Source organism: Vanellus vanellus, assembly GCF_965231255.1.
Source record: "Vanellus vanellus genome assembly, chromosome: 4".
NCBI lineage: Eukaryota > Metazoa > Chordata > Aves > Charadriiformes > Charadriidae > Vanellus > Vanellus vanellus.
Window position 1 is genome coordinate 52,338,316 of NC_138909.1, and position 71,078 is coordinate 52,409,393.

The 71,078-nt window shown below is 47.4% G+C and overlaps 1 protein-coding gene across 1 annotated transcript; it reads left to right on the forward strand.

Annotated features, from left to right (window-relative positions):
- Positions 1–3,358: 3,358 nt before the first annotated feature.
- FGFR3 (fibroblast growth factor receptor 3) lies at positions 3,359–58,554 on the forward strand (the record flags this gene model as incomplete). Its single annotated transcript, XM_082482530.1, has 17 exons — positions 3,359–3,539; positions 25,498–25,761; positions 30,170–30,223; positions 36,348–36,517; positions 41,116–41,239; positions 41,650–41,840; positions 46,876–47,020; positions 49,731–49,918; positions 50,846–50,994; positions 51,087–51,208; positions 52,432–52,542; positions 52,701–52,891; positions 54,234–54,356; positions 56,044–56,114; positions 57,573–57,710; positions 58,193–58,298; positions 58,390–58,554. 17 exons carry the CDS (start codon positions 3,359–3,361, stop codon positions 58,552–58,554), a joined length of 2,493 nt encoding a protein of 830 aa, XP_082338656.1.
- Positions 58,555–71,078: the final 12,524 nt, after the last annotated feature.

The window sequence follows — 71,078 nt, forward strand, 5'->3', positions numbered from 1 at the left end:
TCTCATCGCACGCTGTCCTCCAGCAAGGTCCCTAAATGTGGCTCATGAGGAGCCTGGGCTCCAAGGGCTTTCGGACAGGGGTCTCGCAGCCCGTCCCATCCCCACCTCCTGGATGGAGGGGCAGAAGGGTCTGCTCAAAGCATTCACGCCTGGAGCCGATTTCGCTGACAGCAGCCTGCATTTAAATTATTTTGAGACTATCAACAGGTTGCACTTTCAGAAAGAGAGAGATTAGCAGCCTCCTCCCAGGCAGGGCTTTGGAGAAGCATGAAGGGAGAGAGGGGTTTTAGCCATGCCAACACCCCCAGGGCCTGCAAGGCCCCCCAAATTTCTTCCCAGGACAGCTGGTCTCAGTGGCTGAGCCCCTGGCGGGGTCCGGGCAGATGGGAGTGCTGTGGGAGTGTGACGGTGACAGGCTTGGACACTGAGAGCACCGCTGACCCCCTTATATTTCAGCCGCTCGCTCAGGAAAGGGCAGCTGCTCACCATCCCTGAGCTGCCGAAAGGGGGTAGATTTTCATCACTGCTCTGGACATTAATGGAATAAACAAATTTAAAGTTCTGGGAAGGGAACATTTAGAAAGGGTAAAAGGAGAACAAACACATTGGCAGGGAGAGTATCCCTGCATGAAGGGGAGGGCACACTCCTGGCTTGAGAGGGAAAGAAAACTTTGGGGCTGATATGCGGCTTATGGCATAGTAGTCCTAAAATAAACGCAATTGTGTTGTGCAGAGTTTACTAGTCTACGTACATGGATTTTTTTTTATAGGAAGAAAGTGGCTGAGACATAGTCCAGAGCCATAGTTTTTGCCACACAGCGCTACATCCCAGGCTCTGTTACGGTGGCCACCGCAGTGACGATGCAGCATCAAATCTGCGCTTAATCGGGTCTGTGCTCCCCAGCCCCACGTGAGTGTGCCGCACCAGAGGTTAATAAATGGGAAACCTAAAAATATCCCACTCTAGGGAAAACTCTGAACCTTGAAGTCCTTCATACAGGACTATCTCAATACCCCTTTGATTTCCTGTTGTAAAGGGCTTCCAAATGTTATAAGCTTTTAGTTTTCCTCCAAATGAAAACCAGTTCAAAACCATTAAAGGGCTGAGCTGACTTGATGTGAGATGCAGACCTTTACATCTCCCAACAACCTGAAAACTCTCCGGGTTCGGATGGGCTGCTTCCATCCTATTACCCCACTCCACGAGCATCACGAAAGTGTTTGCCTTCACCTGACATGGAGGAACAGTCACCACGGCGCTTCTGGAATGCAGTCACAAGTGTGAGAAACCACCCTGAATTCTCACTTACATTTCTATTTTAGCTGCAGGCTTTGGAGGGCTCCTGATCCTCCTTCGCTGCTCTCCCCCTTGGAGAACAGGGATCATAATAGTAACAATAACGGGTGTTGCTCTTACCCTGTTGACTTCACATGAGATCAGAATTTGGCCCTGCTTTTGCAAAAAGTCATCTTCAAAATAACAACGGCAACTCCCCGTGCAGCGTTATAATGATGTTGCTGCTGTTGTTTTTATTTTTATCGATTTTCTGGCACCTCCAGCGCCAGCAGTTGTGAGAGCAAACATCGTGCAGTTTGACATGCTGCCAAGCCATGTCTGTGACGGTGAAATAACCGCATTTTATTTATATGTCTGCTTTTCCCTCCATTGTTTTCATGTAAACCGAGGGTGTCACTGGCGAGGGTCTCCGCTGACATGTAGGATTTCCTTGCCGCAGCCCCGTCTCAATGCTTCCCCACACAATGCGACAGTATTGAGATGTCAGAGTCTCTGTGCCTGATAAAGGTGTCAAGACAGATCCCGGTCGCAGCGACAACAGCGCGAACTCCGAGCCCTCCACGGCGGCCGGGAGCGATCCTTGCCGTATGCCCTCGCTAGAAGCCAAACCTCCCCACTGCCTTGGCTTTTTCTCTGACTCGAACAACCTCGGCTTGACTGGTATGCAGGTTGGGGTTTTTTGGGCCCCCTAAGCAGAGCATTTTCATCTCTGATAATATTTGCATCTATTTTCGGTGAATGAGCTGCTACATCAAGGGGGATTAAAGCCGAGCTGTGACTTCTCTGTACAAAGCAGCTCAGATCGGTTGTCAGCAATAACGGATGCATGTCACTTTGGCAACTCGGCTGTGCTGTGAGACTCAGAAATGATCACGATATCCCAAGTCATAACTGTGATAGTGACCGGATCATCATAATCATAACTAGATACAAGTGGCATTTAACCAGACTTTGTTAAAGTAGCTAGTGCAGCCAGCGGCAGCAAACACGTACAGCCCATGGGGGCTGTGATTACTCCCATCAATAAAACGCAGTGATCCTGGGGGTTTGGTGGTCGAAGTCAGGGTGCTCGAAGCAGGTTGCTGGTGGCCTCGCCTCGGGGTACAGCGTGGCAACCCTGCCGGGGCAGTGAGCGCAGTGGCCCTTTTGCTGTGGGAATCCTCAGGCTGAGCCAAACCGTCGCATGCAGTTCCTGTTGCTGTCCCCGACCCCCGGATCCCCCTTTCAGCACGTTCCCACCCGCCTTTTTTCAGAAAACACGCTGTTGTAGGGCCAGAGAAAGAAAATACACGGGTGTCTTGAAACACCCTTGAACGGCACACGGTGCCACTGCCGTGGGGTTCTGGCCAACTTTAATCTCACACACATATATATATATGGGAAAAGCGTGCCTGCTTCGCCCCAGGGACGCGGCGGGACCCGCTGCCTGCCCCAAGCGGTGCCCGGTCGCCCCCTTCCCCCTCCCGGTGGAGAGACCTTCCCCCCCACACCCCCGCGCAGCCCCGGGGGCCGGGCGCGGAGCGGGGCGGGCGGCGGGCGCGGCCCCCCGCGGCGGCGGCAGCGGCGGCGGCGGCGGGGCGGGGCGGGGCGGCGGGGCGGTGGGGCGGGCGGCCCGGCCCGGCGGGCGGGGACATCGCGGCCGCCCCGCTCCGCGCCAGCGCCGCGCCGAGCAGACGCAGGAGAGCCGCGGCGGCGGGCGGACGGACGGACGGACGGGTGGGCGGACGGACGGACGGCGGCTCCTGCGGGCGCGCTCGTTCGCTCCATCCCTCCGTCCATGCGCGGTGCGCGGCCAGCCGCGGGGCTTGCGCAGGTAAGCGCCCCGCCGCCGCTCCGCGCGTCCCCGTGCGCTTTTTTACTCCCCGCGCCGCTCCCCCCCCTCCCCCTTTTTACTTTTAGTTTTCCTTTTTTTTTTTTTTTTAATCATAATTTTTTCCTTTTCCTCCTCCCTGCCGGCACCAGGGGCGGGGGGGTTCCTCCCGCCCCTGAGCGCCTCTCTCCCTCTCCCGGCAGCGCGGCGGCGGAGCGGAGCGGTGAGCGGCGGCAGCATGCGGCCGGGGGATGACTGAGGCGGGCGGTGCGGCGGCGGCGGTGGCCGCCTTGCCCCGGCGCCGCGCCGGAGGCATGCGGGCGGCCTGGGGCTCCGTCTGGTGCCTGTGCCTGGCGGCGGCCGTCGGCGGGATGCCGGCGGAGCGGCGGGGCGGCGGCGCGGCGGCGGAGAGGAGCGGCGGGCAGCCGGCAGGTAAGGCTGCGCGGCCGCGCACACGTGCTGCGCGCTGCGGCCGGGCCGGGGGGTAAGGGGGTGTAAGGGGTGGGTGGTTGTGGGGGGTCGGCCGCGGCGGGGACCGGGTGCGAGCCCCCGCCTCTCCCGGAGAGGGGAAGGGGTTGGATGGAGCCCGCCAGAGCCGTCGTTGGAGCGGGAGTTACAAACGCGGCACCGCGCCCGGCCGGGGAGGTGGCAGCCGGGCCGGGGTGATCCTCCTCTCACCGCGGCGGCGCCCAGGAGGGAAAACCGGCTTTTAGAACGGACCCTGTCCCCCCCTCGGGAGTCCTCTCCTGGCGGTGGCGTTATGTGTGAAGCCCCGGGGTTTGACCCGCGTCTGCGTTGGGGAAGGAAAGATGCCTCCGTGCGCGTGTAGCGCGCATCTTCAGCGCGCATCAGAAATGCGCTGGCTGTGTGCTTTCGGGTGGGAAAAGTAAGGAGAGTCATTTATGTATACAACTTGGGGAGCAAAAGTGGAGTTGCGACAGCTCCGGGTGCGCACACGTTGGGTCGCAGCTTAATAACTGCGGCTGTGCTGAGAAGGGAACAGCATTTCCCAGTGGCAGCACTGTCGTTGCAAGTGAAAAGTTAACACGTCGGACAAAGTCTGTTTTTTTGTTTTGTTTTGGTTTGGGTTTTTTTTGTTGTTTGTGGTTTGTTTTTTTTTTTTAAATACGGCGGGTTTGAAACGTCGTGTCTCTCTGATACCTGAGTTCCTGTTTATTTTTCAAAGCTCTTTAATGGAAGGGAGCCCCTTCGCAGCCCCCCGTCTTCGGGATTGCATGTACCCGGCAGAAAGTTTCCATTGTTCAGGAAAGGGTTTGAAGCCTGGTTGCCAAAAAAGTGACAGGGGAATAAATGGGCTTCGTGGAGGCTGGGGGGTGGGGGCATTACTTTCATACCCCTTTTGGTTAAAGCTATAAATCACACCGGGGGTTGGTTTTGTTTTCATGAAAGTCCTAATAAAACACCAGATTCTTAGTGTAACTCGTTTGGCTCATTTTTCACAGCCAAAAGATTTGATTTATGGGGCAACATCTCAGCGACTTGGTCAGAGCAGATGAGGTCGGTGTGCGGGAGGAAGCGAGCAGCTTGGGCTGGTCACAGCGGGGGGAAGCGGCAGAAACGAAGTGTCCCCAGTTCTCCCTATTTTAGCCTGAAGTACATATTGGTGCTGTCACTTCGGGCAGAGTTGAGCCTTCGGGGGTGGGGAGCAATCTCGGCGGCTGCCTCTGCGGTCCCCTGGGTTTCCACCTGCATCTTCAGCCCATAGCTTGGGGTTGATGATGTGGTCAAGTGGGGCTAAACCCTTCCTGTGCTCTAAGACGCCTCTGCACGTTCAGGCTTTAGGATGCTGCTTGGATTGTAACAAGTGGCGTACCCAGAGGTCGCACTGAGGGGAATGTCCCTCTGGTGATGTCTGTGAGCTGAGCCACAGGTTGGGATTTCCAGGGGCTTCGGTGAAAATCCTCAGGACAGGCTCTCTAACCACTCTGTCAGTTTCTCCAAAGCGAAGGTGTCGCTGTCAAACCCCCTGTGTTCCCTGGGAGCACGATTCCTCCTTAAACAGAGGGCTCCCGTTAACCCCAACACCCCGTGATGTCTCGTCGGCCCATCGCTATGAGCTGCTGGAGGCTCCCGCGGGCAGGGGGCTGCGGGGACAGGGGCAGCTTTGCGATGCCGGTGGCTCTTCCGCCACCAACCACGTGCGCGGGGAAGCGTGAAGCCGGCGCTGCTCGCCCAGCTCCGTGCCGAAGCCATCGGCCCCGCCAGCGCAGGGACACCCGCTGCCCATCCGACCCGGGGTGGGGGGAGTAAAAGGTTGTGCAAAAGAAACTGTAAAGAATATAAACCTTCAGAGCTGAATAAAAACACATTTTACTTTTTTCAGCCTTTTTGAATTGAATGGTAAAAAGCAAATTCTTTCTCCTAGTCAAATGGGCCATGGGGTATTGGCTCATTACTGAGGGTTGTTGTTCGCTGGGCTTTGCATTTACAGTCTAAGGCCTTATTTTCCATAAAGGGGCTTGGAAGGATTTTTCCCCAGTGATCTAATTCTCCACACGGGGCTGTGAAGGCTATAACAGCTACTGCTTTGTGCCTATACTCAGCTACATAAAACACACATTGAAGGGAGGCATTCTCGAGGTATGTGTATGTTTGCTAATATGAATACTCGCTATTAGCGGAGGTGGAGGGGGTGCAGGTTTTAACATCTCCGCAGGGAGGTGTTCGGCTGTTGGCAGGAAGGAGGCAGATGGCGGGGCTGTTGCTGAATAGAAGCTAAACTAAAAACACCAGGGGCCTCATCTGGGCTGAGTTTCTCTTCTCTCCCTTTCTCGGGGCTGCTGCAGGAAGAACAATGTCAAATTTCCCCCCCCCCCCTTTTTTTTTTTTTTTTTTTTTATGAATGAAAGTAGAGAGGCGAGGCAGGATTGAATGTGTATGTCATTCAGGGGCTATGACAGAGATGATTAGGGAGGTCAGTGAACTCCTTTGCAGCCTTGAGCATGCGGTCACTCTATTCAGCAGCCACAGAATAGACATCAATATAAAAAAGCCCGTCCAATTTGCATTAGTATTCAGATAAAGATATTACTTCGTACGATTTGTGAATGTCAAGTAACGCTGGCTGTTTTCTTAGAGAGCAGACCAACTGAAACGGCAGCATTTCGCTTTTAAATAAAACTTCGGATAACCGCCCTGTCTCCTGTAGCTGGTTTGTATGTGTCTGGCTGCACACGGTATACGTGAAAAAGGGAATTTCTGGGCTTTTTAGGATTATACTAGTTAACTGCTGAAGCTGCCTGCGTGCATTAAAAGAGTTGTATAGAGCTGCTAACGTTTGAGCAGGTTTGTGCGGGAAGGGGAGAGCTCTCCCAGTCTGTCAGGAGCAAGAACCGAAGTTTCCTTGTGCAGCACTGGAGTCAAATTGTCGCCCAGAGGTACTGCAGAGGCAGTTTGTGCAGGAAAAGAACGGAAGAGGGGCCGTTTCGGGATCTTGCTTCAGTTGAGCAGAAGGGCATGTACCAATTCCTGTGACTTTTCTGCTTGGAAAGAACTGGTGAGCTCTGGTTTTTTCTTCATGCAGCTGATGGCGACGGGGCTATCATAGCTTTTCAGCGTGTGCCCAGCGGAGGGTCCAAGGTGCTTCGCTTCGTGTATCTGAGCGTTTCAAAGTTCACCCTGAAATTATAGAGGCATTGAAGTGAGTGCCAAATGGCAGCGACCATTCCTGGAGCCGGCCTTGGGGTTTACACGTAAAAACCCTGTAAAGAGTCCCTTATTAAATGATTTATGTTGTTGCCTACTTTGTGCCTGAGACTTGAAACCCTTTAGATTCAGTGAGCAGCTATGAGCGGTACAGTTTTAAGATTAAAAGTCAATCCATTTGTTCTCATTAACAGTAGGAGCTAAAAGAGCTCGTTACGTCTCTGATGTTGAGACTAGGATATTTGGCTGAGCAATAAAATAAGAGGACACGAGTAAAGGATGATGAAGTATGGCTTCTTTTTTTAAAAAAAAATCTATTTCTTTTCTAGCAAATGGCGAACTGGAGAGTCTGTTTGAGGGCAGAGATGGACTCATTAATGTATTCGATGCTAGCTGTATAACATCACGTCTTCTGCGCGTATTGACAATGGTCACTCCAATTAAATCTGAGCCCTTTTTTTCTTTTAATTAAGACTTTATTAACAGCCACTGAGTAGGGAACGCGATGAAAGTAAATCTGAAAATTGTGTAGCCAAGTGTTGATCTGCTAATTAAGTCATGCAATTAAAGTAAGCCACTCTGACCAGCATGTTAACTTTTCATGACTCCCTCCAACAAATCTTCAGCGGGAGGATTGTTCGGGAAAGCGTACCTGTCCAGAAGCCTGCCTGAGCGTGGTTTTTCAAGTTAGGTGACCACTAAAGAAATCTTGATTGCTGCATCTCTGCTACATCAGGACCGTTTCCATCCAGTGCCTGAACAAAGCTGAAATTTTGCTAGGGGAGGGATTTTTCCCCACTATATAAAGTTGGGAAGCGAAATTTTTCCGTGAAAGTATGGCCAATAAAAGTGAACTTTGATATCCAACTGTATGCTTAGAAAGCTGTCCTCCCTGAAAACTTACTGCATATGTCTGCTGTTTTGGTTAGAGACTCTAAAATATAGGGAATAACCCCAGTTTCTCAGCAGTTAATAAAATTTCCATTTGACAAACGTATTTGACCAAGATGTTTTTGACAGTGATCTGTCAGCTGGCAAATGGAGCTGTGACTGAAAGCACTAACTGAACCTTAATTTGGGCTGAGGTTAGGGCATGGCGTGCCGCTGGGTTTTTCTGGCTGGTTGGTGAAGTGTGCGGGATCCAGTGCAGGAGCCTGGGCACGAGCCCTGAGGCTCCCGAATAGGTGGAGAAGTGGCTGCGTTCTCCTCACAGTATAGCTTTTCGCAGTTTTTAGTGACTGTGGAGTAGAACTAACAGGAATGTTACAAATTCAGATACTGAATGTACTGAAAATACAGGTGAAATTCCCTCCCTGGTTGGAAGACTTCTTTTCCCAGCTAGGCTGGACCTGATACGCAGGCGATCAATTAAACCGGCTTCATTGTCATTCTGTTTCCCTGTTTGAATAGACTTTCTGCTTTTTCTTAGCGTGCTACGTGCTTGTAACTTTTCCTATGTCCTGGGAGTTTGTCTGGCTCTGCATACCCATTTCTTCTTTTTTTTTGCTGACCCTTCAAAAAACAAATCGTCTGCTGACTGCACCCCCAAGCCATTCAGTAGCGTGGTTTGATGGAGCTGTTTCAGTGTTTGCCATTTCTTCTTCTTTAATACTGGTTAGTTTATAAACTTCATTCTCTTCCAATACCTGCCTGGATGCCAGAGATGATGGTGGCTTGGTAAAAATTTGCCATACATCCTTTTTTTTTTTTTTTTTTTTTTTTTTTTCCAGCAAGTGGGACTTCGGTTCAGCAGAGCCATTCAGGGTATGTGAAAAGGGGCAGTCTGGGCTTCTAGGAGGAGTAAATCTGATAGCATCCTCTGTGCAAACTCCAAGCTAAAACCATGTCTGAAGACACATATGATGCCAAAAGCACCTTAAAATAGCTGGTTACATTCTGACATTTTTTTCTTGGCCTCCTGCATAGCTTATCAGTGTACTGTTTGCGCCTTTTTTGGTTGATTATCTGGTGATCTTTTAAAAAAAAAAAAATGAAGTAGAGCTGACTGTCCTGGTGCCCCCTTTCTGATAGGCTTACAGCTCGGGTTGCCAAGTGCCGTAGATATGATTTAAAGCCCTGGATGTGTGAAGAAAGGCTTTTATTCCTGCGGTGAATGCGGTATTCCTGGTGTGCTTACCCTTAAAGTGTCTGTTCCTTGGCTTGAATGACCAGGAAGTTTCTGTAATATCAAAAGCAAACAAGAACTGTGAGATATGAGCTGAGTAAAACCTTTGGTAAACTTAGTAGTTAAAATGTGAAAGGTAATCAGACGTAAACCTGCCCTATTATTCCGATAGGCTATCTGGGGGGTTGTCGCGTTCGGGTTTTGGTGTGACACTCAGGTTACACAACGTAGCAAAGCTTTTTTCTTTACGAATAGCAGCACAGTCAAGTAAGAAAACATTTCTCCAGTAACTGCTTCAGTTTCAGATGTTTTCATCTAAAAAAGGTGTGGTATTTATTGCAGAGGGGGAGGTAGGTCTTGTGTGCTGGCCCTGCTTTCTCAAATCCAGAAAGCAGGGGAAGATAAAGAGTTGGTTAAATAAAAAGGTTATATTAAAACTTGGAAGCAGATTTCTTTATCGCGCAGAACTGTATGCAAAACAATTACCGTGTGCTTACACGTTTAGCATCTGTGAGATTTTGGGGCTGTGCCATTTCTGCAGGTTGCGAGGGGTTAAAAGTATTAATGACTCAGAAGGGAGAAGGGTTCCAAGTTTTCGGGTGAGGAAAGGACGCAGTCTAGGATCGCTGGCTGCGAGCAAGCGAAGCGTGGCGGGCTGCGGTGTGTGCCGAAGGCACTCTTCCCCGGGAACACCGCAGCACGGGGACCCCAGCGTCGGGGCTTGCACCCAGGGCTTGTACTGTGAGCTGTTGAACTACCTGCGGATGTCAAGTTGACACATGGCAGCATGTTGGTTTGGGTCCCGTCCCCCGTGTGTCGTCCGTCCCCCCCCCCCCATTTTCCTTTTCACCCGAGGAGCTGAGCTGTCACTATGTCCCTTAATTTGAGTATAAAGTTTAGAGAAAGGAAGTAACAGGCGATCCTGGTGCACCATGGCATGCCAGAGACCTGCAAGGATGGCTTCCCAGCTCCTGCTGTTAGATAACTGGTGAAATTATTTGTCAGCTTATCTTCATTTAATGTTTTTACTCCCAAAAGCAGAGCGTTTTGTAGTTGTGCCTTTATTGCACTGAACTACCTTGTGGTGTTCATAAGGAATCTCTCAAAAGTATTTCAGCTGATGTAGTTTAAATCAGTAAAGCTTTGGAGTCCAGATCATGGCTACGTTATAAGGATTGTGTTAATACCCAGCACTAAGGGAGTAAAATGGAGTTGAAGCATTTTGGAGTTGACCTGGGGCGAGTTGGGTGTAGGGGAGTCAGCAAAATAGCTGGGTATTGCTCGGGGGCCAAACCTCGTGGTGGTTATGCGGTGCGTAGGTGAGCTCTCACTGACGCCAAGAGAGAGGAGAATGCAAAGTAACAGGCGAGAAGGGGAGAACTTGACTGTCGTAGAGCTCCGAGGAGGATGCTAAGGATGAGAGCATCTCTGAGGCTGCTCTCACAAAACGCAGGTGGCACTTGGCTTCCATTGTGATGGGGCGCAGACATGGTCCCTGTAGCAGGACCCACCTCCCAGGAGCCATCTGGTCCCATGTGTTGGTGGTGGTGGCTCTGCAGAGGGACTTAATGGTGGGTTTCACCATGGCGTGGGACAGAGGAGAGCATGGAAAGCCCTGAGGGTGCTTTTTCTCTGGGCCCCACAGGATACCGCAGGGTAATGTGCATCACCCCAGACTGACAACTCACCCCCTCTTACTCACTTCCCCTGGGGAAGGGAAAGTATGCATCTGTGAAGGCTTTTCTTTTGATGAAAAGGGAGCTACGGGAGATGTTCCTGGATCCAAATGATGAGACCAGTCTTTATCACCCTTACGCTTTCCCTGTCAAAAAATGGAAAAGCTTCCAAGAATTGGATTTTTAATTTTACACTGATGCTTGGCAGAGCTTGTAAAGATCCTCCAGGGCAAGTTTGGCTCCCAGTTCGGAGCGTTGTTGCTTTGTTTGGGGGTTTTGCCGGTGTCTGCTGCTTGTAGTCCTGTAAAAATAATAATGAGGTCCTGATCTTGCGCCTATTGAATCCTAAGCAAAAAAGCCCCCATTGATTTCCAAGGGAGCAGGCTGAAGCCCTTCACAGATCGTGGTGGGAGCAGCTATTTAGCATAAGCAGGGATTGTTTGGCAAGTTTTCTAATGACCCAAACATTTTAACAAGCAGAGGAAACTCGGCGGGTAAAAAGGCTCCCCGGTTTGGGGGTGGGGAGGTGCCCAGCACTGCTTCGTGGGGGCGATGCCTGGTGCCGGCTCTCCGTCACCTCCCGTTCCCCTCAACCTGCTGTAACGCAGACCTTCGCTTCTTCCCATCTCGGTTTTTATAACCGGTTTTGATGCGAGCGGGCAGCAGCGTCACAGCCCAGACGTGAGCGCGGGATGCCACGGTGACGGCCACCACCTGCGGCCCCCATGACCCCGGTGTGAGTCCTGCATGGAGCCGAGGCACAGCGCCGGCCGCCATCCCCTCACACCCCATCCTTGTTGCCATCGTGTCAGTGTCGGTCGGCATTAGCCCCAGTGCCGTGATCTGCGAGCCACACAATGCACTGGGGAGAATGTTAATAAACCCCCGCGGGGGTCCGCAGGCGAGCCGAGGGTGAGCCGGTCCTGCCCATGGACAGGACAGGGCAGGGATGCTGAGCTCCGGGACCGCTTGCGTGGGGACGGGAGCCGGCCAAGGAGCTTTCCCGGTGGTTCACATGTGGCCAGAGCAGGGGAAAAAAAAAAAAAAAAAAAAGAGTTTTCTCAGAGGGTTTGGGGTTTGTTGGTTTTTTTTTTTTTTTTTTCATATCCCCCCTTTCACGTGCAAGACTGGAGCACAAGAAATTCCCTCCCAGCAAAATATTTCAGCAGCTTGTTTGGAGACTGTTGGACTTGAACTAACCTGTGATTTGATTTTTGTTTAAAATTTTTTTCACTTCACTATATAGATCCCCCCAGGCAAGTGTTTTGTTTCTAGCGGGTAGCGGGATCTGTGCAAGATGAGCGTGCCGATACCCCGAGATGTGCTTTGGGAGATGGGGGTATCGGAGCTAAAAGCGAAGAGGAAAAACCAGTTGCAATGGGAAGATTAGGGAGTTAAGAGTGTGCCCTGACAAGTAGCATGTGCGACCAAAGATAAATCCTCCGTGAGCCTGTCTTTAATTAAAAGAATGATTGGAATTAGGCACAGTACCATCTCTCCTGATCTGTATCATGTGTAACTGTACGAATAAAGCATTTTTGGGGAGGGAGAAGAGAAAAAACACCAGATTTTAATCTTCCTTTGGTAGCCGATATGTCTGCCTTTTGAAAGGGCATATTTCTCCCTGTCTTAGAGTACCCGGGCTTGTTGACAGTAAACAACTGTCACTTGGCAGTTTATGAAAGAAGAAGAATGTTTAAGAAAACATGTCCAGTTTAAACAGTTGTGTTAATAGGCTGGGGATTCATGCAGAAGGGGGGGGGGGGGGGCTGGTAAATAGAGGTGCATAAATTAGCTGGTATTTACTGAGCAAGAGACGAGCTGTTGGGAAAAAAAAATAAAAAAAATACATTAATTTTTACAGCCGGTGCATTATGCATGTTCTCACAGCTTTCTGTGAAAGCTTTTTTTTTTTTTTTTTTTTTTTTTTCCCCCCAGGGAAAACTCAGAAAAGCCTCTTGCTTGCAGCGTGGGGTGGGTTGGGCCCCGGGAGGCCCCGGGGAGGGAGGAGCGGCGGGGCTGGGAGCCCAGCGCTCCCGCAGACTGGCCCTAACGCCGCTGCTTCGCGCCCCGCGGGCAGCGCAGGGACCTTGCAGCCGCCCTGGCGCGCCCTTAGCCTTTGCTGCGCGGGGGCGATCGGAAGAGGAGACTGCCGAGGAAAGTCTCTGCCTCCCAATTTGCGAATTGATTAATTACAGAAAGGAAGGAAGGGGGGAAGAAGTAAGAAACGGCAGATGGTGTCCGCTCTGCATCCCTGCCCAAAGTTGCTACAAATCCATCACCCACCTTCTTCCGAGTTAAAACGCTCGTGAAGGTAGTGAGTGATGAGCAAGCCTAAAGCATTTATTCCAGCTCGGCCCAAAGGCATCAGCGTCAAAAGTGTAATGAGTGAGGGCCTGGTGTCAGGCTCTTCAAATCTGTAATTAAGCATAAAAATAAGCTTCAGGCTTTCCAGGCTCTTGATTTCCCTGGCTTGGGAACAAGGGTATAAGCCGCTGTTGGGGGGCGCTGATGTTAGCCTCGAAGACACTGGGTGAAGCCACCCTCCTGCACCTCCCGCTCCCGCCCTAGCTGAGATACAATATAAATACAGTAAGTACTGTGGCGTTTAAATAAATACAGTGTCGATATGTGTTAAAGATAGTTAACCTCTCTTTCAGCCTTGGGTGTCTCAGAGGGGGACACCTGGACCTTCTCTTTCAGGTAGAGAGCAGAGAGCGCTGCAGGAGCAAATGGGCACCCCCAGAGTTATGGACCACAGGGTCACACTTAATTCTCTTTTGGCCCGTGGTTCAATTGGTATTGCCGTTATTTGGACAAGGAGGCAAAGGAAACCCAAACCTGAAGCCTGCTGCCGCAGAAATGCTTTGAGATCTGCCCAGACGAAAAGGAAAATAACTCCTAGAAAGAGTTTATTGAGTTGTAGGGGGCTCCAACCTGTGTATTATTTAGTGAAGGAATGAGATTTCTGCCGCAGTTTTACGTGTAGGTGTGCTGGCATCTTGGGATTTGAGAAAGCAGTGGGCTTCTCTGTTGGGAAAGTCTTTGTGGAGGGATGGGAACCACGGAGGTGGGTGGGTGGGGCACAGCAGGGGTTCTCCTTTGCCCCGTCTCCCTCGGTGCAGGGGCAAAAAGGGGCAGGTTTGTATCCATGGCTTCAGTTTCAGTGGTGGGTCACTGCCCGCCTGTGCTGGATCCGGTGACCCCGTGCAATGTAAATCCTTCCTGTGAGGAGCCGTCTGCGCACACTGAACAGGGTCATCTTGTGGGTGGGATGTGTTAGTCCTGGCAAAAAAGGCCTGAAACCTCCTCAGCTGCTTTCAGAATTCATGTAGATGTTTGAAGTGGAGGTTTTCTCCCCCTCTGCCCCCCCTCCTCCCAGTGCACAGCAAATGAGGTGTGGACAAGCGGTGCAGTCTTTGCCGGAGTAACTTCACCCTGTGCTCCAGCCTGGTTGTTTTGGGGATGAGAAGAAGCAGTTGGAGGAGCAACGTGTGGCGTCTCAGGGCAGGGAGGAAAGGAGATGACCCTGAATTGGCCACCAGCCCTCAAAAAGGGAGTGGAGGGGCCAGACCCCAGGCTTGGCTCACTCGAAACCTGTCTTGCTCCACATATGAGTGTACACATCAACATGGATAAATAGGTATAAATATTTGGGGAGGTTGTCCAACTTCACGTCTTCACTAGCAGTTGGTACGAGGTGGGGGTTCATCCACCCATCCCACCCAAGGAAGCGTGGCTGAAGCTTATCTTTGCTGTCAGACTTTCAGACAAATCCAGCCCTTGGAGGGCTGCTGGGCTCAGTTTTTATCACCCACATTTTCTGTCTGCTGGAGAGAAGCGGCTGTTTTCTTTCTCTCTTGGCTTGCCTGTTGCAGTGACCCATCCCTGCTGTCGCAACAGTGTCCATCTTGCTCGGACACTTGGGTGCTCGTTTGCAGAGAGAAGGAGGTTTTAGAAGTATTCCTGGTAGGGGAAGGAAGGGAAAAACTGGGAAAATCAGACTGTGGAGGACGGGGCAGGTGCCCAAAAGTGCCTGTGGAAGGTCCCTGGCACGTGCAGGGAGGACCAGCCATGTCCTGCTGCAGGACACTGGGAACCTTGCAGAGGATCTGCATTTCCTTACGGCAGCATTAAAATAGCTGCGTATAGAGGTGCCTAACCTGCTTCTGGCATTACTGGAGCCTAACGCAATACACTTTGTAGAAGATGACTGTTTGGGGGCATTAAAACTGTTTGAAGGGAGTGGGAACCGAGACACGCATGACTTCCTTGAACTCTCTCTTAATTTATTACGTGCAGTCCAAAACCCGCCGTAATGGATACGGTTGCAGGAGACCATTAAAAGGTCCGTTCTAGTGAACCTGATGCCCTGCTGTTGCTGCTGGAAATGATAAACCGCCGCGTTTGGGTTGGATGGTATGTGATGCCCTTGTGTGTGTGCGCGTATGCATGGAAGCCGGTAAGTCCTGCTAATTTAGGGTTTGTTTTCCAAGTCTGTTTTCTATAACTCCGTAGACTTAATACAAATAAAGAACCGACCAAGTTTCCTGTGAGAAGCGCAGAACAAACGCTGAGCGTGGGATTTGAATGCAGAAAGGTGAAAACACAAATGTATACAGAAACAGCGAGTCAAACAAGCTGAAAAAATATTGTAAGGTTGATTTAACAGAGCAGTGAACTCAAAGCTGTCTAATCCCTTCAGCAGCCTTCTTTAAAGAGGAGAAATAAAAGAATTTTTGACATCTACTTTTCTTTTGCCATCGCTCCCAACTCTTTCTAATAATGCTGAAGGATAAGGGTTGAGTTTAGCAGAAGGACAGAGTGTTGCAGCTTTAGTTAGATGTGCTTTCTAAATAACGAAATCTTTGTTTGTCATTCGCGACTTTAGATTAGAGTGGCTCAGGCTTCCCGAAAGGAGATTACTGTTAAACTTCTCCAACTTGGGTACCTGGCACCTAAGTCTTGCTTGAGGCACTGAAATAACAGGCTTGGTTTTGAAAGATGCTGAGCCAGGTCAGGCTCTGCATTTAAATCGCTTAAGCACTCTTAAAATCTGGCTATTCATTTTGATATGGATTTCTGGGCTTAATCACCGACCTTTGCATTTCAAATGTTTGGCCTTTGTTTTTTTTTTACTAAGTATGCAGACAGAGTGGCCCCCAAATTATTATTTTTTTTTCCTTTTCCACAGCTGAAAACAGCTAGCGGAGGAGACTTGGAAGTCCCGCGTCTTATTACAGAGAAATAGGGATCTTTGAAAAATACCATTTTATGTAACTCGGGGGAAACTTACGAGGAGGGGAATATTTACTTATTTTCATTCACGTGAACATGATCCGTCATATATCTAAAACCCACAATCAGTTGGAAAAAAACCCACCCAAACTACCCTAAACCTTTGCCCTCTCTTAATCCGTGTACAAGAGGGTGTTTTTTTTTTTTTTTTAGATGTGCTTTTTTCCCTCCCTGAAATAGAGGCAATTGATAGGCTCATAAACAAATACCAAACATTAAGTCCTAATCTCCATATAGAGGAGCCTGACCCCTTTTATGGAGAGAGAGGGTAGAGGGAGGAAACGGGGCCAGGAGTTTGAGGTTTAATGCTTATTAAAGTTTTAGTGGGTGGGAAAATGCAATCAATAAATTTTGTTTAATGCCTCGAAACTGGTGTTAGTTTTCACTAGCTACACTGGAGAGTAGTTTTCATTTTGAAACTAGGACACTCGTAGTTGGAATGACAATTAATGTGGAGTGAATATGGTCCCAGTTGGAAGCCGATTTTTTGAATAGCATGAAAACTCCCCCCGCCTTGGCTCCGGAGTGGGGTAGCTTCCGTTTTTAATTAGCGAACCAGGCAAAATTTAGCTCATTGTGTCTTTCTGCTCCTTTGGCCCAGTGGATAGCTTGGATTTCTCCATCTTGCTGTCATGAGGCTGTTCTCTTTATTTATTTATTTATTTCCCCCCCCCCCTTCACTTTTGGTGTGGGGAGGAAGCGGGGGGCTTCAGGATACTTAGGATTAAAGTCATTGTTCGGGGGTATTTGCAGCCAGCTGCCTGCATTAAATGAAGATTAGAGGAGCGCGCATTAAAAGTGCGAGGGAAATGCAGAGGAGCTGGGATCTGGGAGCTGCATAGCTGTGAACCGAAGGGGAAAGGCTGGGGCTTTACGGCAAATTTTTTCTGATGCCATGTGATCTCAGAGCCCGCTTCAGAAAAGCATCACAAGTACCAGAAGAGCATCACAAGTCACTGCCAGGGCCAGGCCTGCCGGGGAGCTGTAAGGGGACCCTGAGTCTTTGCGTCCCTAAAAAGTTCCTCAGAGGTAAACCTAAACACTTTTGGTCCTGGTGAACTTATGTACTGTGTAATAAAAAAAAGAAAAAATAAAAAAAAATTCATCCACAAGAGCAGTTAAGAGGTGGTGAAGGTTTTGCTAGAATTCACTAAATAGCTGAAAACCCACCCACCCTGCAGGTGGAGAACTCCAAAAGTAATGAATTTTTGAAGGATTTTTTTAGGAAGGAGATGAGGGTCCCAGAAAAAATAACGCCGAATAATTGTTCAGCAATGCATGCTTATTCTTTTAAGGATTTAATGAGACAGTTTAAAAATATTTCCAAAGATTGAGTTTCTCTCTTTCCGTTACGCTTTGTGGAGCGCTCATTTGTGTAATCTGTAGTTCTTGTTGCAAACTTTGCTGATTGCTTGAGGTGTGTCGCCTACAAAGCCCCACCAGGTAGCCTGGTCCAGTGAAGCAGGAGGGAGGGCATGGACCACCGATGCTGAAGAACATAAGTTTGCTCAGGGCGTCCACACTTTTGCAGGACTCAGTCCTGCTCTGATGGAGGCTGGGGACAACCTTTGCTCAGTCTGTTGGGTTGCTGGGAAGCCTCAGTCTGTGCCTCCGTTTCCACAGCTGCCTCCACTGGCTTTGGAAAGGGGTTGTGGTGGTTGCTTGCTTGCTGCAGTGATGAGGGGTTTGGGGACTTCTTCAGGCACGAGAAACAGGAATGTAAAAACATTAGCCGTTTTGTGGTGGGATCTGTCTGTCGAGATTAAGCGAGGATATCCCTGCTGTGCTGTGCAGAAGATGGGGCCCAGTGGCCACCATTCTTCAGAGGCAACAAGAGGCAGACACCAAAAGGATGAAGTCCCAGCCGCAGTCTCTTGTGCACCACCTAGGATCAGCCCAATAGGTGTTTCATCGCTCTGCCTTGAGTAGCAAGTGGTTTGGGTTGACCATGTTTGGCCACTGTGGTTGTGAGGTGGGCTATGTGACGTGTGGGCAAACCTGCTGCAAGGATGCACTCACCCATGTGCCAGGCTGGGACTGGTGTCATCCCCACTGCAGGTGTGGGCTGCTGAGATCTGATACAGTTCATTGCTGCCTTCCTGTTGAGTAAAGCACAAAGGCTTTGGTATCCAGGAGAGCAGGAGCTATCTGCATGGGCATCCTTGAGGTGCTTCAGCATGAGCTGGGAGCTCTCATAGGACACATGGAGCGGCACAGCCTGGGGACATCAGCATCCCCATGCTGCCGGGCCTCCGCTCCACTGCTTGCTGTCTTTAGGGACCATTGATGAAGAAGTGGAGGACGTTTCGTATCAGTTCTTTTATTTCTGTTAGGAAAAAAAGAGAGGAGTGCAAAACTGTGAGATAAATAGATACGGATGGTGGTTGCTTTGCTCTTTTGTGTTTTGAGTGAGGGACCAAGAAAGTGTTTGATTGCACGGTCTGGCCAGATTTTGAGGAAAACCCCATCACTGCCTGTTTCTTTAAGCCAGCAAAGCCCCAGCTGAAGGCTGTCTTTGGGACAGGCTCTGCACTCTCAGCAGCAACCAAAGCTTTGTGTCCCTTGGGTTTTGCATTCCCAATTCTTGTTAGGTGTAGCCAGGAGACCCCTTTGATTTTTTTTCTCTGGGTTTTCTTTTTTTCCTCCTCCTCAGGGCTTTCCGAGTGCCACAGGGAAATCCTCCTGGCCAAAGTGTTTTTGTAACTATTTTAGCTTTGTGACGATGTATTTCTTCTTCTAACTCTCAGCATCTGAATTGGGTGATTTGAGAAAACAGTCCATTAAAAGGAGGATACTGTAGAGTCCTGATGAATCCTGTTTTCTACTTGGCCGGTGGAACAGAAAGCTAATTGCCAGTAGTAAATCCATTCAAAGGAGGGCTGGAGGGAGGGAGAAAAGCTAATATTCCTCCTTGAATGCCATTTAATCTCTGAAACCTTTCATGCAGATGTAAATTAGGATTTGCACAACAGAGTCAACAGTTGCTCCGTAGATAAGGCAGATTTGCAACATCTGCTTTTCCATTCGAGAAGCTCTTCCAAAGTGCTGTCGGGGATAGCCAAACTAAACACTAGAGATTTTTTTTTTTTTTCCTTTCCATAATCTCTTGTTTATGAAGAAAGCTGCGTATGACAGAACTAAACCTGGTTATCATTCTGCTAATTCTCTAGGAGAAAAGTTTGCTTTCCTCCAGACCTAAAAACCCCATGGGGATTTTTTACCATGGGTGGTAATACAGCGCAGCACACTTGTTAACATCTTTGGGGGAAACGTTGTCTGGTAACAGTTGCATAGGCCACTGCGATGGTAATACAGTATAAACAGTTTGCCTTGCATCATTATTAGGAAAGCTATTCTAAGCTTATCCAGGAGAACTACCCCCACCAAGCAAACGCGTGCCATAGGTGAAAGGTAAAGTGGCACCTCCAAATAATGGAGGCAAACCCTTTTCAGACATGGTTTCCTAAAGGCACATTTCTCGATCGTGGTTTAGGCTTTTGCAGAAGCAACCAGATTTCTTTATTTTTGCTGAGGTTGGAGCCCCATTGAGCAGGGGAGATAACCCAGCTGAACACCACGTCGGGAAATGCTGTTGCTTCGGCAAAAAGCATCCCATGCTGCTGTGATTGCCAGAGCACCTTCTTCCTGGGATGGCTGCAGCCTGATACTGGGAAATGTGCTCTGAGAGGGGTCTTGACCTTGGAGGGGTAGAAAAGGGGAGGAAGAGAGAAGACAGGATATATATTTTATATAATCCTTTTTATTTTATGTCTAGAGCTATAATATTATGTATGATATCATATACATAAAATACTATATACAATATTATGTACATATATATGTATGTCTAGGCGTATATATTAAAATATTTACTATCATATACATATAAAACACATAAAACTTCTATTTTCTATATTCTCTTTTGCTGTGGCAGGCTGGTGTTGTGCCCCTTGGGGTGGTAGGGCCGTGGCCAGGCAGGGATGCTCTCCCACCGGCACTTCTTGAGTGCTGCGGAAAGGAGAGGAAAGGAAGCTTTGCCTTGCATAAAGCACCGCCAAAAATACGTATATAAAAAACACCCCGGCAGCTCCCCTGCAGTGCTGTTGAGGGTATGTGGTGACTTTAGGTGAGCTCGCTTTGCTGCGGGGGCCGCTCCCTCGATCTTATCTGCCCTGAGAAGGCAGGTACCTGGGGAAACAGGCGATCCCACGATCTTATCAAGATCGTCCCCACCTCTCACGGGGGCCGGTGCTGGGTGCAGGGCTAGGGGCTGGTTTGGTGGTTTTCAGTATTCCTCCAGGGCCCGTCTGTCTCTCTGGGGGGACGGAGGGAACGGGCACGTGGCAGGGTGCTTGTGGGGAGGTGGCACTGGGGCCACTTGTCGCCCTTCCTGTCTGCTTTTGAAATTAAGGCAGGTCCCAAATGAACAGCTTTCGGCAAGGAAAGTGTTTTATTTCCCTTCTGGGCAACAGGGTTTGCTCTTCCCAGTGCGGAAGTCATGAAGTGAGGTGGGGAAGCATCCCTGTCCCACGAGCAGCCGCACGGGTAGTGGGAAGAACACTGTTGGGGGGGTGAATAATACTATTAACGCAGGGTGGGACACTTAGAGTAAACCAGGGCTAAGCGTGCATAGGGAACGTGGGGCTGGTCTTAGCCTGGGGATAGTCTACGTGCTCTTTGCCATCGTGGCCTCGTTCATCCCACCGATGTGCTGGAGGTCTGCGTATCCCTCCAGCAGTTAGCTCCTGACTTGGTGGCTGTGACCATCATACCCCTGGGAAACGGGATAGCGAGCTCAACAGGAAAAAGCTCTGGCATGCTTGTTGCTCCGTGATCCTATAATATATCCTGTCACGGCGGATTTGGTGCAATGAAATATGTAGAACAAGAAACGTTTTCGAATTAACCTGAAGAGAGACGTGTGTGGAATGCTGCTATCTTTCTGCCTGTTAACACGCCAAATACAGCTTGTCCAGCTTGAAAGGAGGAAAATATGATCCACTTAGAAACGAGCTGCTTAGTCCATTCCACCACCAGGCTGTGAAACAATCCCGCAAAGCCTTTCTGGCATTGCCAGAGTTCAGGGTGGGGTGAGGAATATTTGTGCTGGTGGTTCTTAAGGTCGTGTGCTTCGAGCCCTCTGTGGTGGGAGTCCCGGTGGGGTTTTGGTTGTATAGTGATGCGCCCTGGCTGCGGGATGCTCGCTGGAGGAGGAGGTCGAGGATGATGGGGGAGCTGTGCACCCACCTGAGCAGTCCCTCGGGAGGCTCCCAAATGCTTTGATGTTTGAAAAAGCTTAATCGTGGGAAGCTATTCCAGGAGGAAAAACACAGGTGAAGAGAAATAACTGGATGGAGTGTCCTGGAGCCAGGACCCAGCACCCTGAGAGGTGGCGTGGGGCCCTGGGGCTCCCCCATCCCAGTGAGCCTCCTGGGGGCACCGTGGGCTTTCGCTACCCAGGAGCAGCTCCCACACTTTCTGCCACAGCACCTGGAAATAGTCCCCGGCACTAAGGAGGGCACCAGCCAGACTGTAGGTTGGCTTGAAGTTTTTTGGGGGGCCATAAGCAGCACAGGAATACCCCACCACCCTCCACCTCCTCGTCCTTTTGTGCCTGAAAACTAAAAAGCTGCATATCCTCCTGCAGTTCTTGAGAGCTGCCTGTGTTAAAACCAAAATAAAACATTTCCAGGCTCAGCCAGAAACAAGTATTGATGTCTAAGAGGAGCAGACACCTGATGGAAATACTGACACACTTAAGCACTTGGAGCTGCAAACCACACAGAAAGTGAATTATTGCTGGGATGAGCCAAGCAGCTTCAGAGATGAAGTATCTTATCCTTATAAGTGAATACATACAAAAGCATTTCAGCATTGCTGGGCCAGCTGCTCCTCGTTGTAGAAGGTGCTTCCCGGCTAGTTGCTGCCTTTTCACTCCTCTAAATAGCTTAAAAATTGCCTCTTTCTCTGTAGCCTGTTTGCTACAGGCAGCAGTGATGGTGATACAAGTGCTGTTCTCCATCAGAAGCCTCTCTTGGTGATTCTCGACTCATTACTGCTTTGGCTAAACTAATAAATTGTTGAATTTTAGTCATATCTTGGGAGCCCACAACCTAGATTGCCTCCTCCTCTCCAAGAACCCGTTAAAGCTGCAAACGTATTAATCCCTGCTCTGCTGGCAAGTGGTGGAGTGGGCTCCTGTAACCCCTACGCGAGTTAACTCCCCAATAATTTATACCTATGTCTGCTGTGGATTTTGAAAAGATGCTGTTAATGTCAGTTAGATCCCAAATGTGAGTTTCCTTTGAGAGAGCTGGGGGGGTGGGAAGAGAACCTTTGCAAGTTGACTTGCAATAGAAACGCTTTAGGAAAGTTTTAAAGGACGCATGGGGGTGGCGGTTTGCCTGTAGTGAGGATGGTTTTCTTAAGACCCTGAGATTCAGGAGATGTGTGGTCGTAGCCCCAGTAAATGTGAAAACCCGCCTCCCTGCAGTGCTGCTTTGCAGTGGGAAGTTTTTTGGCTGCCTCAATCAAAGGTGCATGTCGAGATGGAAGAAGCAAGCATCTCGAGAGAGCTCGGCGCCTGCTCCCCTCTCCTGGTTTCCTTATGATTTTGCGATGGGAGATGCAGGATGAAGAAGGTGGCCAAACCCTCGTCCAGGTCCCCAGAAGGGCTCAGCCCCTCTATGTTAAAACCCCTTCCAAGCACAGGCTGCATGTACAGCTCCTGCCACTTTGTTTATGCAGCGTGGTTGAAGATATAGACTTCTGCAAGTCAGTCTGATGGCAGCATGCTTGGCCACAGGCAGGGCAACTTCATATCTCCTTCATGTTTTGGTGAGGGAAGAACTGTCCTTCTTGTTGAGAAGGTGTTGGAAACAGAAGGCACTTGCAACTAGAAGGTGGGAAGAGCACCCAGTGGGAGATGTGAGCTCTGGTTCCCTGAAGTGCACGTTTAAGTACTTTGTGGAGGTCTCCAATTTGGGTTCCGTTTGTTTTTTAAGTTATAAGCATAGAAACTGGAATTTGAAAAACTATTTAAAGAAGTGCGATTAAAATCATTAGTAACATTCTCCTTTTAATTCATCTGTCTTTCCATCTTTTCAGATATTACTCCCAGTCAGTAGGAGTAAAGTCATTAGGACTGAACTTTGCATTTAACTGGCATCGGGATATCTGCTGGGACCGGCTGGGGAGACTGAGGGCAGAGATGCCAAATAAAGTTGTCAGAAACAAGAGATGATGCTTCTTTCCACAGAAGAAGCTTCAGACTCCAGTTGTTCTGCTCTGAGTCTAAAGTGAATTACCTCTTCATTTCAACATTCCCTAATTGTGTTTTATAAAAATAATTTGTCGCTTTGTCATTAACCCGGGTTCGTTATGGCTTTCAAAAAGAGTTATTTCCTTTTAAATGGCTAAACAGTATATTTGGGCTTGTGATTAGTCCGGGCTTGTTCCTATTTGGTAGGTTTATGATATAAAAGCCAAAATATACAAGTCTTGATCATTTGGCGAACAGCTTGGGTAAAACCGTGTATTTTGTATGGTGGAATTGTGCAGCTGCATGGGGTTTGTTTTCCAGTAGATTAAATTAGCAAGAGTTTCCATCAGAGTCAACGAAGATCAGTACCCAGTCCTGCAAGTGCAAAGCTGTATACAGGACTTTTTAATTGGAAGCCAAAGTTGGTACCATTGAAAAAATCCTTATCGTCTAGAAGAAGGAAGGAAAAAACCCTGAAATGAACACTTAAACCAGAATATTCCTCAGACATGTTTTCCCCAAGGATGTATCCCACTTGGGAAGGCACCATGGGCAAACACTCAATGTCGCAACAGGTGCTGGTCTAATAGGAAGACGATGCTGGAGTTCTGTCTTTTTCTGTTTACTAAAAGTATATGCTTTCAGAGAAAACATTTTCATTAAAAGAAGAAAAAAAACCCCAACACCCTAAACCTTTGACTGTAGGAATACCACAAAATTCTGGCCAAACCCTAAAATATTTGAGTTGGAATCGCTGCCAGGATATCACAGGAAAGGTTCTTTGTAACCCCAATGAGTGTGGGCTTTGCCTCCTGCAAGATGATACCTCCCATGAAATAGCACATTTTCAGCCCCCCGGGATTCTTCATTTCTAGCCTGCAAGGCTGTTGACTGAAGCATTTTTATACTTTTAAATTTCCACAAGAATAAAAACTTGTGTGACGAGAAGAGAAAAGAAATAGATTTTTCTCTTATAACCTGCTCCAACTCTCACTTAGTGGCAGGAGAGCATCTTGAAGTCAGTGCCACAACCTCAGGTATTCACAGCTGCTGTAATTGCGCCTATTTCACAGTCAAATTGTAGTCTATGAATATGCTTAAACTGCAAAATCGGGACCTCTATCCATATCCGATTATTATCGGAGATCAAGTCAAGGCCATCTGGGTTTGGATCGTGGGATTAGGTTCAGACCAATCTGTTTTGAATTACTTTTTACTCGTTAATTATATAATCATAGCACCAAAGTGTCTTCGTTGTGGAAGTAGATCCCCCGTGATAACATATCGTACAAACCGAAGACGACTCTTATGCCTGGTAGAGCGTACAGTCTCAGAGCAGGGATAAGGCAGAAGATGGAGACAGGGCAATGCCAAGCAAAAATGTTGATTAGCGTAGACACGGTGGGGAGAATGGTAGTCTTGCTGTTGATCTAGATGAGCTAAGGGCAGCTGTAGAGGGCTAATTTTTCTTTATTAAACTGGTATAAAGGAGGAATAAACCATTCAATGTCACACGTGAGTTTATGTCGCTAAAGTGAGCCTGAGGACCATCAGATACGAGAACCAGACTTCCAACATGCCCCATGGGGAGACTTACGAGCTTGAACGTTTCCTCATGTCATTATCCTACAGTAAAACAAAATTCTCCAGCCCGTGGCAGGGTCCACTGTCATCACTTGTGGAACAAACTGCCACAGGTGGTGCATAGAATGAAGAAATAGGTATTGCAGCTTTCGTGTTCTGCACTTTGTTGCACAGAGTAACTTCAGCGAGCTAGTGATGGGTTCATTTATTTTAGGTATTCCAGCCGGCATCTTCTGTCCCTTCTCCCTTGTTTGCTTCAACCCACAAAGGTTGCCTTTGGGCCATCCCGAGTCACTTGAGAAACTGGGTTTATCCCCATTTCTGCTCCTTGTATCCCCTCCTTGCTGGGTCTTGCAGGGGTTGTGGACTGGCGGGAATAAAGACATTGAGATCCAGAGACTGAACTGTGAACTTTCAGGACACATACTTATTTCTGCCAGATCGCCCTGACGTGCCACATTGGGTGTTGCAGCGACCCTACAAAGAGGTCTGTGTCGTTTCTTGTAATGCACGTGACGGGGTGGCTGTGTTTTGGTCACTGTAGGGTTGGAAGCATCCTTGTAGATCAGCTGGAGATCTGACTGCAGTGCGCATAGCCATCTTTTTTTTTCTGCACTACTACCTGGCTGGGGCAGGCAAGCCTTACCTCGGGCAAGGAGGAGCTCTGGGCATGTGGAAGCTTCAGTAGGGCAAATATAAGATACGTTTCTTTTTTAAACGCTCTTTCGTTCTCCAACACCTGCTGTTACTTATCATTTCCATTTCTTTCTCCCTTTGCAGAATACTTGAGGAGCGAGACCGCCTTTCTGGAAGAGTTGGTGTTTGGAAGTGGAGATACCATTGAACTTTCCTGTAACACCCAAGGCTCTTCTGTGTCTGTTTTCTGGTTTAAAGATGGTATCGGGATTGCACCTACCAACAGAACTCATATTGGACAAAAACTGTTGAAGATAATCAATGTGTCCTATGATGACTCGGGGCTGTACAGTTGCAAGCCAAGGCATTCCAATGAGGTCCTGGGAAACTTTACAGTCAGAGTTACAGGTATGTGCAGAAATACAGCTGTCTCGGTGCTTTTTTTTATTTATTTTACATTTTTGCACCTTCACATGTTCAGCACAGCTGGTGCTTTGTCCGTACTTGGTAGGTCTCTACCTCCCCAGTAACTCCTGACAGTGATTAGACTGACAAAACAAACCAATGGAAGAATGCTGGTGTGTCCATACCAAATGTTAAAGCTTGATGTTAATACTGAGAGAGACTTAGAAACGGTGCTAGTCAGATTAAACCCCAAATCCCCCTTAACACTCAAATAGATGCAATGCTACGTGTGCCTTTGAAGTCTTTTGTGAGTGAGTGAACTGTGGCTCAGGGAGGTTAAGTGACTTTTTCCACTTTATGTGACAAATCAGTGGCAAAATTGCATGTAAAAACTGGAGGTTCCTGAAACATGTTTCCCTATTGTAGCTGATAAGTCTCTTCCCTCCACCCTGGTTATCACAAATTACTAGTTTGTTTCAGAAATAGCTTATCTGTAAACTGTGTGTATCTCAAATATGTGCTTCATCAAAGGTACTTACTGGGATTCATATATTGCAAACAAGTGCTGTGTTAGCAGAGCACATGCTGTCGTTTACTTGGCCATATTGTCCACAATTGGGACAGTAGGACAGAACAGCTACAAGCTGTCCAAGCCTGGATCACTAAACAGAGGGTGCCAGAAAAATCTGTTGTTCCTAGACAGCTGACCGCTAACACTGAGATCACCTCTGTGATTTCAGGCTGCTGCGTTGGTAGATGGATGCTCGTCACTGTGAGCAGATAGAAAGCCTCCCGATCACACAGATTAAAAGCCTGAATTTTCAGAATTAACCCCTTGTGGATCTAAGGTTTTGAAAACTTTCCTTTCCCCTTGCACTGCTGGAGCTTTTTCAGGCATCCCCGAACAGTAGGTCCTTGCCTCCCAGAGTTGAATTCCCTCAAAAGGTAAGGGGCTCCGTTTGAAAACCAAACACAGAGATGTTTGTGATCGTAAATCATTCCATGAAGAGCTTTCTCGTGCCAGAAATAGGATTTTGTGTAAGTGAGAGAATCAAACCGTCGTGAGAATAAAAGCTCGTTTCAGCAAGCCGTCACCAACATCTGCTTTTCATTGAACGTCACTGGAGATTGCTGTGAATGCTTCAAGGTCATATCAATTAAATGGTTAAAGAAGTATTTGGCCCTTGAAAGGTTTTCCTTAACTAGGTACGATTATTGGAACTATCTAAGGAACTGCAGGTTGTTAGAAACGTTACTCTCTTTTTTTTTTTTTTAAGTGACATTAAAATGCTTTTGAGTTCAAGGGGCAGCGGGGAGGCAGAAGAGGGCAGCTGGTTACACACTCAAATGAAACAGCTGCCAGGCCCAAAAGTTGGTAAAGTGAGAAATTGTTTTAATAGTGGAAGGGCTGATAATCCTCTGCTTTTAAAAAGTTTAAGCCCCTGTGTTTTTCCTCTTTGCTAATAATAGCTAATAACAGCTTAAGAACAAGCGAGTAACCTGAACCTGCTTTCTGACAGCATTATGAGTCTTTGATTCTATTAGCCCACTGTCATTACCACCAAAGTGCTGGTAATGTGGGAGTCTCCGTTTTAGCTGTCAGCAGCGCTTGTTTTAAACTTTGAAGCCCCTGCTTTATGTGGCAATAGTGGCGCCTCTCATATGCTCAGACATTTCTTCATAATTAGTATTGATTGCTCAGCGTGGCACTACAGAGATGAGATTGTTATCGGAGATTTGTGGTTTGTGTTCCCACTTCTTAGAGGTAACGCCAGCGATCAGCTCGGATATCTGGTCGGGTGTTTATGTGCATATCTACTGTTGGGGGCTGGAGTTCTTCTCTGTCTTAAACTGGTTTAAATCTGTACTATCAAACTGGAATTGCTCTGATTTATATCCTTAAGTGAGCAAAACTAGGCTAGGTATATTCAGAATAGCTGATACGCATGTAAGTCCCGTTTTGAGAGATGCTTCCAGATTCTAGGAGCATATCGGGATTTTCCTGCGTGGGGCCGTGAGTTTTGAGTCTGCAACAGATTGGCTTTTCCGCAGCGACTGTCGGTGTGCACAGTGAGATGCTGAAGGTAGAGCAAGGAGATGCTGGAGCTGGCATTTCAGGGTTGAAAACCAGGTTGATTAATGGCAGGGTTTGATCTCTTTAAAATGCCTCCCTTGACAGACATGGGCTTGAGTGTTTTGCTAGTTTACAAAAAGAAACGTTCCGTCCTCTTGAAACCTGAGCACTTGAAGAGGATCACAAATAGAGGCTGCATGCCCAAACTGCTCTCCAACCCTGTTGGCAGAAGCTCCATTTCTGCAACCATTTCACGCACAGAACAGCCTTGGGATTTAGCGGCTGAGCAGCACTCCTGTGACAAGCACAGACTGCGGGCTGGTACCAGCGAAAAGAGCTTTCCAAGACCAAGCTCTTCAAAACAGGCGACTAAAAAATTAAGCCCCTTTCCGTTCATAATTAAAGAAAGCCCTTTTGAGAATAACATCTAGCAGTTCTTGCTGATGTCAAAACTCATTGACTTCTGAAAGAATTACTGTTTTAGTAAACAATTAACAAATCGCTTACAAATTTGTAGTCACCTTTTGAAAAAGGTGATGGTTTAGTAACCTGAATAAAACAGTAGCTCTGAACTTGGGGTATTTGGTCTTAAAACCTAAGCTGCATCTTTCATCTGAAACAGGAGCAAGGTCAAAGACTCTTCCCTTAATCTTGTGGAAATGTTTTTTGAATTGGTTTAAAAATTGATTCTGCTCCTCTGGTCACAATTGGTTCATTGGAAACCAGAAGCAAACTATAATCACATGTTAATGTATGGGTAACCAAATCTGAGTGTGCAGGGCTGAGAATGTGCTGGTTTCTCTGTTGGTGCTGGTGGGGATTTGGCTCAGTTTCTGCCTTCGCCGGGACTTGAGTAAACCTGCTGGTTCAGCCAAAACATCTAAACATCCACTTCACTTTCAGCAAGCCCCGTGGCATTTCCCCAGTTCTGCTGCCAGCAGGACCTCAACTGTGGATTTGCAGTTAGATATGTCCTTGAAGTCTTCCTTGAGACTTTGCCAAAGAGAAGGTGCGCAGCACGATGCACCACTGAAGTCTAAAGGAGGGAGATGATTCCTGTGTTACTTGCTCCTGTAGATGGTGAATATGTCTGGGAAGTCCTTCCAGATTCTGCAGAGAAGTACCACTTGTTGTTAACTTTTTCCTACCTTTTTTAAAGTTTTCTTTATTTTTTCCCTCTTTTCCCCCTTTTTTGCCCCTTTTCCCCCCAATTTTACCTCCACCGAGTCATTCAGAGAACAGCAGAAAACTCGAATGCATCTTAAAAAGAAGGAGGTTCTGCCTGGCTTGGGTCTAAAGCACTGCTTTACATTTCTGGCCACATGTTGAACACTCATAAAGTTTTTTATTTTCTAGTGTTTAAGCCAAGTTCTTTTACCACTGTCTCAGAATATAAAGGTTGCTGCGTTGTTAGCATTTTGCCTTTATTTAAAAAAGAAATTCCTGGAGATTACATGAAGTCAGTGATGCTAAATCTTGCAGACACTGAATTGAACTAAATTGTCTAAACTAAATGAAACGCTAAGCTGTTATTTTGTCACAGGGTTTACATATACAGTAGTTGTTTGGTGGGGGAGAAGGGTCCGAGACTCCATTGTAGATAGCCTGGAGAAAGTGAGATGTTAGACCACATTAAGAGAAACAATTCAGGATGTTTTGGGGAGATACAGATGGAAAATTCCCACCTGTTAACCTGTATTCAGTTATAGCCTCGAGGTGCCTCTGTAGGAGGAATATAATCGAAGGGAACTTGTTCACGGAGCAGCCATCAAAATGTCTATTGAGAGAGAGGTTTGATTGCAAGGGGAACTGTTAAAAGCTTTGGTCTGAGTGGTTTAGCAAGGAGTTAACGAGGGGAGACATGGCTGGGATGTATTGAGTTGAAAGAAAAATGCAGGGAAAGCGAATTAGAAATGCTGACCTGTCATTTTGAGACTTGGTGAAATAAGAAGTCTTCAGAGTGAATGCTAGAGGGGGAAAAAAAAAGCAGGGGAGAGCTTGTTCTGCGAAAGGAAACTTCCCCTTTTGGAATTGCTTTTGTATTTATGAGGAGAAGAGCACTTTGCCCAGGGAGAAGTGTTTGGCATTGGACCCCAGTCTTTGGTGGCAGAGCACTGGCAAACTCATGACACCTCTCTCCCAGTACAGAAAGCTCCTGGCTTGTTGTTCCTGGCCTGGCAGTGTGGGAGGGACAGGCTGGTGGAGCTGCAGGGGAGGGAGACCCGTCACTCAGGTGTCCTCCCTCTCTGGAGCCCACCGTGGCACCAGCAGCCTCGTCTGACCGGGTGTTCCTGTGTGCCGTCCTCTTTCTGCTTCACTTCTTTCTCCTTCTCCTAGATTCCCCTTCATCGGGTGATGATGAAGATGACGATGATGAGTCAGAAGATACAGGTAATTTGTTTTTCTGGGATACAGATGCCTTTTCTTTTAAAGAGATGTGGCTCCCAAGCGGAGCGGCTCATCTGGATGTTCAGACAGCTTCGTCCATGTGGAAGTCAGTGACCTTAGGGTGGGGATGGCGAACTCTCTGGACCTGGCACCGTGATGATGTTTATCTAGAAATTTAGAAGTAGCTGCCGGAGTGGTGTCACGGCTGTAATATCATGCAGCAGCAGTAGCGTGATTTTGGTTTTTGAGACTTGATTTTGCGAATCTGACTTGATGAGCTAGAGTTATAAATTCTCCTTGCATGTAAATCCAGACAAACCCACTTGTCATATATTACTTTTTTTTACTACACTGACATTACACCAGTTTTACACTATTGCAAACCCTGGCCTGCTTTATTTTTAGGTGTTTCGATTCTGGTCCTCACCAGCATCTTAGCTGGAGGCAGAGCATAAAATTTACACTAGCCAAGGGTCAAATTTACTGATGCCGTAAGCGGGAGCAACCCCTTTGGCTTTACTGGTTTGTTCTTTGGCTCACGTGGGGAAGGGAGCCCCAGGACGGAGCCTCTCGGTGCTTTTACACTGAATCCCTTTCGATCCCAGTGCTTGTTTCTCTTAAGTGCAATAGCATCAATCAGGATCATGACATGCTTCAGAGGCGTTAGTGTTGTGTTTCATTATGCTCTTTACATTTCTGCATAGCGAGCTGCCTGTACGTATGTGTTTTTAATACATAAACGTCTCACATTTGAACTCCCAATCAGCTATGTACGTTGGCCGAAGTTCAACACGACTGGAAAATTTCTCCTGCCCATAGCGTTGGACTTTAAAACAGGTCTCCCACTGTAATAAATTCATACCGCTGTGTTGTGCAGTATGTGGACAGTAATGGTGAGTTACAGTGCCAGGCGACCCGTCGGCAGCAGTTAGCGGTTTTCTGATAGCTTCTAATTAAGGGCCTGATCCTGCGAGATGACGAGCACCTTCGCAGAGATGCTCTGGGCTCCTGAAGCCTGGTAGAGGCACAGGGAGGATCAGGTTTGGTCAGGATTTGTTCCTGCTGCAGAGCAGCTTCTGATGAGCACAATTAATCGTTCTGTTCTTTTTTTTTTTATGTGGTTTGTAGTAAAGTCCATCTCTTAGCAACAGGTATCACAAAACATCAGCTGGTTTACGGTACAGAAAGACGCGTTTTTCTTCACTAAAAGGAAAACACACGTTTCACCACATGTATTTATAGCCTGTATTCTGGGTCTTCTTGACTTCAAGGCTGTCTCTTTTTTTAGACCCAAAGGTAACAACTGGCTTTGCTTAAAGGTCTCATTATAAAAAGTTGGATTCTCTTCTGCTTTAAAAAGAGTTTATTACCTTAACGTGCCAGCACAGTGAAACCTCATGGCATGTCATGACGTGGATGTGCTTTACATTGCTTGCTTTGACGTCAGACCCTCCAGACCCTCTGGTTAACCTTCACAGGTCTTCTCCTGAGCTGTGGTGCTAACCCTGGCACCACTGCCACCGGGACAACCCACTGAGGACAGGAGCTGCAGGACCATCCCAGGCAGGCAGACACATGGGTGTAGCCAGTGCTGTTTCCTATGGACAGCCCAAAGACCTGTGTCCTCCATTTCTTGGGGCAAAAAGATACCCTACTAATGAGGTGTATGACCCCCTGCTTGGCCATCAGACGTAGCCATGGTTGGTAGGTAGCAGGGTGAAGGCAATAAACAAGGTTTCATGCCAAAGAAAAATATAACCAAGAGTTATTCATATTTAGAGGAAGGTAATCCATCCAGGACTGGCTTATTGCATGTTGCCATATTGCGTGTCTCTGAATAAAACCTTGTCTCCCGGCCCCTTGTGATGATAGGTTAATTTTCTGGCTTACTTGCGATGTTCAAGAGTTTCTTATCCTCATATTTAGAGAAGAGCTTGGAGATCTGATTCCAATAGCGTCACGAGTTTGAAGCCAATCTTGTTAATTTTGGGGGGTTTGACCCAAAATTGTTGCATGACAGGAGCTGCAAATACCAAAGCTAGAGAACGAGAGAAAATTTGTCCTAAAAGAAATGAATATTTGGTGAAAAACCCCTCAGAGAGCACAGAGACAAGCCCTCCACGCGGAGTGCCCTGCTCTGCTCACCCTCCTTTAAGTGTCCTCTCCATAGCGCAGTAGAGAAATGGGACATCCCTTAGGGATGGGCAGCAGGAAAGAAGAAAGAGGGACTTTGGCAGCTTCAAATCATTGGCCTGTTTGTTGCAGCCTTGTCACAAACCGCGACCCACCTTTGCAAAAAGAGGCTTTCCAGTACCTCTGTTCTCTACAGCTGTTTTTCCTGGCCCTGAAACAAAAACAAAACTCCCTTTTCACAGACTGCTCTTCTGCCCCGGTGCTCCCTACCCCTCTGTATCTGTTTGTTTGGAGCCCCCGCTGCGTAGCCCCAGCACCTTCAAAGAACCCCTATAATCTCCAATTAAATCTGGCTGTGTACTCGGAGGCGTCAGCTGGGGAAATTACACAATTAGGGTTGATTCTGTCTGCCGCAGAATTTTGTGGCAGCTTCTAATTGCTAAATGAGTGCTCGGCTGTATTAATTATTCCAAGTATCGCTCTCGGTTCTTTTAATTGGTCATTCCAGTTGGATGGGTGGCCGATGTCTTCGACAAACAAAACGGACCATCGGGCTTAGTGTTTGATGATGGGAAAGGGCCGGTGACAATGTTTGTGGGTCCCTTTTTTTTCACACCTGCATATGCAGAATTGTTGCTTGTAATTAATTTAGAGAGAGCGGGACTAGAAATTTTTCCTGTCTTTCATCCTTCTTCCTTCCTCGCTCCCAAAATTCTCTGGAGCTTTGCAAGCTTTGCTTGAAAAGAGGAGTTAGCAACATTTTCACCCACTTAAAAAGTGGTAATGAAAGGACTCTAGGGGCACAGCTAACGGAAAGCGGTGATGTTTTGTTCGCTGCTCCTGCGAGTGAGAACAAAGGCATGGTTTTCAATGCATAGACACTTTCTTCCAGTTCCAGTTCGACTGGAGAGCGATGCCCTGCTTGTTGGAATCTTGGCACGTTAATCCAGGGATGCCCAGCCCTTGTGAGCCCCAAATGGCACGGAAGAGCACCCGAATGGAGGGGAGGCGCTCAGGGAAGAAGCTGTGTCTGCTTACAGGAGGGAGGAGCAGATCCGGCCTTTGCTCCATATGGAGAATATCCCCAGCTGGAAACTTTCCTGGGCCCCATCTTGCTTCTCTCTGATGTCCAATAGCAAAATCCCCCTTGGCTTCAGTGGCAACATTTGCAGCCAGTGGGTTGATGGGTCTCCTGTGAGATTCAAGCTCATCTTTTGAGTGAGAAAAAGTGGTGAAACGTCACCCCGCAGCACACACAGCTGGTGTGGAAGGGGGAAAACCCCCCAAAAAACACAGTGCAAGGAGGAGCCCAGTCCTGGTGGGGCGGCTGTGTGATCTAGTTACACCCCCATGCCCGGGTGAGTGTCACTGACTCTGTAAAATGGGATTTACTGTAGGCAGATACGTTAATCAAACAACAAACAGCAGGTTATTTGGCTGCTCTTTCTTCTTAGCTGTGGCGAAGGGGGACTTTTCCATCCGTGCCTGGCCTTTTCCTGAACTCTCACCGTAGCCCCGTTAACCTCCTGTAAAGTCCCCGGGAAGTCAGGGTGCGTTGCCAAAAGGAAGCGTTCAGCCAGGAAATAGCCTGTGCTTTGGAAGCCACCAGTGAGGGCCAGATCTCTCCCAACATGGTTTCTGCAGCTCCCTCCTCTTCAGCCTTCCCAACACCACCCCAACTGTCCTCCAAATTCACCGCCATCCCTGCGTCTGCCTGGGCTGTTGCCCAGCCTTTGCCTGGTTTCTGCCCTTCCCAACACGTGTGATAGCAGCATCTTCCTTTACCATCAAGATCTGCTCTTCCTTTAGGGGTTGCACCCACTCTGCTAATGCTTTTTGGGATACTCTCCCCTTTTTTGTGCGGTTCTTTACCATTTTTCCAAGCTTAGATGTTGGAAGGTAGATGGTTACATGGCGCCCCGCTTCAGCCCACATTATTGTGTAGCGTTTGAGGCCTCTCCTGGATGTGCCGTTTGCTTCCAGCAAAGTTTGCTGTAGCCGGGATTTTGCAGGAGGACGGGAATTGCGGGGATTCCTCCTTTTGCCTTTGTTTATGCCAGCCGTGCTCCTGCTCCGGTGCCATCCCGGCAAGAAAAGGGCCTTAAGCAGTTTCGTTGTTTAAAAATTGAGGCGTACCCGGCATGGGTGAGCACCAGATCCCTCTGATACGTGGAGCTGACTCTGATAGGCGTCACGGCACGTTGTGCAAGGCAGTCTGAGGGCAGATGCCAGCCCTGAATACTGGATTTCAACCCCAGGACCACATTACGGAGGCACCTGTGTCCAGCCGGCCGGCTGCGGAGGCGTGAAAGCAGGTGAGACATGACAGCTACGCACCCAGTAGGGCTGTCTCCAGCAAATGGAGGGCCTCCTGGATGTAGCCCCTGACATCCAGTTCCTCACGGCCAGGTGGGCTTCCCAAGGAGCCGTGGGGAGAGGGGACCATGTGGAGAGTGTTAGCAGGTGCTAAAAACCAGTGGGTGCATGGATTGCGTTGGCTGAGCTATATGACCTTGCCTGCAAAATCCTTGGAGCTGAAATGCAGCAGGGAGCCTTCACGGGGCCGGGGGGAGCCTAGGCACTTAGCACCAAGGTGGGATCATCACTGACTTACCTGGAATTGCAACAAGATGAGTCTCGTGGAGCCAAACACATCAAGACTAAGTAGACTGGGGAGCGCTGGAGAAAGGGAGCAGCTCGGGTGCGTCTCAGAGGGATGCAACAAGAGGGGAAACTTTGTACACCCTTGTCATTAAGGGGAAGGGGGTTGCAGAAGCTTCAGAGTAGCGCTGAGGCCGGGGGGGGGCTTTGGTGCTGGGTGGTGTTTCTGTGCATCATCACCACTGCGGGAGAGGCCAGCAGTGAAGCTTTCCTGACACCTTTGGCAGCCATCATGTTCTCCAAGGCAGTTCTTGAAGGACTTGCACCTTCAGTTTGTCTTGGCCCAGATGCACACAGGTCTGTGCGACCAGTGGGTTTGGGTACTCTGTGCCTGTGGGTGCTTCCTTCCCATCTGGAGGATATGCCAGTTACACTCCTTGGCCTCCTCTTGGCTATTTTGCAGCCCAAACGCTGTCTGCCCCCATCTCCCTTTGGCCTCGCTGTGGAGCATGGAGCTGGGGCGCTGGATGTGGCCCCCGGCATGGCAGGGGAAGCACCCCACGTGCAGCTCTGCAGTGTTTCCTTTAGCAGAAATGAAAGCTTGGGAGGCTTTTTTTAAAAACTTTCTCTTTCTTTCTTCCCAGTGTAATGACTTTGCTGCTGCCTTAATTTGGAGTTAATATGTAATGTTTGTAACACAGCCAAGAAACATCACTGTACTTGAGGCAGATTATAAAAAGTATCTCATGCTAACACTGGTGTTTTAAAACTTATCCCTGTTCAAAGGTAACACGAATCTTTAAAACTAAAATCACTTGTACTTAAAGAACATAAACATGATAAACCAGTTTGGCATTGGCTTTTTTTTTTTTTTCCTTTCCTTTCCTTCCCTTAAGGAGGCTACACTACATTTGTGCTCACTGAGAAGCAAAATTTTCCAGTGCACTCGGCTAACGCTTTTTCTCTGCTCCCTTGCTGGCCCATCAACATTTTTTTACAGTTCCAACATCTTTCTGCTCTTCGTGCTTCTTGGCTACTATTGTCCCGAAGGTACATCTGTATCTTTTTACACGCTGAGGCCAGATTCTCATCCTGATCTGGGATAACTCTCCCTGTTGATTTAAAAGCAGCTACTCTAAATTTATACTGGCATTACCGAGACAAGAACCTGGTCGTGAACCTTTCATCGCAAACCTAAAATGCAAACACCCTGTCTACGTCTATGAGAGTCATTTAGCTGGAAAGCATTTCTGTGTCATTTATCTTAACTGCAGCAGGTAGCAATTTAACTGTCACTCCGCACATGCCGAAGCCTCCTCAAATGCATCTGCTCACCAGCTGATAGCCTCCGTGGCAGAAATGGGCCTGTTCAACTCGGTCTTTCCTTTCTCAGGTGTCCCCTTCTGGACCCGGCCAGATAAGATGGAGAAGAAGCTGCTGGCAGTTCCTGCCGCCAACACCGTTCGCTTCCGATGTCCGGCGGGTGGAAACCCAACTCCTTCCATCTACTGGCTGAAAAACGGCAAGGAGTTCAAGGGAGAGCACAGGATCGGAGGCATCAAGGTAAGGCCTTGGTTTGGAGCTCTATTTTTATCAGGAGTTTTCTACCAACTGTAGAAAATTGTGTTTCACGGTGATTAGCATCGGTACATGGAAGAGCACGGTCCCAGCTGCATGGGAATGGGGGTGTTTCTTGCAGCTCTAGCAACTGCTCGACACCGAAGTGTTACAAAGGGCTGCTGTCCCGTGGGGTTGAGGGCTAAGTCCTTTTAGTTTTGTCTATAGTGGTCATTCAGGGACTAGGTAAAAACGAGCCTGGATTTATGGTTGCATTGTGGACAGTGATGAGAAAAAACTTCTGACCGACTTTCTGGAGATCAGCCCAGTGCGTTGAGCGTGTTAGACCAAGCCGTAGCTGCTCCCAGCTTTCAGGGAAAACCGACTCGGCATCCTTTGAAGGTGTAGAAAGGACCTCACCAAAGAGCTGGTCCGTCGTGCTGGTGGTCATTAACATTCTTGTGGTATAAATCACTGTTGGATTCCCTTGTAGCCAGAGTAATAGCATCTGCTCCTTGGCTGCTTTCTTCTCCCTCCTTCCTTTCTACCATAAGGTGTTCTGGAAAATGCTCTGGCTTGTGTTTATAGATAGAGCTAAGGGACACAAAACCCCACTACACTCAAATGATTTAATGAGCTAGAAGTTTCTGCGCTACTGTCTATGACGAATTATGGCAGGATTTTAACAGGAAAATCGGCTCTGATTTTGTTGTTACTGCTTTGTCCTCTTGAGTCAGACTCCTTTCTGGTTTTATTTGGGGAGAATAAAACTGGCAGCAGCTGATTATAACGAAGCCCATGTAGCAGGAAGGACTCCTGAGCAGCAAATTTTGCCTGTACTCCGCTAGCCCTGGTGTATCCCTGGGCTGCTGCTACGGAGAAAAGGGGATTTTTAGGACAGCGCCTTCGTCAGTACTCTGAAAAGCTGTGTGCTGATGCCTACCACATCTGTAGCGTTTTGGAAGGGGGGTAGGCATGCAAAGCGTGCCGGGCTCCAGAAACCAGAAAAGGATTCAAAAAAGTCTTCCCTCCCCACAGTTTTGGGCTGTTTCTTTCCTGTTAGCTCAGACCTGTTCCTGAAAGAGCCTTTTGTGATTGCTTCAGTGAAGCCCTTGAAGCTCCCTCCTCAGCCCTGTCCCTGCTCCAGCCTGGAGGTGGCTGAGGACACGCTCAGGGTTGGATCTTCTGAAAAGTTAAGGAGAGAAAAGAAGTGAGGAAGCAGCTCCTGTGGGTAAACAGCCTTTTGGCAGATAGCACTCACAAAGCACGAGCATCTTTTACTAATTGCAGGCTGTGAGCATCATCATGAAGTGTTTTCAGGCTTGCGTGCGCCGTTCGAACGGCTTTTTACAAAACTATGTGACATCAGCTGCACTAAATTATGCTTGCAGAATAAAATCTAAAGCTGAAAGCAATTCCCCTACCCACTTCCCAGTGGTTTTAATCTATCCTTGAGTTTAAATTGACACGTTTCATCCTCTGCAACACGGTAGTGAGTCTTTGGCATCACTGTGCTTTGTTTCTCTAGGGGCACCTTCCAGCAACAAGCCCATGCTAAAAAGAGCTATTGAAGGCAATGTCAGGCCAATCACAGCAAGATTGGTTTAAGCTCTCTAGCTGTCTAGGTGTAGTTCTTTGTCCTCTTCTTGATATAAAGACATCTTTCTCTCTGTGTAATTTTACTTCCCTTATTTGCTTGCTTTTGCTCTTGGGCCACAGTTAGATGTAAGTCTCATCCAGTATAAATATACTGGTAGATATCAGCTGAGATTTGAACCGGAAAAAGAGATTGAAAACCTGCTCAGTATCTCATGTATTTAAGATTTAAATTCCCTGTTACAACTTAACTTCGTAACAGGATTAGGCAGCTTGAAAAGAATGGGCAAGGTCCAGATCTGGCAGAGTTTGGTTGGCTTACTTCGTCTCGAGATCTGGTATTAACCCAGAAATCCTTGAGCTGGGAACATTCTCATTTGCTTTCAGTGTGTGGAAGAGTTTAAATGTTGATTGTGAAAGATCTGTGGTCAGCAGATGAAAGCTGACTGCGCTTCCACTTTGCCTCTTGCAAATGGCATTGAGATCCCGTGTGATTGCCTGGAGTAAAGCCTGCAAGAGGGAAGTGTTGAAAACATGAAGCGCAGGCTAACCTAGTTTTGTTACAGTTCATCCTTAACTGGTGAAGAAAAGAAATTCATATGACTTATCATATGAAATTTCCCAAAGAGCATTAATGGTTAAATCCTTGTTGGAATCTCTAATATCGTAAGCCTGTGTGTGTTAAATGACCCTAGAAGGGAAGATGGAGGGGGAGGGGAGATAGAGGATTATCCCTTCCCCAGACCGTTGCACTGACTTGCATACCAGTCTGGCAAACACGGACTGAGGTTCCAAGTGTGTCTGCAAATGTTTGTTTCGCAAGGAGCCAAGAATGACAACACCAAATAAACCAGAGGGATTTCCAGTATCTCACCAACCTGATTAATGCCTGCACTAAGTCACTCCATGTTTCTAGTGTTTTAGCAAGTGTGGCGACTGTCCTAACCTGGGAACGTCCCTTTTTATTATCCTTTAAATATAGGTGCCAGTCTCAACCTCAAAAAGTTGCTTCTAGAAGAATTTCCAAACTCCAAACTGCCCCATGAGTCTGTGCCCCCAGATTCTCCTCTCTGTTCAGAGTCCAAAGTCCCCATCACAAACCCGACAGAAGTCCTTTGAAAGTGTCATAAAAGTATCTTTGAAAGTGCATCCTAAGTAAAACACCTAATTTGGACCTGATTATGCAGTACAGGCCAGACTAGGGAGTCGTCCGTGTTATCTGAAGCCCCATTTCCTTGGAGCAGCTCCTAGAGGTTCCAGACACAAATGCTTTGCAATGCTGAAAAGTGGATTAAAAGAAGTCTTTAGACACAACTGTGAGACAAGCCGGTATGGAAATGAGCCACTGAACAGCCACAAATTTGCCTTGAAACTTCCTCGACAGTGTGGTATGTTCAGCGGTGAACTCGGGGTCCGGGGTCTCTGTTCTTACAGCTCCTCTTGCCCTGTAATTGCCGTTACAGAAGTGCACCAAGTGGGATGTTGCTTTACAAAAGCCGTAATGTTGGTTCTGCATTGAGCCCCATCTGTGCTGTCCTGGGTGGGCAGAGGGTGCAACCAGACCTGACCAGACTTCTGCCACAACAGAGGTTTCTGTACAGAAACCTGTTCAGCCACAGCCTCCTGTTACCTACAACCTGAAATGAAAGGAAATGCTATATTCGGCGGTCTCGGAAAAGCGGGGTGCTCGGCAGTGCCGTTCTCCGGGATGCAGAGATCTACAAAGCTTTGTTAAAGTGACTTTTGCTTGCTTATCTTGCAACTAAGCTGTCTAGTCCTATGACTTTAAACCTTCTCTTTGCAAAATTCTGGCTTTAATTGCAACTTGGCTCTTTAAAGGAAAGCATGTGGATGCAATTTATGTGTAGCAGAAGAGGTTAAATGACTTCATATTTGAGTTCACCTGCTGCAGCAAGAAACCTCCAGGAGCAATTACGCCCTTGTTTTTTCCATCAGCCCTTGACATTCTGTAGCGCAGTGTTATTGTAATCTCCTGCTTCTGTGTCCTTAGAGTCACCTTCAAAAGGTTTAATAAAGTTGAATGTTCTGCTCTGGGCGGCAGAAGGCATCAAATTAATATCCAGAGATTCGGAGAGCTTTCATACGCTATGCATCCTGAAGTCATCTTTGCTACTGTTGGTTGCTTTCTATATTAATTCAAGGTTTGCTTTCCATATCCATTATTTCCTTTATACTCATTAGAAACAATTGTTCTAGCTGGGATCACAGGGCAGCAGGTCAGGATGGAGACGTGGGGTGTACTTTCCCTTCTGCTACTGAACAACCAACAACTCTGGAAATGAGCCACATCCAGAAAACCAACTAGTATAAAACTTGTTGCCAAAAGAGAAGTGTTGACCAGGCATCCTAGGGACCAGACTTGAGGCCGGGCATGTTTTCTCTCTTTTTTTTACAGGGAAATTAGGGGACTAACTCAGTTGTAGACACACATTTCTGTTCAGACAGATGCATGGGGCTGTTGCCTCCATCGCACGCATCTTTAAAATATGTCACAGATGGGGTAAGAGTTATGATTTTTATTGTTTATAGACATCTTATGGGTTATATGTAGCAGTCGGTGAAGATCTGCAGATGAGAGTACAGCATTTTGAGCTGACGCAGTCTGTGGGCCAGAGTGGTCTGGCAGAGGGGGCCAGCAGATCGGAGTTATCTTAGCTGATGCCTTGTGAAGTCGTTATTGTAATGACAGGTGCCACATTCAGCTGTCAGCTGGTTTCATTATTGTTATTATTGTGGAAGCATCTCTAAGTCCCCATTGCAGTCTCAGCACGTTACATTGTGTTGCACTGTTCCTGCGTTGGTCTTAGTTCCTTTTCACATTCAGCCTTTAATGACCCTTGAAATGGGTCCTTGTGACATTCAGGCCTACTCTGGGGTCCATTCATGCTGGCCAAGTGTGTAGAAGCTCACTGATTGTTCACTGATTTGAATGGTCTGGTGATGATGGTACTTGACCATGAGCTTGATGGTTTGATTTCTTCTTCTAGTTGCGACACCAGCAGTGGAGCTTGGTGATGGAGAGTGTTGTGCCGTCAGATCGAGGAAATTACACCTGTGTCGTGGAGAACAAATATGGCAACATTAGGCACACATACCAGCTTGATGTATTAGGTGAGATTTCACAGTTTTCCCTCAACAGCTGCTCTGTTGTGATGTTGAACAGGCGCGTGATGGGATATGGGAAGCAGGAGCTTGGGTTCTTTCCCAAAGTGCTGGATCATGTGTCTTCTAAAACCAACAACAAGCTTCCTTTTGGCCAGCAATTCAGCCTCAGATCTGTGATCAATAAATTACTTAGCTGGTCTACAGAGGGGCCAGAGAAGGAATGGCAGGGCTGAGATGCCTCCGCCATTCCCAGGTGGTTCTTCCCTGTGTGGCTTGAGAAGCAGTGGCCAAGACACCTGGGGCCACAATCCCAGTCTGCACCCTTTCTGCTGAAAAGCCAGGAGATGAAGGGTTCAGAGGAGAATCCTTGCTGGAGGAAGGACAAGTAAATTAGGATTTCCCTCCCTGTTTTTCAGAAAGGTCGCCCCACCGACCAATCCTGCAAGCAGGGCTCCCTGCCAACCAGACTGTGGTGGTAGGGAGCAATGTGGAGTTTCACTGCAAGGTCTACAGTGATGCCCAGCCTCACATCCAGTGGCTAAAACATGTGGAAGTCAACGGCAGTAAATATGGACCTGATGGGACACCCTATGTCACGGTGCTGAAGGTTGGTACATGTTCCTTCTTCTCACCCTCGGGACAGTCCTTCCTATGCCTCGGTCTCAGTGTTGCAGAGACAGGAGCTATGTTGTGGGGATGCTCCTCAAAGAAACCCACTGCCATACTCGTGGCAAGAGAGATCAGCACTGAGTCAGGGTGCTCACACTCAATGGAAGCCATAGACTTTATTTGCATGTTTATAAATAAGCCCTAGACTAGCAGTGCAATGCAAAACAGAAACTCCCAACAGAATATATTCAAATGTCACAGTTCCTAACAGGGTAATCGTTATTTAAATCAGAGTTTTGGTAGTCCAAGGTCTCATTTTCTGTAATTGTTTTGTGTCTATAAGAAAGAAGTCATGAGAATAAGCAAGGACAGCTGTTGGGATTGTTCTTTCCTTTAAGCCCTGTAGTGGAATACTCTGCTTTATGGAAGGGGTACAGCTAAAAGGTCCTAAAGTTGATATTCCAGTCTCTTCTGTTTGCCAGAGATAACACAACTACTGTAGCAGCACAGATAAGCAAAGGAGTTGTACGAGCTGAGGCAACTGTTAGAAATGCAGCATAATAAAAGAGAAGCTGTCAGATTGCATTTGACCTAAAATTGTAAAAATAACCTTCTTTTACAGCTTCAATAGAGGAATTTTCAGGGCTTACTAAAATAAAAAACTCCCGACCAAAACACATTCTTTCCTTTTCCAAGTAAACACACTGCAGCGTGCACGTACTGAATAATGCTGAGCTACCAGCACCTGCGAGCCAAGATAGCCTTGTTCCAGCCACTAACGTTTGTGAGCAGTGCTATTATCCATGCTCAGGAAAGCATTTATTTGTTTTTTATTTTTTTTTTTTAAGCAAAAGCTCACTTGGTAGGACTTTACTTTGCTAAAAAGCTTTCTGGAAAGGGAACTTCCAGATTACAGTCAGAACAAAGCCAGCAGCTCTAGTTTCCCCTCAACCTGTGTAAATATAAAAAGTGGAGAGTAGAGAGTGAAAAGCCCGTTGGACTTTTAAAATACCTTTTTTTTTAATTGTACTTTTAATAAGTAAAGGCATCCAGTGTTGGTGTTTATTAAAATATCTAGGGCCAAATGGGGTTTTGCTGGCTCTGCAGTTAGAACTGACAGCAGATTTTGTCCCTGCAGTTCCAAGCTGAGGTTGTCCTGTGCGTGGACATTCCCCGTGCGCATACTGCTGTGCACACCCTTCTTCTCTTTGTACGACGTTTAAAAAAAAAAAAACAAAACCAACAACCACTTATCAGACAGCATCTACAAAACTGTAACTCAGCCAGATACATGATAATAAAAGCCAGAGACCCTGGAAATAATTACACAGATTGAAATAACAGATTGGTTGGAAGAAATGGCTCGAGACAGTTCTTCAGGATTGGCAACACGCGCTTCTCGCGAGTTGATAAAACTTCTTTATTTTCTCGCTCTCTCTCCAAATGTGTTTGAATTATGCATATTTGAATTTCCCCCTGGTTTCACAGCCCAGTACCAAGCCCTGAATAGCTGGCTGTGTCACATGCCATCCAGTATAGTCTCCGAGCTCCGTGTGTGGTCCCCGTGGGATAAAGTGCTACCTTTTGGAAGTTCGCAGAGCCGCTGCGAACAGTGCCTTGTGTCACAAGCACAAGCTCCCATTTTGCTGTGGCAAAGAACATATAAATAGTCCGTATAAATAGTGTTTTAAAATTAAGTCGGAGCGGCACCGGGGTGGCTAGGTAATTAGAATTGCCAAATACCTTCTCTTCTGTGGACAGCAAAGGCTCCGCATTCCTCGAAGGGGAGCACAGGCAGGCGTTTGAAAGCACAAGTTTTGTTTGGTTTTATTTTTTTGCTGAATAGGACCAGCACACGTCTATTTACTACTTCTGGTTAATCAGGAATGCTTTGAATTGTATTAATGCCGGCATCAGCGCTGGGGCACGGAGCATTTCCATTTTGGGATGCATCTTTTGTGCGCTAGTACTGGGCCTCCGTGGAGCTGTGTCAGGCCCAGCTTTGCAGGGATTTTTTTATTTTTTTTTTTAATGTGTGTGGACTCGTTTTTTTTTAAAAATAAAGATGTGATAAAACAATCTCACTGTCACTTTGGGGCCAGTCCATTGGCTTTATGGACTCGGGCCCCTCGTTGCCATGCAGTGCTGTTGCTTTGCCCCAGCATCCTTGGCCACGCTGCTGGAGCAGGGTGCTGGAGACAGCCCTTCCCTGCCCACCGCTGCTTTCGAAAAGGCGCTCTCCTGCCCGGTGCTGTGGTGCCTGCAGGGAGATAAGGCTTTTTTATCAGCCTGCCCTTCCCTTCTGCTTTCAGGAGATTTTGCTGAGTGTAGGAGCTGCTATGGGGCAGTTTATGGATGGGGAGTATCCCGGTCTCCATCGCAGCGAGGGGGACGGAGAGGTGCTCAGCCCCTCACATCTAAATGGGGAGGGGTGGGGGGGGGTGGGGTGCAAAACCCACCCCAGCCCAGATGGATATATTGAATGCTGTACTTTCAACCCATTTTTTTAAACAGCCTGACAAAACCAAGCCATCACCTGCATCAGTTTCTGAAAGCCCGGGCTAATTTGTGATCAAAGGAAACCCCTTTTTCTTTGCTGAAGAGCACTAAATGCATTCCAATTGGGGAGGGAGGACTGGCAACACTGTGCCCAGGCTTTGTCAAAGGCTAAATTGTATGTTCTGCATTGAAATGTGCCCGGTTTAATTATAAACAAGGCAGCAACAGCAGGCAGGCACGTTTCCCCGCTAGTCAGGACAGACAAACTTGCCATCACGTAAGCTTTAGAGATGAGATCAGGTCAAAACTGGTGGTGATGACATCAGACACGGACATTGGGGCTCCTCTCGGATGCCACCTCTGGGTTCTGTTCCCAGTAACCCATCAGGTCTGGCAGCCCCATTGATTTTAATGGGCTGTGAGTCATATTGGCAGGATCAGGCCCTGAAATCGAAGGCACCGAGACTGGGCTGGGGAGCGTGAGACCAGAAATGAGAAGACCAATTGCTTTATTTTCATTTGCAGAACTGAAGCTGATATTTTTTCTAGGCTTTCCCTAGGCTACTTCTGAGGCCACCCAAACCAGTTGCACATTTTCAACCAAAACAATAACAACTGTTTAGGTAACAAACTCATGTGCTGTTGTGGCAGGGTGGAAGAAGCGAAAGAAAACCCTCGCTTAAGAGTCTGAAGTTTGTTTGATTTATATGCACCACTTTATTTAGTAAAGAAGAGGCTCCTATAAGCAGTGGAAAAAATTACAGCTAATTTCTGAAAGGCAAAGTCAGCAGCAAGTTTCAGACCGCCACTGCTTATATTTTGTTTCCAAATTCTATTTTGGAATCTGATAATTGAAACAGTATTTGCTGAGCCGGGTTGCAAACACAAATCTCTGCTTAAGCCCTTTCTCTTGTGCTCCTGTCTGCAGAGTTATTAAGAAACTGTAGGGCCTTTGACTGCTGTCAGCTGGAGAAGTGGGAAATTGGTCTGTTTTAAAAAAGAAATCGCATGAATTGGTCTGTTTTAAAAAATTGCATGTGTGCTGCTAGTGAAGGGAAGGGAGTCCACTTGCAGGAGGTTTGGGGGCCCAATGCGACTTCTCTTCTTCGCCCAGGTCCTGGGTTAGGTCTCTCACCGCAGGGTGAGCCGGGGATGTTGCCACAGCCGAAAAGAAAATAGCCGTGAAAAGTCAATCCTAGCTAATATAGGTGCGATGGAGGTATTGTTTGGTTTACTGAAGTTCAGGTTTCTGTCTATTCCTGCAGTCTTGGATCAGTAAAAACGCTGAAGCCGATGCTAACCTAAATCTGTTCAATGTGACAGAACAAGATGAAGGAGAATATCTGTGTAGAGCCAACAATTTCGTAGGCATAGCCGAAAAGCCATTTTGGCTCCACATTCGCAAACCAAAACCAGGTAAACCACAGACTCTGTCCCAAGGCCCTGGCAACTGCAAGAATGAGCTATAACATTTTTAAGAAGCTAGTGATTAAAATTACTATTCATTTTGTATTATACCCTGTCAACTGACGCTGAATGGCTTTATCTTATTTTCTTGCTATTTTTTTTTTTTTTTGAAGAATGTAACGCCTATACAGCAATTGCCATGGAAAAATTCCCACAATAAAATGACTGTCAAATTCTGCTATCAACTCTTCACGCTTTTATTCCTTTCCCTTCCTTACAATTGAGTGCTGATAACAGAATTGCATGTTAATGACCTGTGACGTTCAAAGCTCTGGAAAACCAAGCTGTTTCAAGATTTTTGCCCGTAAAACTGATATAATCAGTGTTCAGATTTCTGTCCCATTGAGAAGTAATGGAGACATAAATATCAACATTGGCTCATGCAAGCAAACGTGTTAGGGAGCAGCAGCACTCTCAGGGGCTCTGGGGTTTGACTCCAGCCGGGAGGGTTTGGCTGCTGTGTGTGCTCAGTGCCACTGCAGGAAAGTTCCTTACAGGCGCCTTCTTGTAATCGACCAGAGTTACATTACAGCATCAAGGGCTGTGTAATGAATACATGGCTTTGAGATGCCCACTCTGAAAAAATTCTATATTTTTCAATGAACTAATGAATCAAAATGTTTGTATGTTCCTCTGATCAGCACTTGAGTCTTTCCCTACTACATCTCCCCTCCTTTCTCCTTTCTTTCTGTCTTTCCTCTCCTCTTACCACCTTTCTTTCCCACCCCTGTACTCACCCTACTAACCCAAAGTCAGTCATATTGTGGGGGCAATTTTTCATTTGGATGCTTTTGCTTGCATGCTGCTTTAGTGGGACAGAGTAAGAACCTGGTGAAGGGAACTTTTTTTTGCTTTTGACTACAGGTTGCAGAGGGGAATGAATAAAAAAATGTGGAAGATGGGCCATTGGAGAAAAAAAAAAAACCCACAAAACCCAAAACAAAAAACAAACAACCCACCTTAATCTGCTTTTGAAATTTGCCTGTGGTGTCCTCACACTTGCTGGGAATGTGGCTTATTCTCTGTTTTCCCTCTTTCTATATGTGTGTGTTTTTTTTTCCCTGTAGACGGCAGGTGTTAACACAACGGATAAGGAGCTAGAGATTCTGTACTTGCGAAATGTTACTTTTGAGGATGCTGGGGAATATACTTGTCTCGCAGGGAATTCTATTGGGTTCTCACATCACTCTGCTTGGCTGACGGTGCTACCAGGTATTTCCTTCTGTGCTGGCCTCTCCTTCCCTCTCCAGGGTGCCTTGACGTTTTGCTTTAGAAATGCCAAGTTCCTGCAGACCGCTCCTCGCTTGGAAGAGAGTGCGTTATCCAGGGAGGGCTCTCCTCTGGGATTTGCTGTGCCAGTTGTAAATCCGCACAGCAGAAAACCTCTGTTGCATATTCACAGCTGATGCTTTTTGCAGTGCATCTCAAGATTTAAATTATTTTTGCAGTAATGATACAAAATGCCCAGTATCTTTTTTTGGTCTAAATAACAAGGAGGTGTTCCCAGTCTCTTTTTTAGGAGACTGTTAAGTGCCAAAATTGGGAGCTTTGTCTTCTTACGCTGCCAGTGGGAGAAGGAAGCCTCCCCATCAGATGATCTAGGGCACCTAAATTGGACGTGGATTGTGGATCATCTTATGAAGAAGCCTTTCTCTCTAACCTCACATCTTAACTTAAAATTAGATGCGTAAGTGGTTGGTGTGACTACACCCTTCCCTGCTATAGGCGTTATTTCCGCTTCACGGATGAACAGGCCAAGATAGCAATCTCAAACAGAAGGTTGAGGAGAGTCATGTGTAGTGAGAGCCCAGGAGTCCTGGCTCCCAGGGGCATCGCACGCTGCCTGCTCCAGCTGGGACCGATGAAAGCTGCAGCGGGCTTGACACCCGAGGCCAGAGTGACCTCAATTTTGTGGTCCTTTCACGTGCAAAGCTCTCATTGACAATAAAGCCAGTGCAGAGTATGCAACAGAGGAGTCAACAGAGGAGTCGGCTTTCCAAAAGAGGGGAGTGAGGCTGTGCTGTCCCTTCACCTGCAGAATCTGCCTCCGGCTATGAGGGAGGCGTAAGCATGGTTCGGGAAAGCACCAGCAATATTCATATTGAATGTCATGGGTGCTGTGCCTTGCAGAGAGTGCAGGAGCAGACCTGGAGTATGTTCAAAAGACCCTTACTGAAAGGGCACCCAAAATCCTATACGCCCCCCACTTTCGCTCACCCAGTCATATAGACCAATATTTGGGTCCATCTTGTAACACATCCGTCTCGGGATGTGTTTAGGAACTGGAAACTTGGGCATTTCTAATCTTTACTTTATCTGTGCGGGTGATTTGGATGTAATCGCTTTTACTGGGGCTCAAGGAGGTCTCCTCCATGACGACCCTGCAGCCGGTGGGATCTGCTGTTTTTTTCTCTGTTTATTTGCCAGCTCTATAATAGCTGATCTGATCCTGTTTCTGCTTCTGCTATCCACTGGATGAGAAATCGTTGTCTTTGGTTAGAAGACTAATGTCTCTGTTATTTTGAGAATCTCCCGATACTGTCTCATCCGACTGTTACGCTGTTTTTACAATGTATGATCCTTATTTAAGCGAAGAACAAGCAGAAGAAAACCCACTAAAAAAAACAGAAGTGGAACTTCATATTGAAGTCAGACGCAGTGAAGGACAGCCGTCTGTGCAGCAGCAGGCCCCAAAGCGCTCCCCTCAGAGAGGGTGCAGAATACGGCCCCTCTGGGGAACCTCTGCTTGTAAACCCCTGACCACGCTAAGGGAGGAGAGATGTGGAGCAGAGGGCAAGACGGTGTGAGCCAAGGCAGCAAAGCGGTGGCACCGACCATAGTGCCTGATCCGAGGAGATCTGGTCACCCTTCCCTGCAGGAGGAGATGGCTGCTGGGCAGGATGAGGCCCTGCCCAGCTGGTACCCATGCTGGTGCAGCCTCCAATGTCACCAACAGCCCTTTCTTCGTGTTCCCTTGGGCACGGCCATGGAAGACCTGATTCGGAGCCTGCTACTGCCAGGGGAAAGCTCCCGCTGCTTGCGAAGATGCTGCTTTGGGGCAGCAGGGATGTACACGAGCTGTTGGCGAGCTAGTCCCACTGGCATGACTTCATTATGAAGTTTCCCACTGCTGACAGTTCCTCTGACACCAGCCCACCTTCAGGGGACGGAAAACTGGTCCCACCATGGCCCCTTCCTCTGGTCTACGTGCCTGTCCTGAAAGGAACAAGGGGAGAATCACAGCTGAGCTTTGCTGGCCCCAAAAAAGTCTTGCTAGCAGGTAGCCGCTGCTGATGGGCTCATGCCATCGCCCTCCCAGCTCAGCCACCTCTCAGGGCCAGACCTCCCAGCCTCTTCCCAGCAGAACTAAGTTTTCGTGAAATAATCATGCAGATTGCTCTCATGAGGCTTTTTCTACGTGTGATGCCTTACCCCTGGGTGCCCTTCAAGCCCCTTGGTCCCTCAGGGCAGGCACTGGTCCAGTGGAAGTCGTTGCCGGAGAAGCCAAATCAGTGAAGGGCAGCAAACCCCAGTCCTGCAGCCTTTGCGCATTCGAGGCATCCAGCTGCATGGCGTGGGTGTGTGGGGAAAGCAAGATCTGGGTCAGAGGGACAGCGCAGACACGTGAAGATGTCTTCAGCCTAGAGCAGTGGTTTTCAATACGTGGGCTGAAGGCTCTTAGAAACTCCAGGGTTGCATCCAAGGGTGCTAAAATTACCTCCAAAAAAGGCAAACTGAACTAGTGCTTTAGCTACAGCCGCAGGTAGAAAACCACTGGCCTAGGAGAGTTCAGTCACTGAAGTCACTCAGAAAATTGGTGTAAATGAGCAAGTCCTCCCCAAATTCTTTGCGCTGCGTGCGTGTAGTTGTGTGCAGGCAGCTGCCCGCCCCGTCCTGACTGCTGTCTCTTGTCACCCCGCAGCAGAGGAGCTCGTGGAAGTGGATGATTCAGGCTCAGTATACGCTGGCGTTCTCAGTTACGGCACTGGCTTTGTTCTCTTCATCCTGGTGCTGGTCATTGTGATTATCTGCAGGATGAAAATGCCAAACAAAAAAGCCATGAACACCCCCACTGTACAGAAAGTCTCCAAATTTCCACTCAAGAGACAGGTAACAGAAAGTAGATACAAGATTCCTATTCCCCCCTATGGTCATCCCTCTTTCTCCCCTCCCGCCCCGTTGAAATTTTCTCTCTAGGTGAGAAGCTCTACCAGAAAAACATTGCCCAAGAGGGACGTAAGTTGGCTGCAGTCTAGGAGTTTAACCCCTTTTATTAATTTGTTTCTGTTCCAGTGGAGCAGTAGCTGGTGGCAGCTGACTCTGGTTCAGGAGCAGCTCCCAAGCAGCCACGTTTCTGTCGCCCTCTTCCAAGAGGGGCTGGCAGTGCAGCCATGGGTGCCACAGAAAGCACATCTTGCAGGGGAACAGTTTAGTCCAGGCTCCCCGGTGGAGCGGGGATTTGGGGAGCAAGAGCACATTTAATTGTGCTCAATCCTGCTTTTACGGAGGTGAACCCGAACCAATTCTCGTGAAGGTGGGAAAGGGTCCTCTTCCGTGCAGTAAGTGATGCTCTGCCACGGGTAGTTGCAGGGGGGCAGGAGCAAAAGGCACCGTGTAAAACCATGTGGTGAAGGATACGGATTTCACAGCTTTGGCTGTGGTGAAGGATACGGATTTCACAGCTTTGGCTGCAAGCTCGTGGTGGGCATTTACAGTGCCAGAACAGGAGAAGTCACTCCATAGCCTATACGTGCTATGGAGATGCACACAGAGGAAATAAACAGATTATACCTCGTGCCTGCTGGGGGGCACTGGCTAACCTGTCCGTCCTTTCCACCAGCTAAAAACCTGCCCACAGGTGCCTAGATCAGTGCGTTTCTGCAAGGATGAGAGAGAGGGTGGGGGGATTTCCCATTTAGAAATTACCAGAAAGGTGTCAGTGAGCAAAGATAGCTCAAACCCCCTCAGTGATCCATCTCAGGTGCTGGCTTCCCTGGGAATACAGTTGGCAATAACACTTCATTTGCTCTACCCAAGCAGGTGTCGTTGGAGTCCAACTCTTCCATGAATTCCAACACTCCCCTGGTCCGTATCACGCGTCTCTCCTCCAGCGACGGGCCGATGCTGGCCAACGTCTCTGAGCTGGAACTGCCTCCTGATCCCAAGTGGGAATTGGCACGCTCTCGGTCAGTCAACCCACGGGTCGGGTTCCCCTTGCCTCCCAGGAGTGTCACCACCCCCGGAACCCACTAACGCGCCTGCTTGTTCCTCCCTCCAGCCTGACCTTGGGGAAGCCGCTTGGCGAGGGGTGTTTTGGCCAAGTGGTGATGGCAGAAGCGATTGGAATTGATAAGGACAAGCCAAACAAGGCCATCACGGTTGCTGTCAAGATGTTAAAAGGTATGGGAAGTCCACAGAGGGCAGAACAGCATATTGCACTGGGATTTCCTCTCGTTCCCTCTTTTGTATAGACACAATAGAGGAAAGCCAGAGACAGCCTTTCTTCCCCTTCACTCACATAGCCTGGGGGTGAGGGCTGTCTCTTTGGAGAGCGTGTAAGGGTGCAAATCCCATTGGCAATAGGGAATGGGAATTAACCGAGTTCTCTTCCAAGGAGTAATAGCATCCCTGAGAAGGGGAACCCCCTGCATTTCTAGCCAGCTCTTTGAATCAGCCCACTCCTTACTCCTGTCGTAACCAACGTTGCCAGTTCTAGCAAAAGCTTATGCAACAAGCTTAGGTGGAGTTTGCAAAAATATGGTTGACAAACTGCTTCTTGAGGAGTTTCTTCATTGAAGAAACTCGATCCCAAACTCCTGAGAGGTTAAAGCGAAGCCGAAGTGGGGGATTCACTGGGCCCCTCCAGATGAGTTTCCGTTTCCCAGCCTTCTCCTGCGCACAGTAACCGCAGACAGCACACAGGCAAAATCACCCTGAGGAGTTCAGCTGGAGCAAGCAGGGTAGATGCTCCAACAGTGAGCAACACGGGTTTGAGGTTACATGGGGTGACATCTTTAAAAAAATAATATTTCTTATGAGAAAAGGATTCGCTTCATTTACATTTCCTTCGGTCCGTGCTGAAGTTGTTTTTGGAAGCAGGAATATTTCTGTCTTTCCAAACCAAAGCATTCATCTGGGGAGGTTTTCCCCCATTTTTCTACTTTTGTAGAAAATGGAGGGGAGCTTTTCTACTTTTGTAGAAAAATGACAGCTTCTCTATTATTCCTTCCGCTAGTCCCTTTCCCGGCTCTGACCTTCCCCCATCCTTGACTCTTTGCCCCTGGAGATGAAGGAGGGAAACAACTGGAAAACTGACTTTTTTTCTTTAACATGTGTCAGGATGAAATGGAAGACGAAAGGTTTTATGGATTTCCATATGAGCATTTCTCTCCATTTATCTGTTTTTTCTTCTTGAACACATATCCTCTTTTTTTTGGTGCTAGTAGTTTTTGGGTTGGCTTTGATTCTTTTTCCCAATGTAGAATAAATGCAAATACTGCCATATTTTGAGTACTGTTTCCCTATCAAAGCCCCACATGGTTATGCAGCAGTTGTATTAACTACTTCACAAAACACTATTTTGTTCCTGACCTTTTTTTGCTTTCCTCACTTCCGTTCTCCAGATGATGCCACTGACAAGGACCTTTCCGACCTGGTCTCTGAGATGGAAATGATGAAAATGATTGGGAAGCACAAAAACATTATTAACCTCCTTGGTGCTTGCACGCAGGACGGTATGTAGCAAACCAGCCGGGTACTCGCAGGGTGGTGGGAGGCTCAGTTTTGACCGTCCCTTCTATGTAATTACTCACTGGCTACCCAAAAAGTCCCAGATGAGATTTTGGCGGTCAGCTGTTCCTCTGCTGGATGCTGATGGTCCTCTTTCTCACAGGACCGCTCTACGTGTTGGTGGAATACGCGTCGAAGGGGAACTTGCGGGAATACCTCAGGGCACGTCGCCCACCTGGCATGGACTATTCCTTCGACACCTGCAAGCTGCCCGAGGAGCAGTTGACATTTAAAGACCTGGTTTCCTGTGCCTACCAGGTGGCCCGGGGCATGGAGTACTTGGCATCTCAGAAAGTGAGTTGAGAAACCTCATTTGGTAGAAGCGTCGGTCAGACCCGTGCGTTCGAAGGCGTGCAGCGCGCGTGTGTGTAGGGCAACTCGGGCAAAGCATTACAGGCTTCTCCCTTTAGAGACCAGATTTTTCAGTATGAAGTGTCTTGGGTTTTTTGCTGAAGGCTTCAGCCGTACGCAGAAGTTCCCGTGTGCTGGCTGCATCCATGACCCACGCAGCTGCACAGCCCTCGCTGTCCCCTGCGGGCCTGTTAGCGTCCCCAGAATGCGTGCAAAAGCACAAACAACCCAGACCTTGGTGCCTCTCCTCACCGATTCAACCTCTACCGCGCATAGAGGTAACTGGCTGTCAGATGTGCGAACCTGAGGCTCGGGCAGCAGTGGTCAGGGTGAATGTCACACCAAGTCATGAGCTTCCACCGTGGGAGACGTTACTTTAGACAACAGTCGGGAGCTGCGTGTACCCCTGCCCCCCTGCATCTCCCTCCTGAGATCACTAAAGATGCAGAGCACCCACGAGGAAGCTGAGATCCTGGGTGTGTTTGTGGCTGTCACCAGCGTGTGTAGGCTCGGTGGGAGCAGAGCTGGAGGTGGATTTGGCTTGATGCATGGCCGTGCCCAAGATGCTCCCTGTGGAGCACTTTGCTGACACTGAGCCAGATGCTGCGTTTGCTTACATCACACCCTGGGATTGGTCCTGATTTACCCTGACATCAGCAAGTGGAGAATCAGGCTTTGGGTTCAGGAAGCTGTGCACCAGCCGATGTCACCTTTTTTTGCGGGCCGGGAGCACTACAGCAAGAGCAAGTTCAGCTTCAGATGTCAAATGTGTTCGTCTGTGGCTGCAGTTCAGGATGAATGGTTCATGGTGGCTTTAAACTCCCTTTCTGCACAATGCAGGCTAATTTAGCTTCTTTCTCAGCTAACAACTATGATGTATTTTGGATGTATTGGGAATGTCTTAATTTGAGGATTATTTTCCTTCAAACATGAACCTGCACTCCTCTTCCTGGAGGAAGCAGGGCAGAAAGACGGCTGCAGGTCCCAGTAGGGGACACTTCCACAGAAGAGGAGGGGTGGGTTTTTCGTCTGTGCGTCCCTTTTGGAGAGAAAAAGCACGTGGCTGTGTCAGCGCTGCGGCTGCCGATTAGGTGTTGCTAAGAGGTGGCTCCCACCGAGCATGCATGATGGGGCAGTGACACAGAAAGCGAGGAGTTAAGCAGTGCCCACAGCTTTATGAGCTTGGGAGTCAATGAAATGGCAGCTCATAAACCACACGGTGCTGTTGGTTCCAGGCGCGAGCAGCTAACAAGCCCTTATTTATTGACTTGCTCACCTTTCACAGTGCATTCATCGTGACTTGGCAGCCAGGAACGTGTTAGTCACTGAAGACAATGTGATGAAAATAGCTGATTTTGGCCTCGCTAGAGACGTTCACAACATCGACTATTACAAGAAAACCACCAATGTAAGTACAGAGCTGCCAAGCATGTGCAGTTTTCCTTCTGGCAGGGAATTCGGCCATCCCTGCAGCAAGTGGCCTTTGTCGCGCATCTCCCTTTCTATAGAGGGGCTTAGGAGGGAGAAGTCTGCCAGTGGCCTCACCTTGGAAGGGACTGTAGATAGGCTGGTCCCAGGAGTCCACCCACCATCCATTTTCTTCCTGACAGATACTGCTGCTGCTAGCAGCTGGTTGGAAGGTCTCACCTCTGGCCAGGAGGCTTTAGCTAAGAGAAACTAAGGGTTTTACCGACGGGGAGCCCTTTCCAGCCTGCTGCACTACTGTTCGTAAAGTTCCCAAGGAGCCAAGCTCTGGTCCCACCAGAGCCCTTGGCAAAGGAATGTCACTGTTTGTATTTCTGCAGCTACCTGGCTTTCATGCATTTCTCTCGCTTTTTTACAACTGAGCTCCTTGACTCCACTGCCAAGGGTGAGGAGATGGTCCCAGCCACGGGCCGAGTCCTGGAGCCATTTATATTTTCTGTAGAGATTAATGTAGGAACAAAGGGCTAGAGAGACAACCCGTGTCATGGTTCAAAGCCCTGCGGCAGATGCTGAGCTCTGAGCAGTCCATGGAACATCCCTCCCCCATCACTGTCACGCTGCAGAGGACAAAGGACGTCCCAGTGCTCTGCAGCAAAAGAGCAAAAGCCACAACTACAACATAGTGTGGAGATGGCAGTGGGAGAGGTTGAGGGTATTGCAGAACCTGAGGGTCTTGCAACTGCAAGGGGTCGAAACGTCCAGGCAGTCCTACAAAGCCTACCATGTCCGTACTGGTCCTTTCCAGTATCGTATCAGAAATCTCTCTTAATTGCCAGGATTTCTTAATCATATATTAATAAAAATTCTTGGGAATTTTAATCACCAATCAGATAGATTTTCCCTGCTTGAGCTATGTTGGACATCTGAGAGCATAATCCCATTTGTGCGTCCTGAATACATCCCGTCTCTAGTTGTCTCCCCCAGTGAGACAGTGGGTCAGAAGAGGACGAAGCCCTCCCTCAGCCAAATTATGCCTCAAGCGTGACACACCCCCCAGGGGCCAAGCAAAACCCAGAAGAATTATGATTAATCTAGTCTTTCTCATCTCGCATTTCTCATATGTGACAGCCCATGTCTATGACCCTGAGGTAGGATGTTCCCCTGGAAACCTGGGAACAGGCCGCCTCCTTTAGCCTTCAGCGGGACCAAGATTTGATTATTAGAGGGTCTGACCCTTGCCTTCACTCTTGGAAGTTTCCCTTTGAGTTCAGCCTAAGCCGGGTTTGGACTTGGAGTCAAACTGCTTCTTCCAACCGAAGAGATGGAAAGGGTTGTCCCTCTGCTCTGCTGCAGAACTAGCTGCGTTTATAAGCCGTGGATGCTGTTCCCATGCAAAGATTTAGATGCTCTGATATGTTAAACCTGCCTTGGCAGTGAAATACAGTCCTCTACAGAGAGCGTTTGCTGCAAAGATTGTCAGCGAAGATCCAGGGATCAGATGCTCTAATCTGTTTATATGTGGCCGCTACTGCTTTGCCCAGTGACCGGGAAGGCAGATGTGGTTGTTAATGAAAATGTTTCAAACTGGATTAGAAAAGAAGATTCAGATGGTGCCGTGGTGGCTGGGGGAATATGCTGATGGGATGTTCCCATTGTCTTCCTAATTACAGGGTCGGCTGCCTGTGAAATGGATGGCTCCAGAAGCCTTGTTTGACCGGGTCTATACTCACCAGAGCGACGTGTAAGCATACCCGCGCTTTCTTAAAGAAAAATAAAATGGCAGGGAAATCAACACCTACAGTGTCATTAAGACAAATGACAGGAGCCTGCGCTCGCTGGTTCACTGCCGGGGTGCCTGGGGGTGCAAAAGCGAAGGAATGGATTCCAAGCTGCGGCATTGCACACCTGGTTTTATTTTACCGTTATCTAGTTGCTTTCATGCAAGGATCTCTAGTGAGCTGCTGAAAAATCACTGGAAGGCAGGCAGGTATTTCTCGTCCAGTTTATAGATGAGGTGATTCATCCTGTGGTCAAAAAAATTTGTGCAAAAAAAACTCCATAAAAAAAAAAAAAAAAAAAAAAATTTACCCTTGGCTTCCTCCACGCTTTGCCCCAGACAGTTACGCCTCAGTTGAGTACGTGGGATGAGCTTGAAATACTCCGTCTGCTGCTCGTAGAGCTGATCAGGGAATATTCAACAAATATATTCTCGGATTAATTTTGCCGCTTCATTTATTTGCCTTTTATTTTTCCTAATCCTGTCTTGTCCGTTTTAGTGCCTCTGCACGGTAAGCAAACAGCAGAGCCCGCCTTACGTGTAAATCTGTATCACCTCTCAACTTTGCAAGGGCTGAAGTAGCTCAGCACGGACACCGGCTTTTTATTTCAATATTTGGTCGATAATGGCATTTTTACAGTAATTCAGCAGCCAGCACGCCTGCTCCCCAAAGCTCACCGCTTGCAATTGGACAAATGAGTCTTTTCTATTTCTGTGTTTTTCACATACTTTGGCTTTTATTGATCTTAAATCATCGTTTCCATGCTTAGGTAATGCTGCAGCGGGCGTGACAGATAAATCAAAGCGAGAGATCGGGAGAGCGAGCGTGCGTGAAAGCGAAACAGAGACAGATAATCCCTGTTTTTAAAACGAAAACGAAGAAGGCAAAAGATATTTTTGAAAAAGAGGACTTTTAACCAGAGCACAGCTGCAGGACTGGAGCGTGTAACATTAGTGCTCTGCTGATTTTTGTTGGGGTATTTTTCTCCCAGCTTGGCCAGTGAAATGAATGTTGTAACAAGCAAGTTTTGGTATCAGCTTGCACAATTAGTGGCCTGTGGTTCCAAGCCTGCAATTCAGTGAAGCTGTGCATGAATAATTTGATTTGTTCCATTCAGTGGAGCTGGTGGAAGACCTAACAAAGAGCTGGGGGTAATAGATGGGCTGTCACCTATCTGATTAAATGCTCATTTCAATTTCAGACTTGGTGCCTGGGATTTCTTTGCTATTGAGTTGGATCAGCAGAGATCTCCAAGTAACTAGTAAAAATGGCCTAGGCAATTAGTCATGCTATTGATGACTTTGTTAGCTATGCATGGCTGCACAGAAATAAAGCCAAGCGGGGGGGGAGGGGATATGGAGGAGGGGGGGGACTTGGAAAAAAACCTCATTGAATTTTAAAGATCTTTCTTTGGTTTCCAGCTGGTCTTTTGGAGTGCTACTATGGGAGATCTTCACGTTGGGAGGGTCTCCGTACCCGGGAATTCCTGTTGAGGAACTCTTCAAACTCTTGAAGGAAGGCCATCGGATGGACAAACCCGCAAACTGCACCCATGACCTGTGAGTGTGTGGTGGGGGGTGACCTCCTCTCCCCACTCCCCCTTCCCTCTGTGGCCAAATGCCGCTCCAGGCCATGGTTCAGGCTGGTGGAACATCCCCGCCATGCGATTGTGGGGCTGGCAGCAGATAGGTTCACCCACCCTGACATCTTTTGACTCAGCCCATGACTGCCGGGCTACATAACGCACCCGCCCTCGTTTGGCGGGTGGCAGTTGGGGGGTGAAGCTCTGGTGTGTCATTTTTAAGACGGTTCCTCCTCCTACTTCAAAAGTGTGGACATGTGTGAGGTGATCAGTAACAAGGAGTGTGGCTCCACAAAACCCTTCTCCTCCTTGCAGCTGGTGGCCATGCAGCAAGGCCACCATGGCTGATGTTGCCTTGGTCATAGCTGTTCTCTAAGGCGATTTGGGTGTGGGTGGGCAGGCGGGTGGGCACTGCTTGGCCCCACCATGGGTGACAGTTCCCTCTCCCCTCTCATTCAGGTACATGATCATGCGGGAGTGCTGGCACGCCGTCCCCTCACAGCGGCCCACCTTCAAGCAGCTGGTGGAAGACCTGGACAGGGTCCTCACTGTGACATCCACTGATGTGAGTGTGGTGGGGTGGATGCGGGGAGGGGAGGGGTCACTCAGTTGCCAGTGGGGGGCACCCAGTGTTGATGGATCTATCGCCCTGGCAGGAGTACCTGGACCTCTCAGTGCCCTTCGAGCAGTACTCACCGGCCGGCCAGGACACCCACAGCACCTGCTCCTCAGGGGATGACTCGGTCTTTGCACATGACCTGCTGCCCGACGAGCCCTGCCTGCCCAAGCACCCGCCCTGCAACGGTGTCATCCGGACGTGAGGACAGCCCAGGAAGACGGACGGACGGATGGACAGGTGGGCAGCATGCCCACAAAGGCGTGAAGGTGGAGCGCCAAGGATGAAACCGTAGTGAAGGATCTTCCAGTGGAACTGCGTGGTGGTGCCCGGAGATTTGTGTTGTTGTCGAGCTGTTCAGGGTAAAAAAAAAAAAAACCTAACTTTTTTTGTTTGGTCTTTTTTGTTGTTTTTTTTTCCCATTTGCTGTATAAAAAGTCAAGAAGCACTGTTTGGCCTGAAGGAACTAATCTCTTGCCAAGATGATCTATCAGATATAATTTTTGGGGTTATTTTTGTTTTGTTTTTTTTTTGTTGTTGTTGTTTTTTGGTTTTTGTTTTTTTTTTTTACACAGCAGAATGTTGAACCTAGGGGTGCTGACCTCCCAGCCTCCGCGCTTGCATTTCGAGTGCCAGAGTAGCCGTTCTGTGCCTGCAATACGAAGAAGAGAAAAAAAATAAATCTTCCTTTTTTTAAAAAAAAAAAACACAGACAAAAAAAAGTGTAAAGAATGTAGAAATTCTTTGCTTATGCAATCTGTACATGAACCTTTTTGGTGGAGCTGAAAAGCCACGTTGCCTGCAGGGATTCATATATTTATAAAAAATATCTATATTTTTGTTGTCGTCGTTTTTATAGCTTCATGATCTTATTACCCAGCTACATAGAAGGAGTCCTTTTTGGAAGAAGAAAAAAAAAAAGTAAAATGCAAGTCATCATGGAGAAAGGAAAAAAAAAAAAAAAAAGATAAAAAGAGACAGTCAATTCATCTGAAAAGGCGGCGCTTTGGCCAGGATCGGCGGCCGCCGGCCCTTGCACCGGGCTGGGAGCGATGGGTCCGTGCCGAGGCAGGAGCAGAGCCCGGGGACGGGCAGAGACCCGGTGCCAGCCGTGGGGAACCCCGGGGAGCAGAGAGCATCACCCGTGCGAGAGCGGCGGGGGACCTGGCTCCTGGGTGCCCACACGGCATCTCAAGCCACATCCCGACGTTTGGGAACAGCCGTTCTGGGGGGAAAAAGGAGTAAAATCTCGCTTTCTGGGGCTTGCTTGCCAAGGGTGAGTGGGAGGGGAGCAGCTCCTCCGTCCACCCCTCGACGCCGGCGGGTTGGGCTCCATCTACGTGCAGTGACTCGGAGAAAGAAGTTACGGGTACCTGTAGGCAAGAGCCTTTAACTTATATCAAAAAGGTTTATTCCAGAGAATCTGTGTATATATCTATAAATATATCCTGTATATATATAAATAAATATATTAAAAAAATAAGAATGTATAATACTAATGCAACATAAAGCAGTACTGAGAGAGAGTCTCAAAATACGAGCATTGCAATCTAGGATATACTGATCTGGGCGAAAGAAAAGATGTTTTGTTTGTTTGTTTTATATCTTCACAGTTTTGTTTTAAAAATTGTACCTTAACATGTATATTTGTAAAGTTATTTATAGACATTAACATATCTGTGCATCGGTTGAAATAGCATAGCGTTACTGTAAACTTTAAATTTCACCGAGTTTAAGGGTGGGGTTTTTTTTAACTTATTAAAAATCGAGAAAAAATATATTAATCAAGTTTTTCTTTTGTGTTTATGGGAAATATTGAAAGAATGTATAGGTGTACAGTCGTTTAACAAATTACATTTAATGTTATAAATATATATATGTATTCATTTAAAAAAATATTAGTTTATCCTGGATTGCAGTGAGCAAAGGTAAGTTTATTTTTCAATACATCACCAGTGGTTAAAACCAAACAAATAGCAGCAGAGAGATGATTTTTACATATTTCAGAAAAACAGGGCCAAGAATTCTTCCATCAGTTTAACCACTGTGCATTAAGGGGGTGTGGGTGTTTATTTTTCTATTTTCAAATGAAGGTATTCTTTGTGGTCGATTTAATAACGAGTATGCAGCAAAGCGAAATGTTGATTTTGGATGATGCGGGGTAATTTTTTTTTCCTCTTTGCCAGTACCGTTGTATTTTGGGCTTCAGAAATGCCATATGAGCAAAATAGCAAGAAGTGTGACATTGTTTGCAGGAGAGGTGCAACGACTGCGTATTTCTTTTCATTTAACACACTGGAAAATGCCAGTGATGCCTGATTTTCTGTGTTTTAAATGCTGTGCTGTTTTGTTCCTCGATGTCAGATGGCTGTTTAAAAGCACACGAGTGAACTAGGAAATTTTAGCATGGATCAAGCTGACAAGGGGGGAGATTGGGTCTGGGGGTGTTTGTGGGTTTGGGGTTTTTTTTTTTGGTTGGTTGTTTTGTTTTGTTTTTTTTTTTTTTCCAGAAGACTTTATCCACTACCATGAAAAGGCAAAGCAAATTGCATCCTGAATTCTTTGTTTCCATTTTTCTCTGGTGCATACTACATATAAATGTTTCAGAATAACAGGATGACAGCATCTCATTTTAAGATTTTTTTTTTTTTTTTTCTTAGAGCCACAAAATCCTTATCCTAAAATAAAGAATTTATAGTTTGAGGTTACTTCAATGGAAGTTTGAGAAGGTAGATTACTATAGATTTTGGGGTTGTTTTGTTGGAATAAAAAAAGAATTTTTGGTATTTTCTTACAAATGTCTGCTAATTGTGTACATTCCAAGTACTCGAAGCGTTGAGTTTTCCTGTACTGAAAAAAGAAAATGTACAAAACTGTGCATGATTTCAAATGTTACTAGATATTATAAATATATATATAATTTATTGAGTTTTTACAAGATGTATCTGTTGTAGACTTGTTGACTTTAACATTTCTTATTCAATGCTTATATAGTTTTATAGCCTGGACTATTATCTTTAAAAGCTTAAAAAAATTAAAAATTCCAATTTTGTTACATTTTATACTGTTGATGTTACAATCCACAGGTTTGCATAGCGTGATTTTTTTCAATGAGCAACTCTGTTCAGTTTATTTTAATACTGTATTTCTGTGCCTGACAGCTGCAGCTGTCCAAGGTGTGAGATGGACACTAAATAAAACTATTCTGCTTTTGTTAACATGGCAAACTTACTTTTACAGAAAGAAAAAAAAAAAAAATAAAAAGTTGTTAAATTTGGGGGTTTATTCCTAGTTGTGAGGGTCCTTTGCAAAAGCAAGTTTTCTAGGCTCTGGGATTTGAAGTGCCAGGAGGGTTTATTTTTTACAGTGCTGCTTTGCGAGTCCTGGCCAGCACAGGTTTTGTATTCATAATAAATTTATAACAATTTTGGTTTAAGGGCAGTAGTATTTATTTGTTAGTGAGTGTATGTATAGCCACACAAGCCGCACAAGGGCAGGAATTGCTCATTAAATCTCTGATAATGGATTTCTCCCAGCGTCATCGTGGTGGTGCTCACGTTGTTGCATTCGGCCCTGCAGCTGCTGGTGGAGGTGCAAGGTCTGCAGGAGGAGCCCACCGCTAGGAAAGGGGGAGGGTGGGTGCATCGGAGCAGGCATCCAGTGCTGTGCCCGGTGGGATGGGCATGAGGGACCTCATCCTGCCCGGCTCCCAAGGAGCAAGGGGAGTCCCAGTTTGGCTTTGGGTTTTGGGGGGGTTGAGCAAGGGAGCTCAGTAAGTCCTTGCTTTGCTAGCAGCAGGCAGTACAGGGGGATGTTGCAGCTTGGGAAACATTGGGCCAATCCTACCAGCACTTCTATATAGAATTAATGGATTCCTGCAAGTGGTCCCGTTGAATTGCATCCCAGACACCTCGATTTTTGCATGCAAGGTTATCTACCTGTATACGGCCTGCCTACAGTAGCTGGCATTTGTAGTTTTATGTAGCTTGGCATGGGAGTACCTGCATCTGAGCAGGTTACATCTGTAGCACTGGGACTGGCACCATCACTGTGACATCCTAGTAGAATTTTTTAAAAAAAAAAAAAAAGCATGTTTTTTACATCATTTCCTTGCCATTGTAAGAAGAAAACATTCTTTTAGCGCTACTAAGACACCCTGCATTGTGGGAGGAGAAGTCTTGCTACCTGGAGCGAGTTGTTACCATGCTTTAAGGACACACTTGGATGGCCAGCCCCCAACCCTACCCCAGCAGGAGCGGCGTGGGCCAGGGGACAATCTCTGGCCATCCAGGGCTGCAGTCGGAGCGCAGCCTTTTGCTGGCTTGGGTGGAAATGGCTTCATCACAGCAGGGTGGTGAGGACGTGCACCATTTGCAGCCAGGACTTGAAAAGCAGGAGAGGGACAGCCCATTCTGCAGTGAGCTGTGGTGTGTAGCGTGCCCGTGCTTTATAGCTGGCCAAAACCAGAAGTCCCCCAAGCACACAGAGAGCACAGAAGTCAAAGCCTCAAAGAGGCAAGTCTCTATCCCGGCGCAGTGGCTGACCTGCGCATGGTGCTGGCGTGATGTTTGCTTTCCCTCTTGGGCTTCATGATGTCATTCTTCCCCTGCTGGCCTTCACCCGCAGCAGTGTTTGCTTGTGGGTTAGGGAGGAGGGGGTAATATTTTACTTTAATTGCCCTACAGTGCAGCCAGTTCTTAGCCGAGGATGAATATTTGGCTGCCGTGTGCGATGTGTGTTGAGCAATGTGCAAAACAATCTCAAGGAAGATGCGCGAAGCTGCTTAGTTGGGCTCCGGCACTGAGCGAACGTCCCACCGCAGCTCATCCTCCCCTTCAGTGGCTGCAGCCTTCCACCCAAACCTTATGCCCTTTCCACATGAAAGTTATTTTTCAAAGCAGAACAAATGCCTTTTTTCCTCTGTGGGTGAATACACAAATAGGGCCTTGCGCTGGCCGCTGTGACCTGTTTCATAGCAACATTTAAACAAATTACTAAAATTGTGATTTATTCCCATTGGTCACGGCTCCGTGGTGAGACAGGGAGGATTCGGCAAAAGGAAGAAAAATCTGAAGCCTGCAGGTGTCAGTAAGAGATGGCAACTAGAACTAAAATAGCAAAGTTTCCTGGTGGCTGGTGCCATTTAAAACTCTTGAAGGAGGTGTCTCCTGCAGATGGACTCCTCTGAGCAAGTTCATCCGTCCCAGAGGCTACATAACCTGCAGAAAGGGAATAGGGAGGCATCGGTTGTGTTGACACAAAAAAGGAATATAAAAGGTGAATGATGGAGCCGCTCAACACCACAGAGCTTCTAACAATGGGAGGACAGGAGGGAATGGCCAGAGGAGATGACAGGAGCTGTAGTGCTTTCTCAGGCTTCATGGCCCAGGACCCACAAGCAGCATCTCGAGTGCAGGCAACATGTCAAGAAGCAGCAGCATCATGCCCTGCCCCAACAAGATTATAATGTAAAGCCAGGAAAGAAATTAGTGTCCTAGCACATGGTGAAACAATTGGCTGAGCCCTGCGGGGACATTTGTGACCACACAACCACTGTGATCAGCTCTCCTGGCTGGTGCCCATAACCATTGCTGTGTCCCAGGCTCTTTTAGGGGGGAGGAGGGGAGGGATCCGGCAGCATGCAGGAGCAGGGGATGGGAAAGGAAAGTATCCAAGCAAAAGAAAGATATCTTACCAAATGTGCAAATCGGATTAGCCCAGGAATGATTTTGCTAAAGGCCAAACTCTGCATGCATGACCCACCAACCATGGCTTGCTCCAGGTTCCTCAACAGTGCAGACAAAGGTGGCTTTACCATCAAGGAGGAAGGACACCAGCTGGGAGGGAAGACAAGGCAGAAGGGACAGAGTGAGGTGCATCTTCCAACCAAGTGTTACACTCAAATAGGCATTAGGCACCAAATTCAAGCAGTGAAAGCAAAGGGAAGTTTGGCACCAGTAGAGCATTAGGTACTTCCACACCTCCCTGGCACTGGGGTGCACTCCCTATGCATTTGGCCAGAAAATCAGGTGGCACAAACTAAAACCAACACTGGGCAGAACAAGATAACACCATGGATAATCAACACATGGCCTCTCCGGTGATAACACACCCTGTCTAGCCGTTGTTACTGGCGTTTAGCTAAATGCCACGCACACTCGCCTCTGGGGCTGCCTCACCACCCTCTGCATGCTCTCGAGGCATGGCAGACTGAGACAGGGGTGGAAGGTGGTACCACTACCTTACATCAAAGGCAGGTGCTTTACATCTCAGGTAGGCACTGTGTTTGGGTTCTGTCTACCCTGAGCCAAAGTCAACATGGATGTTAGTGTAATCAGAGACTTCCAGATGTTAGAGACTGTATTAAAGAGCAGGCAGCAAGCAAGGGTGGTGAAACTTGTTACCTTTTGACTCATACTGACAAAACCTCTTAATAGGAGAGGAGCAGAACCTGAAGTATTGATGGCAGAAAATCAAGGCTGAGAAACACAATCTAAAACATAGCACATCCACAAAGACTCTGCCGGACTGGTAGAACTGGGAAAAAAAACCCAAACAAATTCTGGCAAGCCCTTACTGAAGCTGCCTCAAGGAACTGTCTGCTTTGGAGAGTAACTTTGCAAACACCAAGTGACCACAGCCTGCGCAGACATAGCACGAAGCTCTGTGGAGAAGCACTGTCGTACACTCCTGACATGCTCACGCACACCCAAAATGGTTACCTGGACAATCGGGATCCGGCCAGCAGTTTGCCACTTTCCCAGGAGCCAGCATATTTGCTCTGTGAGATAGCTACCAAAAAAAAAGCCTGAATGCAATCCAAGAGAAATCATTCCATGTCTTTCCTGGGTAGTACCACAGGTATATTTTTTCCCAATATAGCAAATAACTTGATCAAGAAATGATTCTTTGTGCTGACCTCCCATCAGACACTTAGCTAACCTGCTCAGCAGGGCAGAAAACCCATTTCTTTGTTCCAGCCAGTCAATGTCGATTTTTCCGCTTCCACACCAGTGATATGCAAGAGACAGACAAATACAATTTTCTCCCAGAGTAAAAATTAGTTAGTCTTTGAAGAAGTTGTTTTCAAGCAGACCCTGGAATTAAGCCTGCTTTAGTAGTACTGACAGGTAATCTCTTGTTATTGCAGAAGAGAGATACCTGCTTCCACACTCGTGTACATCCCTGCAGCGTTTGGCTCCCTCAGCCGTTTCTGTCCTGAAGAAGATGTCAGACTCACAGGTGATGGTGCTTGAGGCCGTTTTGGAGGAACAAACTGAGTGAGCACTGATGGGGGTACATTGCACACCTCCATTACAGGATCCCCAAACAATCAGCTTCCTGTCTTGGAATGACACACATCTTCCACATGGGAAGAACATGCACTCCAATGCTGACGTTACACAGACGATGCCCACCACACCTTCACTGTGCACCACCATCAGGGCTGAGTAGCTGGACAGGATCAGCTCTTGAACGTGTCTGATTCAGTTTGGCCAGTGGCTTCAGAGGACTCGTGGTTCTCTGCCAGTCTTAAGTCTCCTAGGGATGTCTTCTCTCATTTGAAATCAGTGAAGAGTTTGTCTTGTCTTAGCAGACAGCAATCTGGCCTCCACTGCACATTGCCTGGTCCAGCCAAGGGAACTACAGTAGAACGTTAACTACGTGACCATGGACCTTGAGCCCTTGGGAAACTACTGAGTAGGCACTGCTGAAGATGTCAGCAGAAAGGCACTGAGATGTTTGGCTGGTGAGGGCAGTATGGAAACCAAAGGAGAAGAGCAGAGACGGGGACATGGATGGTGAAAGCTGAGTCATCTTCATACAGGGAGGGAAAGGACCAAGCTGCCAGATGGTTTCCCAAGAAAGATGCAATAACTTTCCAGGTACTTATGAGTTCATATGCTGGGAATGTGCTGCTGTCAGAAAGGGACACTCATTTACAGTCTGCATGTGAGAATTTCACAGTTGTGGCAGTCTGAATGTCATCTCAGAGCTCTTGTTACACAAGTAATTCAGATTTCTGGGGATTATTCTTCCTTGGACAGAAACCATGCAGCCAAATCTAACCTACACAAGAGATGGAGGAAGCAAACTTTAGGGCTGATTGATCTGGGCATTGTAAAATGCATTTGTGGAAACGCCCACATCAGTGTGTACATTCCTGCCTAATGCTTCTGCTGGAGGTTTATTACTTGCACATGAAAAACTTCTGCAAATACCTCCCAAAAGCATTTATGGTCAAACTCTTGGAGACTACCAGGAAAATACAGAGCTGGACTGTCTTAATGAGACCCTGCAGAGTCTCCCTCTTCAGAAAAGCCATTCCACTCAGAATAACCCTCATCGCCTCAGCCTGGGGTGTATAAACACCCAACTAATAAAAATCATCTGCCAAGCAGCCCTGCACAAACTACCCAAAGAAATACCCCAACAGAAGAAATGACAGAAATGCCTGAAGATTAGGTAATGCCTTTGCAAGTATTGTCACGTCCCAAATAGCCCAGGAGAGAGAAGGAGAGGCTGTGCAGTATACTCCTGATGACCAGGGACTTTCATCTGGCAAGGCAACCACCGAGGTCTGGAACCATCATACCTGGCTTCTGAGCAACGCAGTGACTACAAGAGAAAATAAGCAGATAGGGACAACACACGTCGGAAGGCTGATGCTAAACAAAGACCAAGATCCAGGCAGCGGTGCGGATCCCAGGCTGGGCGGGCATCACTCCCCTTTTCTCTACAACAGTGTTTTTTTTTTTTTCTGCTAGTTAGTAAAGACAGAGTTCTTAATATATTGTTACATCTATATGCTTGTTAGTTACAATTTCAGCATATGAAGAGCTCTGCTGTTAGGTAAGTATGCTGGGGAAATGGATGCTTTTAAAATTGCCTACCAGTTTTACTGATGTTTAGTACTAAATCATAATTCTGCCTTAAACTGAAGGAAGTCTGGGGTGGGCTGAAACATTTTGGATTCACCTCTTCCACCTTCCCCTTTGCCTCCTCTAATTAGCTTGTGACTGGATTTTTCATTGAAAGGGTCTCAGAGCATAGGAGATACGTGCACACTCGCACCACATTTTATTTGTATCCCAAATTATTATTTATTTGTGAGGATCACATTTTTTTCTCTTTCAAAAAAATAAACGGGAGTTAAGAAACCTGAGCCAGTGGAAGCCTTTGGATACCAAGTCCACTTCACGCAAAGCCCTGCTATCAGCTTTCACTCTTTAAGAGTAATTTTAATGACATTTTCAGGAATTGGGTTTGCAAAAGCAAGGCTGTTATTGGGTATTCAGAAAACAGAAAGGTAAGCGCTATGCTCATTACAACATTACAACGCTATGTTGGCACAGACATACTCATGACTTTTCCATCAGCCTTGTACTTAAATGTAGAATTTAAGAAATTTTTACAAGGTAGAGAAAGGGCAAGAAATTTTTGGCAAAAGGGGTGGCTGTGAGGTTACAGAATCCAACATAATTTTGGTTGGCTGACCAAAAGCTAGTTAATTTTTCTGAATGTGCCACAATCCTCATGTAGGTGGTACTAACTCACATTCGCCTTACCCAGACCGGTGTATCACATCATAGATTTTATGAACAGGGAAGAAAGTAAGAGCAGTATGAGCCCAAGGAGAGTGGGCAGCTCTCCAAATGGGAGACACTCATCCTCATCATTAAAGTCAATCTTAAGAAACCATGTAAAAGGCTGTCATTTTAGCTGTTAGGCAAAATCTCCAGCAAAGCCAAGGGAGGTTTGCTTGGGTGGGAGGGGCTGGAGAAGCAAGGTCTCCGTGCATGTGTGAGCGTGTAGAACAGGGCAGAAAAACAGTTGTTTATGCAACATTAAAGTTGAGAAATGAAGCTGTCAAGAAATACAGCATTAGGGTTGAATGCTCAACTGTAATGTTGCCTCCCAGTATTGAAGCGTCAGCAAAGGTGGTTTTGCACATCACGATGAATCCACGCAATAGGCAGGATCTGTGAAACACGCCGTAGTTGGGGTTGTTCAGTGACAAGTCAACCTGTGATTATCCTGCGAAGGGGGAAAAAAAAGCAACAGTTTAATCTGAGGCCTCACGATCCCTATTGTTTCACGCTTTGTCCTTGATCTCCAGGTCTGCGTGAGCTGTGCTTTGGTGCAGAGGTCACTTCACACTCTCAGCAGCAGAGAATTATGCCTAAAATAAGACTGTCACTTAGCTGACCGCACAGTGTTTCAGTCTGGATGCCGGCATCCAAATAAGAGTCTAAAACCGTCACCTCTGGTTTTAGCTCCTGCCTGCTCTGCAGATGGGCAGCGGGGAGCTGTGTCCCCCTCACTGCCTGTGCAGCCCGGCACACAGCGCATCGCAGGACCAACCTTTCCTCTTCAGCATCTCCTAGGGAAGCTGTGTCCTGCACTGCAGTACCTGATTTTTCGTTTCTTGGTCTAGGATGCTCCTCATGGCTGACACATAACAAGCCAACTGCCCCTTCTTGCAAGCACAGGAGGACCTGAAAACGATGCTGTGGGTAGTCCCTTACAACGTCCGTATCACCTCTCAGAATTCAGCTATGCAAGACAGGTGGGGCAAGCACAGTCCCGTGGCTTATGATGAGAGCTTTTTTCTCCCTTTGAGAAATGAGAATCTGTGGCTACGAAGGGACAGAGCTTCCACATCCCTGTGCCTTTCGAACTTTCTGTCATATTTTGCATATTATTCCAAATGATCTAATCTAGTGCTGATGTGACCTTTATTTATTTTTCCTTCCTCAGTGTCTGAGTGATTAGTTTGGCTCGGAAAATGGATTTAACTAACATTTCAAACTACTGCTGATTACAGTGACTGAAACTTAATTCCAGCCTCAACAGAGCCCATAGTTCACGTTAAATAGCAGGTGAAGCGAAACATCTCAATTTAATCTGGCTATAGGTTTGTCATATTTCTGTGCAAAATGCACATGTGAGCAAGATACAACCAAGACAGAGGAAATTATTTATCACCAAGCTCTCAGTAACACTCAAAGAGCAGTAACACACACCATTCATCATCGGTACCTTGAAGTTCAGGCACTGATGAAGCAGATTTCAGGTGGGACATCTAATGCGCAGAGAGGGGGAGTTTCAGCAGTGAAATAAATAATTAATCATCAATATCTTTATTTTCACATCATAAAGTCACGAGGTGCTGAAGTGAGAAAAACTTTTGTAGATTTAGTAAAGCAAGAGCAATGCAAGCTCAAGGTCAGGTGTGAGTTTGCAACACGTCTCCCAGGTACACAGAGGCAGACAGGGTCCAGTGACAAGTGGGGACACAAGAGGGGCTTTTCAGATCTCTGTGTAATCTTTTAGGATGGTGCCAAAGCTGCCAAACTTGAAAGCTGAGTTTCTACAGCTAATTACTGCAGTTTACAGACACTGAAGCTAAGGCAAATGTTTTCAGAAGGGCTGAGAGCTCAGGCTCCCAATATGGTGCCAATTAAAGCAATAGCTTCATTAACTATCTGGTCATATATGTAACACATTTAACAGTAGCCCTAGAAGTTGGGGCATGAGGACCACTGGTATAAAGTAGAGGATTAACTTCTGGATTCCTCCACCTTGCCTGGGTCAGGTAGCAGAGCTATTTAATATTTTTTGACAACTCCCTTAAAAAGTGTAAGAATTACAAGCCCAAAAATGTCATTTTACCATTGCCAACTAACGTGGACTTAGCTGGCCCATCTTCAGATGCTCAGATTTGAAACTTCTCTCCTTTTCTTTTTTCTGCCTGACATTCAATTTCACATTATTCAGTGTTTGCTTCAAAAACCTAAACACTGTCGTTTGAGGGAGGCTACAAACTGGCCACAGATCATCCCAGTAATCTCAGGTACACCCACCCCAATCAGGTCCCGCAGTGGGAAACCCCCATACACAGCATTTCAAGGGTTCGGGCACATCCCAGCAGTTATTTTTCCTGCAGTTTCCCGCTGCATCTGTGACTCTGACGCTGGAATACGCCTAACGCATCCAGCTGCCCTGGAGCCAGGGCTTTGCCTCTCTGCTCATTCACCATAAAACCCCGTTGTTCTGTGGGAACATCTGCTCATTTGTGCTCCACCCAAACACCACACACATTCTTCAGAAATTTCTCTTTCTACAGGTCTGGCTGCTTTTTGCCAGCAGCAATGTACACACTCGACACGCTAAGGAAAAGTATTTAACAGGAGGAAAAGTGCGTTCCTCATAAATTACTCTCACTGCAGGATGAAGAGGAGCACACTAACACTGCTGTACTTTAGGGGACCCATTTGCAAAAGGAAAGGAGCTTAACTGAGGCAGTTAAAGTGAAATACCTGCCTTTCCCTCTCCATAATACGCTTCAAAAAGCATTTATAGTAATTTACCCAGGTCACCAAGGGCCAGGGTGGCTGTACAGCACCCTGAGAACCGCACTTCCCCCATGTGAATCCATGCTCAGTGAGAGACCAGGGAACAGATTTCTACCTGTGCTTCCACCTTGGCTTCTATGAAACGGACTGTGAATTTGGGGCTGGTTTCTGGCCAACTACTCTCATTCCTTAGCTCTCTGGTGGTGATCCATACCTGGCACCAAAGACTGAATTTGCATGGAAGAGCAAGTCCTACTCTGGCAGGCATGGAAGACACTATGCTGTGCCAGACAAATGCGGGACATAAGGCTTATAGCAGTTTTCTATACTAATACACCCCCACATCCCAATTCAAGCCCAAAGAAGCGGG